Source organism: Micromys minutus, assembly GCF_963924665.1.
Source record: "Micromys minutus genome assembly, chromosome: 13".
In the NCBI taxonomy this organism is placed as follows: Eukaryota; Metazoa; Chordata; class Mammalia; order Rodentia; family Muridae; genus Micromys; species Micromys minutus.
The window spans coordinates 54,686,837-54,748,062 of record NC_137982.1 but is presented as its reverse complement, the minus strand read 5'-3'; the positions used below and the strand labels follow the sequence as shown (position 1 = coordinate 54,748,062).

General features: G+C 42.1%; 1 pseudogene across 1 annotated transcript; it reads left to right on the top strand.

Annotated features, from left to right (window-relative positions):
- Positions 1-20,042: 20,042 nt before the first annotated feature.
- LOC308429205 (Y-box-binding protein 1-like) lies at positions 20,043-24,888 on the top strand (annotated as a pseudogene). The gene is made up of 2 exons: positions 20,043-20,073; positions 24,027-24,888. The product of its transcript is annotated as a Y-box-binding protein 1-like (transcript).
- The last annotated feature ends 36,338 nt before the right edge of the window (positions 24,889-61,226 follow it).

Here is a 61,226-nt window from a genome sequence, read left to right as displayed (position 1 = left end):
AGAACACATTGCTTCCCAGCCTCGCTGCCTAGCTTCCAGACCAATGGTTTCGAGCAGACTGTAAACACAGAATTGACTATTAAACAGTATGACTAAAGAGTAAATTGCAAGATTAATTAATATTTTAGCAGCAAAAAAGGAGCATGTGAGATATTAACAGCACCATTTGGAAAGTATGTCAAATTGATAGTGAGATTTTTCTGAATACCATGATTTTGTTTTTGTTTCATATTTTAGACTCACAATTAAAATTAACCTACATAAAGACTCTTCACAACGCAGAAAATTAATTGCCAAAGTCTGTCAAAATGTTACTTCTGTGTTTGTTTTAAGGGGATACTTGGTTCTTCACTATACTCATTTGTATGTCAAACCATCTTGCTACAGAGATGCTACAGCAGACAGGAAGTCATTAAGGGAAGATCCTCAGCCTTGTTTTAAAGCATTGTTATCAGGGCAAGCATCAGTGTGCTGCGGGTTTGGTACTCAGCCTGTGACACTCCTAGGTGGTGGTGAACCTGGAGGGGGGTGGGGCCTAGTGGAAAATTTTGTTTGAGGTGTGTTCTGAAGAAGAGAGTATGGGGACCCAGGCTCTGCCCTCTTTCTCTCCTTCAACTTCCTGGCCCCTTAGGAGGTGAGCATCTTTGTTTATCTTTGCTCCCCAGGCACAAATGTAAAGAGACAAACGAGCATGATGGAAAGTTCTGGAAGAGTGAGAATCAGCCCATCCACACCCAGGCTCTTTATCTTGGGTGGTTTTTCATTCATTCTTTGTCTCAGTCAGGGTTTCTATTCCTGCACAAGCATCATGACCAAGAAACAAGTTGGGGAGGAAAGGGTTTATTCAGCTTACACTTCCACATAGCTGTTCATCACCAAAGGAAGTCAGGACTGGAACCCAAGCAGGTCAGGAAGCAGGAGGTGATGCAGAGGCCATGGAGGGATGTACTTACTGGCTTGTTTCCCTGACTTGCTCAGCCTGCTTTCTTATAGAACCCAGGTCTACCAGCCCAGGGATGGCTCCACCCACAATGAGCTGGGCCCTCCCACCTTGATCACTAGTTGAGAAAATGCCTTACATTTCATGGAGGCATTTCCTCAATTGAGGATCCTTTCTCTGTGATAGAGCCAGCTTGTGTCAAGTTGACAGAAAACCAGCCAGCACATTCTTCTCCTCTTCCTTTGCTGCCTCCTCCTCTCCCACTTCCTCTTCCTCTTCTTGTTAGAACCATAAACATCTGATTAAAGGATCATGTGATATGTAATAGCACATAATCCAGAAAGCTCAACTAACATTCAAATACAAAGATCACCCTCTCAGTGTGTTAGTTCTGTGATACCTTTGAACTACTTTAGCAAACACTGTCTCTAAAGCCCAGGCATCTATCTATTCAGAGTTTTGGCCCTGACTCTTCAGTGCGTGAGCTCTTGGGCTCACAAGGCGTCAGTTTGGATATGTCCTCCCCTGATCAGGTGGTTGTAGAATGGTTACATCTTTCCTAACGTCTGAGGCTCCCATCTCCTTGCCAACAGTCACCTCAGGGACTGTTTTGTTGTCTTTGAAGCCACGTGATCCCTTCTGCACTGAAAGTCCCTTTCCCATATAGTCCTTCCCGTGATTTGAATTTATTTTTTTTTCCAGAAAAGAGTGCAGCTTCTTCAAAGGGGTTACTGATTTGCACAATCATGCTATGGGTACCCTGAGGACATGCTATTTTAAGATTGACCATTTTGCAGCATTGATTATATCTACACAAAGCTTTCAAATTAGCACCCAGGTTAGTGTTTGCCAGAATGAGGCTGTGAAAGTACCTGGACAAGCAGAGACTGGGCTCTCAAAATCCCCCTTTTCACACTTGACTCTGCTTATGGTGTGTAAACATCATGTTACTTAGAAAACACAGGGTTATTTTTTTCCTCTAGGGAGTGTTCAGTTCGAAATTAGAGAAGGTTTTTAATAAGGGGCTAATGCCTTACTGCTTACGTAAACTTATTCTTACATATAATTCACGGAAGAAGAAGCTACTCATAAAGAAAGTTCTCTGCTATTTTCAGAAACAATGTCCATGGGGAAGTTGAAGTTTTGGGACCTCAGAGTTACAGATAAACATTTCAATAGTTCTTTCCTGATAACAACTTCTTGCTTGGGAATTTAAGTTAAAAACACATGCATGCAGTGACTCCTTCTCCCTATACATACATGTACACATACTTTTAAAAGACAGGATTTAGCCTCATGGCTGCAATTTGTGTTTTTGATGTTGCTAAGAGTTAGTGATCTTGGATGCCAGCTTTCATTTAGTCTTGGAACTATTATTTTTTGAGGAACAGATATTGAATGTTATAGAATTTTTAAGACTGAAATTTTCCTGGAAAAACTCTTCTTTTTTCCAATAACTTATCATTTATTTTTATTTTTTTACAACTTTATTTTAAAAAACAAAGATAAATGTACAAATTTTAAGCATTTTTGCATAAAAGTATATGGTTTGATAGTGTGCATTAAGGTCTTACTAGTTACAATGAGCAAAAAGTACATGTAAAACAGGATCTAACCCGTAATTAGTCAAAGTTTTCTTGGTGTGTAAGGATTGAGCATAATGGTTTTTTCTTTCCTTTGTCTCTTTTTTTTTTTTTCTTGAACTTCACACAGTCTGTGAGTTGTTTCTGGGGTGTTCAGAGCATTCTGGAGTTAGTATCCAATTATCAGTGACTGCATATTATGTCTGTTCTTTTGTAACTGGGTTACCTCACTCAGGATGATATTCTCTAGATGCAGCCATTTTCTTAAGAATTTCATAAAGTCATTGTTTCTAATAGCTGAGTAGTACTCTATTGTATAAATGTACCACAATTTTTGTATCCATTCATCTACTGAAGGACATCTGGGTTCTTTACAGCTTCTGGCTATTATAAATAGAGTTGCTATGAACATTGTGGTGCATGTGTCTTTGTTGTATATTGGAGTGTCTCTGGGGTAAATGCCCAGAAGTGGAATAACTGGATCTTCAGATAGTACTCTGTCCAATTTTCTGAGGAATCGCCAGACTGATTTCCAGAGTGGTTGTACCAGTTTACAACCCCACCAACAGTGGAGAAGTATTCCTCTTTCTCCACATCATCCCGAGCATCTGCTGTAATCTGAGTTTTGGATCTTGGCCAATCTGACTGGTGCGAGGTGGAATCTCAGGGTTGTTTGGATTTGCATTTCCCTGATGGCTAAGGATGTTGAGAACTTCCTTAAATGTTTCTCAGCCATTCGATATTCCTCAATTGAGAACTTTTTGTTTAGCTCTGTACCCCATTTTTTAAATAGGGTTGTTTGATTCTTTGGTGTCTAGTTTTTTGAGTACTTTGCATACCTTGGATATGAGGCCTCTATCTGATGTAAGTTAGGAAAAGATCTTTTCCCATTCTGTTGGCTGCCGTTTTGTTTTCCTGACGGTGTCCTTAGCCTTACAGAAACTTTGCAATCTCAATAAGTCCCATTTGTCAATCTTTGACCTTAGAGCATGAGCCATTGGTGTTCTGTTCAGGAAATTATCTCCTGTGCCTATGTGTTCTAAGGTTTCTCTACTTTCTCATCTAATAGTTTCAGTGTACCTGGTTTAATGTGGAGATCGTTGATCCACTTGCACTTGAGCTTTGTACAAGGAGATAAGAACGGGTCTATTTTCATTCTTCTGCATGGTGTGTGCCAGTTGGACCAACACCATTTGTTGAATAGGCTGTCCTTTTTCCATTGAATGTTTACAGCTCCTTTGTCAAAAATCAGGTGACCATATACATGAGGGCTCATTTCAGGATCTTCTATTTCATTGACCCACGTGCCTATTTCTGTACCAGTACCATGCAGTTTTTTTTTTAAAGCAAAATTGCCTTGTAATATAGCTTGAGGTCAGGGATATTGATTCCTGCAGATGTTTTCTTGTTGTTGAGGATGGATTTCATTATTCTAGGTCTTTTGTTATTCCAGATGAAATTGTACATTGCTCTTTCCAACACAATGAAGAATTGGGTTGGTATTTTGATGGGAGTTGAATTGAATCTGTAGATTGCTTTTGGTAAGATGGCCATTTTTAAAATGTTGATCCTTCCAATCCATGAGCATCAGAGATCTTTCCATTTTCTGAGATCTTCCTTGATTTCCTTCTTTAGAGGTTTGAAGTTCTTTTCATACAGGCCCTTCACTTGCTTAGTTAGAGTCACACCAAGGTATTTCATACTTTTTATGACTATTGTAAAGGGTATCTTTTCCCTAATTTCTTTCTCCACATGTTTGTCCTTTGAGTATAGGAAGGCTACTGATTTGTTTGAGTTAATTTTATATCCGGCCACTTTGTTGAACTTGTTTATCACCTGTAGGAGTTCTCTGGCGGAATTTGTAGGGTCACTTAAGTACACTATCATGTCATCTGCAAATAGTGATGTTTTTACTTCTACCTTTCCGATTTGTATCCCTTTGATTTTCTTTTGCTGTCTAATTGTTCCGGCCAAGACTTCCAGTACTATGTTGAATAGTTAGGGGGAGAGTGGGCAGCCTTGTCGAGTCCCTGATTTTAGTGGGATTGCCTCAAGTTTCCCACCGTTAAGTTTGATGTTGGCTGTTGATTTGCTGTATATTGCTTTTATTATGTTTAGGTATGGGGTTTGGATTCCTGTTCTTTCCAAACTTTTTAACATGAAGGGGTGTTGAATTTTGTCAAATGCTTTCTCAGCATCTAGTGAGATGACCATGTAGTTTATTTCTTTGAGTTTGTTTATATGGTGGATTACATTGATGGATTTCCGAATATTAAACCATCCCTGCATCCCAGGGATGAAGCCTACTTGGTCATGATGAATGATCATTTTGATGTGTTCTTGGATTCAGTTTTCAAGGATTTTGTTGAGTATTTTTGCATCAATGTTCATAAGTGAGATTGGTCTGAAGTTCTCTTTCCTTGTAGGGTCTTTGTGTGGTTTAGGAATGAGGGTTATTGTAGCCTCAAAAAATGAGTTAGGTAATGTTCCATCTGATTCTATTTTGTAGAATAGTTTGGAGAGTATTGGTGTTATGTCATCAATAAATGTCTGATAAAATTCTGCACTGAACCCGTCTGGACCTGGGCTTTTTTTGGTTGGGAGGCTTTTGATGACTGCTCCTATTTCTTTAGGTGTTATGGGATTATTTAGATGGTTTACCTCGTCCTGGTTTAACTTTAGTATCTTGTATCTGTCTAGGAATTCATCCATTTCCTCCAGATTTTCCACCCTTGTAGGCTTTTATAGTAGGATGTGATGATATTTTGAATTTCCTCAGTTACAGTAATTATGTCTCCACATTCATTTCTGATATTGTTAATTTGGATACTCTCTCTTTACCCTCTAGTTAGTCTGGCTAAGGGTTTATCAATCTTGTTAATTTTCTCCAAGAACCGGCTCTTGGTTTTACTGATTCTTTGTATGGTTCTTTTTGTTTCTATTTGGTCTATTTCTGCCCTAAGTTTGATTATTTCTTGCCATCTACTCCTCTTGGGTGTATCTGCTTCCTTTTGTTCTAGAACTTTCAGTTGTGCAGTCAGGTTGCTGGTGTATGCTTTCTTTTTTTGGAAGCACTCAGAGCTATGAGTTTTCCTCTCAGTACTGTTTTCATTGCATCCCATAGGTTTGGGTATGTTGTGTTTTCATTTTCATGGATTTCTAGAAAATCCTTAATTTCTTTCTTTATTTCTTCTTTGACCCTGCTATTGTTAAATAGAGCATTGTTTAGTTTTCATGTGTATATTGGCTTTTTGTTTTCTTTGTTGTTATTAAAGACCAGCCTTAGACCATGGTGATCTGAAAGGATGCATGGGAATATTTCAATCTTCTTATATCGATTGAGGCTCATTTTGTGACCAATTATGTAGTCAATTTTCAAGAAGGTGCCATGAGGTGCTGAGAAGAAGGTATAATCTTTTGTTTCAGGATGATATGTTCTGTCGATATCTATTAATTCCAGTTGGTTCATAGTCTGTGCTAGTTTTACAGTGTTTTTATCCAGTTTCTGTTTCCATGATCTGTCCATTGGTGAGAGTGGGGTATTAAGGTTTCCCACTATTATTGTGTGGGGTGAAATGTATTTTTTGAGATTTAGTAGTATTTCTTTTGTGAATGTGGGTGCTTTTGTATTTGGAGCATATATGTTAAGGATTGAGAGTTCCTCCTGACAGATTTCCCCTGTAATGAGTAAAAAGTGTCCTACCTTATCTTTTTTGATAACTTTTGGTTGAAAATTTACGTTATTCGATATTAGAATGGTCACTCCAGCCTGCTTTTTGGAGCCGTTTGCTTGGAAGTTTTTCCCCAACCTTTTATTCTGAGATAGTGTCTGTCTTTGTCTCTGAGATGAGTTTCCTGTATGCAGCAAAATGCTGGATTTTGTTTATGTATCAAGTCTGATAGCCTATATCTTTTTATTGGGGAGTTGAGTCCATATATGTTAACAGATATCAAGGAATAGTGGTTGCTGTTTCCTGCTATTATTTCTTTTGTAGCTTGAATTGTGCCTGTATGTCTTTCTTCTTTCTGTTTTCTTGCTTAGGAGTTTTCTTGTTTTTATTAGGATGTAGTTCCCCTCATTGTATTGGGTTTTCCACCTATAATTCGTTGTAGTGCTGGGTTTGGGTCAGATATTGTGTAAATTTAGTTTTGTCTTGGAATATCTTAGTCTCTCCATCTATAGTGATTGATAGTTTTGCTGGGTATAGCAGCTTGGGCTGGCACTTGTGCTCTCTTAGTGTCTGCATGATGTCTGTCCAGGCTCTTCTAGCTTTCATAGTCTCTGTTGAGAAATTGGGTGTGATTCTGATTGGTCTGCCTTTATAGGTTACATGACCTTTTCCCCTTACTTCTTTTAGTATTCTTTCTTTGCTTTGGGCACTTGGTATTTTGATTATTATATGTCAGGAGGACTTTCTTTTCTGGTCCAACCTATTTGGAGTTCTGTAGGCTTATTTTATGCTCGTGGTCATCTCATTTTTAAGGGTAGGGAAGTTTTCTTTTATGATTTTGTTGAAGATATTTACTGTGCCTCTTTGTTGATATTCTTTGCCCTCCTCTATTCCTATTATTCTTAGGTTTGGTCTTCTCATTGTGTCCTGGATCTCCTGGACATTTTGGGTTAGGAGCTTTTTGGTTTTTGTATCTTCTTTGACTGTTTTGTCGATGTTTTCAATGTTGTCTTCGGCCCCCGAGATTCTCTCTTCCATCTCTTGTAGTCTATTGGAAATGCTTGCATTTGTGACTCCTGATTTCTTTTTTAGGTGTTCTACCTCTAGGGTTATCTCTTTTAGTGTTTTCTTTATTGTTTCCATTTCCGTTTTAAATTCTTTCATCTCTTTGGTTCTGCTTTTTTCTAGTTCTTTGAGCTCTTTGAGTGTTTTTCTTGTTTCCTCTTTAAAAGCTTCTAATTCTTTTTGCTTTTCCTCCTGTTCTTTTTTAAGGATCTGTATCATCATCTTGAGGTAGGATTTTAGGTCTGTGTCTTCTTTTTCTGGAGTGATTGGCATTCAGCTGTTTGCTGTGATGGGAGAGCTGGGTACTGGTGTTGCCAGGTTGTCTTGGTTTCCTTGGGATATGCTCTTTCACTTTCCTCTTGCCATCTTGTTGTCAGTGATATGTTCTTTCCTTTCCCTTGTTCCTGGCCTGTGTCCCTGGATCTCTGCTGTTCCTGGTGGTGGTTAGTCTGAGCGCCCTGGGAAAACTCTTGAAAGATGCAGACACACAGTAAGATCCAAAGAACAGTTCGAAACCATCAGGCTTTCCCTCCATCATCTAGTTACCCAGTGTAACTGATACTTAGTAATTTGTATTTTTTCGTTTTTAGTTCCTCCTTTACCTTTAAATAACCGACCACGGTTCCTATAAATTAGTAGGAGGCCAATATTGGTAATAGTGCTAACAAAATAATATAGTTGATATCATCACTATGTGGTACCTACCATTTGTTAGTCAATATAATAATACCATATTTTAGTTAATATAAATATATCATCTGATCCTTTTAAAATTACAAGGGGTGCTTTTGACTTAATTTTTCAATGATGAAGCAAAATCTGAAATTCCTTCTTTTTTTTTTTAAAAGTCATCTAAGTAATAACAACAGAACACGTGCAAAAACAAACACAAAGACACACATATCACCTATGAGTTAATTCCTCCAGTTATTTGGAGTATACTACTCTTCATCACAGTTGTCCCCACAGCTTCAAGAGATCAAATTTTGCACAAGCCACTTTGCTGATAAATTCTCACTCAGAATCTCATCTCTCAAAAGGTCAAGAAGGACTAAAGGGGACTGCGATTCAGTGGTCAGTTCCGTGTAGGAAAGGATGGATAATGATGTGCAACTGACATTCAGCTTGAGGGAAGTGTCCGCAGTTTGCTAAACATATCAAACAGATACAGATTTTACAAAATTTCCCAATACTTCTGAGGAAAAAAGAAGAGGCATAAAATGGTGTTTGGAGACGTAAGTGGGATTGTGCCCGTGGGTGACGTGACGTGCCCGTGGGTGACTAAACACAGCACTCAGAGGACTTTGCTGGTCACTGATGCAGACCTACTGTAGAGGGAACCAACACACAAAGACCATGCTGGGCGGCTGTGCCAGAGTCTGCGTTACACGACAGGAAGGAGTCAGTGGTGGCGCACACCTTTAACCCTAGAACGTGGGAGGCAGAGGCAGGTGGATCTCTGAGTTCGAGGCCAGCCTAGTCTACAGCTCGAGTTCCAGGACAGCCAAGGTTATACAGAAAGACCCTGTTTAGGGTATAGGTGGGTAGGGGAAATGAAAACAAACAAAAAACAAAGAAAAAGACAGGAAGTAAATCACTACAGAATGCTGTGGGCCGCAGACACCTCACCAGTTGACTAAGCTTTATAATGAAGTAATCTTTAGCGTCGTTACAAATAATTAAAAATGCTATTAAAACCTATTTTGAGACCAGAAGGAAGAAGAGGAGGATGAAGTACAAAAGGTCTATTGTTTAAAGCAGTTGCTGTAATGCTAACATATGTTCGGAAAAATCCCAAATACTCCATGCAGATTGTGCTCCCATTGGGGAAATAATAGGGACTTATTCATTCAAATGACAACAGAAATAATACAGAAAATTGAATCTTCACTTTGGTGAGAAGATACCAAAGGGGTGTCTCTTTAATAAATGCACGGCCTTTCAGTTTCTAAACCATGTTTTAAAATGTAAGTAAGACCTTGAATATGTGATCCAAGAGTTGGAAGAATGCTGATAAAGGAGAAGTAACCAGAGTTTAGTGGGGATAGGGAGGCTTGTTTTTATGAGAAGTGGGTAACATAAAGAGTTTTGCTTTTCAGAGAAAAAGCAAATGCTAAAAATTACAGTGAGAAATGTTTTGTAGTTTTCCCCCCTGATAAAATTTTTTGGAAAAAAAAAAAAAAAACGTTGAAGGCCCCGTTAGCCAAGTCGCAAAGAGGTTAACGGAGACCAGATCACCTCCTGCCTAGTTGGTCTTTCTTTAGTTCGTTTCCAGCTCTTGCTTTCCTAAGTTATGAAAAGGATGCAGCTCACATGAGGGGAGAGGGCAGAGGGCAGTGTCGCTGGGAAGCAGGTAGAGACCACGGTGAACATCTGAGGGTGAGCGTGCCAAAGAGTGTGGACTGGAGAAATACCAACGGAACAACCGGGCCCACAGATAAAGAGGACAAGCCAGTAGTAAAGCCTCGTATACTAAGGGTCTTACTCCATTGGAAATAAGCCATGGAAAGACTTACTCCTTGACTTAGGACTTATTTATTTTAAGAATGTTTTGTTTAACATTCATATGTGTGTGTAATGTGTTTGGATCAAATATATACTCTATCCCTCCTCTCCCAGATCCCCTCCCGTGCCTCTACACTTGAAGCTGGCTATGGTGGAGTTTGACTTTAATCCTAGGCAGAGGCAGGCAGGCAGGCAGGCAGGCAGGCAGGCAGGCAGGCAAACAAACAGAAAATTCCCACACACCCCTCTGAATCCACATGGTGCTGCTGGGATGTACGTGGATATGGGACTATCTACTGGAACATGGGCAGCTCTCAGGACCCACACACTCTTGAAAATGGATTCTCCTTTCCCCAGAAGCCAACAACGGAGAGTAGCTCCCAAGACATTTGCTTCAGACGTTTGCATTCTGTCTCTGGCTCTTGCAATATTTCTGCTCCATCTTCAGCGATGGTTCTGAGTTTGAGGGTGGGGCGGGTGTGTAGTATAGATGTCTCATTTCTCGATCTCTATGAGATCTCATTTAGAGATGACTCCACAGCGTCTTGTCATTTGTATGCTGATGGGTGGTGTGTGTCCGCACTCACTGCCATCTACTGCAAACAGAAGCATTTCTGATGAGAGGTAGGAGATGTGATTTCTGTGTATAAAGACAAGAACTTGAGGGGCAGTTCAGTTCCACACCCATTTAGCAGAACAACAGTACCATGTTCTAGGGCCTATGACCCGGATAGCTCATATAATAGTGACAGGCATGGATGCCACCTTGTGAAACAGGTTTTAAGTAAATTCAGAAAGGGGTTGGCTAATCCTGTATCTCACAAGTGGGGGTGTCTTCCGAGGCTAATCCACATGGTTCACAGCTGGGTAGACTGGTACTGACTTTTCTCACCTTGTAGCATGGACCATGAAAGCTAGCCATAGATAAGACACTTGGAGGTTCGTACCAGTTTGATTTCTTCCTGTCCTATGGCTTAGGTATGTGATTTTTTCTCCTTTTATCAATAGAGTGTTACCATTAATATCAAGCAGTATGCCATTGAATATAGGTACACCATTAAAATTATTACATTTAAAAAGAGACTACCCTCTTCGCTCTCTATAATGTTGATAAACATTATTATCAAGGGCACTCTGGGGAGGAAAGGGTTTGTTTCTGCTTATAGCTTTCAGTCTATCAGAGGGAAGTCAGGGCAGGAACTCCAAGCAGGAGTGTCAGGACCTGAAGCAGGGTGGGATACCAGTGCGGCTTCTTGGTTTGCATTCCTGGCTTACTCGGCTTACGTTTTCGTACAGCGCAGGACCATCTCCCCAAGAGTGTTTCTGGGTCTTCCCACATCAACTGTTAATCAGGAAATTGCCCACAGGCTTGCTTGTAGGGAAATTGTGACTGATTTTCTCCACTGAGATTCCTTCTTCCCAGGTGACTCTGGTTTGTGGCAAGCTGACAAGATGCTCACTGGCACAGACGGGAGCATCATTTGGTTGTTCTGAAGAAACATCACTTTGACATCTGAGGAAAGGTTGGACTAGTGGGAGCAAGGTTGGGAGACGTCCTGTGCTTGAGAGAGTGTCAAGTTCAAGGAACCTGTGACTTGGTGGTGTGTACATTTATCCTCCCACACCTTCTTGCTGGACCTGTATTCTTTTTCTCAAGGCATAGTCTGTAACTAAAAACACCAAGTCTAAAAGAGAATCTGTAGATAAAAATCACATAACATGGGCTAAAGAGATGTCTCAGTGGTTAGAGCACTGACTGCTCTTCCGGAGGTCCCGAGTTTAGTTCCCAGCAACCACATGGTGGCTCACAACCATCTGTAATGGGATCTGATGCCCTCTTCTGGTGTGTCTGAAGAGAGCTACAGTGTACTCATACATAAAATAAATAAATCTTTAAAAAAATGTAATCCTTATTTTTAAAGAAAAAAGACCACGTAATACTTTACTTTGGTAGGGTTAAAGGGCACGCCATTGTAGCCTGTGAAGTATGATAATTAGCTGTACTGTTTCATAGAATTTATATCACACAGAATATTTCCAAAAGGTTTCTTTGAATTATTTTGAGCCAATATGTTTGGAATTTTATTTACTGTGTAATTTGTTCTTGAACACCACAACTGGTAGGTATCCGTAGTTCTTTCTTATAAATGCCTTTGGTCTTGCAGGGGAGGTAAGTCTCCTCATCACAGAACTCGTATTACACATTCTTTTGTGAGCTTCTGCTGCATTATGAAATATTCCAGAAGAGTGACCTTTCTTGTACCTTCAAATGTAAACGAACATGGGCATTTGCTCCACCGTGTGTGCCATGTGTAAAACAACCTAAACTCCATAGGACGGTGTTTGTGTTTGGCATGTACAATAAGCTCTGGTGTTTTCTATTTTATTTTATGCCATCCAGTTCTACTCTCTTCCTCCTTTTACATATGTCATGCGGCCACCGAGATTGATATAATTCATCTGTAATTGTTCCATCTGTGGCTTGATGCGTGTAACTCATGCCGAGAACCTGGTTTGTTGAGACAGAGCTGTGGGGATTTTCAGAAGGTGCTGCCGACATAAATGCTAATTTTGGGTGGGGGCAGGGAGAGAAAAGCGCTGTGATTGTCGTGCCCAGTGAAGGATTTTTAAAAAAATAAATTCCTGTTTTTAAAGAAATAGTGCATGCCATGAGCCACGAGTTAGGTTAAATAGAAAAGGCTGTAAAATCGTATTATTCTGCATTACTGTAATCCTACTAATACCACTGTGACTTAGCCACGTGCAGCCAGGGGTAACATACTGACAAATTCTCAATTAATACAAACGCCTGGTGGGCAACTGTAGCACATTAAAGGCTCTCTGACTTCCAAAACAGAGGCGCCGCCGTGGCAGCTAAGAGTATACGGGGAGCAGAAGCTTTTTATTTTTTATTGGATATTTTAAGTATTTGCATTTCAAATGTTATTCCCTTTCCTGGTTCCCCCCTCTCCCACCCCTCCGCTCCTGCTTCTATGAGGATGCTCCCCTCCCTCCAGCCTACCCCCACCTCACCACCCTGACATTCCCCTACACTGGGTATCAAGACTTCACAGGACCAAGGGTTCCTCCTCCTATTGGTGCCAGACACTGCCATCCTCTACTACAGATGTGGCTGGAACCAAGGGTCCCTCCATGTGTGCTCTTTGGTTGGTGCTTTAGTCCCTGGAAGTTTTGGGGGATTTGGTTGGTTGATATTATTATTCTTCCTATGGGGTTGCAAATCCCTTTAACTCTTTTAGTCTTTTTTTTTTCTTTTTCTTTTTAGTGCAGCGGAACTTTATTAATGGTATTTAAGAGAGTAACGAGGGCTCCCTAGGCCCCGCCTGTTATTATGGGGGTCTGGGATAGAAATTGTGAGGGAGATGCTCAGTGTTGGGGGCCGAGTTGGGATGGGGATTCCTCACCAACTAATGGCCTCTTTCTTGCTCTCAGTGTCCTTGCTGGGGGGTGGGTGGTCCAGGGTTTCTTACTCCTTGGAGGCCATGTAGGCCATGAGGTCCACCACCCTGTTGCTATAGCCATATTCATTGTCATACCAGGAAATGAGCTTCACAAAGTTGTCATTGAGAGCAATGCCAGCCCTGGCACCAAAAAGTGGGAGTTGCTGTTGAAGTTGCAGGAGACAACCTGGTCCTCAGTGTAGCCCAGGATGCCCTTTCCTGGGTCCTCAGCTGCCTGCTTCACCACCTTCTTGATGTCATCATACTTGGCAGGCTTCTCCAGGTGGCACCTCAGATCCACAACAGATACGTTGGGAGTAGAAACACGGAAGGCCATGCCAGTGAGCTTCCCGTTCAGCTCTAGGATGACCTTACCCACAGCTTTGGCAGCACCAGTGGAAGCAGGGATGATATTCTGGGCTGCCCCATGACCATCACGCCACAGCTTTCCAGAGGGGCCATCAGTCTTCTGAGTGGTGGTGATGAGCCCTTCCATGATGCCAAAGTTGTCATGAATGACCTTATCCAGCGGGGCCAAGCAGTTGGTGGTGCAGGATGCACTGCTGTATTTCTCATGGTTCACACCCATCAAAAACATGGGGGCATAGGCCGAAGGGGCAGAGATGATGACCCTTTTGGTCCCGCCCTTCAAATGAGCCCTGGCCTTCTCCATGGTGGTGACGATGCCAGTAGACCCCACGACATACTCAGCACCAGCATCACCTCATTGGATATTAGTGGGATCTCAGTCCTGGAAGATGGTGATGGGCTTCCTGTTGATGACAAGCTTCCCATTCTCAGCCTTGACGGTGCCATTGAATTTGCCATAGGTAGAGTCATACTGGAACATGTAGACCATGTAGTTGAGGTCAATGAAGGGGTCACTGATGGCAGCAATATCCACTTTGCAAGATGCAGAGCAGAAGGCAGCCCTGGTAACCAGGTGCCAAATATGGCCAAATCCCTTCACAGCAACCTTCACCATCTTGTCTAAGGGACGAGGCTGGCACTGCATGAGAAGATGCCACTGTCTCTGGGACAGGGAGGGACAGAAAGCTTCAGGTTTTTTTTTAACTCCTCCATTGGTGTCCTTGTGCTCAGTCCGATGGTTAGCTGCAAGCATCCTCATCTGTATCAGTAAAGCTTTGGTATAGCCTCTCAGGAGACATCCATATCAGGTTCCTGTCAGTAAGCACTTCTTGGCATCAGCAATATTGACTGGGTTTGGTGGCTGCATATGGGATGGATCCCCAGGTGGGGCAGTCTCTGGATGGCATTTCCTTCAGTCTCTGCTTCACTCTTTGTACCTGTATTTCCTTCGGGCAGGAGCAATTTTGGGTTAAAAATTTGAGAAAGGTGGGTGGCCCCATCCTCTAACTGGGAACCTTGCCTAACTTCTGGATATGGTGAATAGAAACTTTTATTGCATATTAGTATATGGGGAAAGTATAATCAGAATGAATACCAAGATCTTAACTAGCATGACAAATTAAAGAACTTCTCTTTTGGGTATAAATAACAAAGTTTTAAAAAAACCATTGTGGGCTGTAGAGATGGCTCAGTGGTTAGGAGCATTGCCTGCTCCTTCAGAGGACACTGGTCCAATTCTCAACTTTCACATGGTGTCTCATCCTCATCCGTAGCTCCAGTTCCAGAGGATTCAACACCTTTTTCTGCTCTCTGCAGGCAACAGCACACAGACATAAATGTACACAGATACCCATATGCATAAAATAAAAAATAATGGAAAAATTTAAAAAGAGACCAAAACTCACACTGAGTTTTTTCAGATATTTAAAAATCCTGAAACATTGTCAAGTGTATTTATAGTGCTTTAATAACACTGAATAAACAGTATATGTATAAAAATTTTATTCAATTTATAACATAGACATTAATGTTTATATAATTTTCTAATAGCCTTCCTTTCCATGTTCTGTAGCAGTGAATCTTAGTAGTCAGCCTGCTTCAGTAAAGCCTTGTCCAAATTGCTTGGAGAGTGCTTTTCCTTTAGCTGCTAATAATCTCATTATTGTTGAATTCAGAAGATAATTTGGGACCCTGTGACAAATCTGTTCCACTTGACACTGTTGTCGGTTTCTACATGTTCTTTTTGATTTCTTCGGGACTGTCTGTTTACTTTAATTGCCATGTCCTCCTGGACATTTCTCAGTTGCCTCTCTAGCTTCTCTCTACTTGTATTTTCAGTCTTTATTCCCATTTTAGATACTCTTTCTTAGAAATTTTAATAAGCTTCAACTTTGCGGGACCCCAGATATCTCCTGAAATGCAGACTCACGATCTGTCAAACTGTTTGATGAGTACCGTTATTATCGAGGTGTGCTGGCATCTCACCAAACTCTACGTATCTGAAAAAGAATTCTTTCTTCCTGTGCACGCTTCTCTCCAATTGGAACAGATCTACCATCTGTGTGTGTGCATACGTGTGGGTGGGTGCGTGTACACATGCCATAGAAAGATGTCAGGTGTTGCTTTATTACTCTGTAATTGATTCCCCTGAGACCGTCTCTCACTGAACCCTGGAACAAAGCTGATGAACTTTAGGGACCCTTCGGTCTCTACCTTCTGTATAAACTGGGATTATAGTCAACCCTGATATTTTACAGTGGAGCTGGGGATTTGAACTCAGGTCCTTGTGATTGAGCAGCAGATACTCTTACATAATGAGTTACTTCTCCAGCCCCAAATCTACCTGTTTGAGACTGAGTCTTGCTATAATGCAGCACAGCATGGTCCTCCTGATTTTAGCTCCCAAGTGCTAGGACTGTAGGTGTGTGCCACCACTTCCTCAGCTCACGTTTATTTTTTTTTATCTTCCTTTAGTTGATTATTATAGATTTGCATTTAATCAACTGACCAGAGCAACTGTTCCGGGTATTAAATATTTCTTGAATATCCCCCATATTTTTATTCCCACACTGCCTGTATTAGCTAGTGTGGTCAAGGCAGAAGAAACTCATGTTAGGTGTGACATATTTAATACAGTAAATGAGACATCACTCTTGGGTGTCTGAGGAAGAAGTCAGAAGAAATTGCTTCTGGAGTTTACGAAGTTCTAGAATAACAGTGAAGGAAGGAACGTCAGCAGTTTTGATTGACTGCAGTCCGGGAGTGAGTTTTCTCATCGCGGTTCAGTTCCGTCCCTCAGGGTCCCTGCAGCTCGGTGAGAATCAATTCTTTTATGTGCGGAAGCCACCTCACTTCTGAGTTCTGTATCTGGCTCCACGCTGCATGAGGGGCAGGGTGTCTCGGGGAGTTAATGAGTCACGGGCAGCTAAACTATTGGGGGTCGGAAGTGCAGCGAATGGACTGGGGATGTGTCTCAGGGGTACAGGGTCTGGGTAGCGTAGCAAAGCTTAGAATTCAGTTTCCATGCCCACAGCAAAAGAGATAGACGTTAGTGCAGGTAGGTCGCTCTCAGTGACTGCTCCATATACGTTCCATATTTCATATTTCCAGCATCCAGTATGGCTGAGCCTCCGTTGACTGTACCTCTAACTGAGATGTTAATATCCTTTTGGGGTCCTTTTGGCAAGCCCCATGTCCTCTCTTTACTCTTGTCTTCTGTTTCTAGGTAAACTCTAAAGCGAGGTAAGAACGTCTTTCATGGGGCTTCTCCAGTCTCATCCGTTGTTACAGGTGTATTTAAGTTCTTTGTGTCATCTCGATTTAATTATGGCAGGCCCCCGGCATCTAGAAATGCATCAGTTTCTTCTAGATTTTCAGTATATTGGTGTATATGTTCCCAAACCACGCCCTGGTAATCCTATGAGTTTTGCTGGCATTTGTTTTCAGGTCTAATCTTCCGTCTCAGACTTGGTCAACTTGGCTCATTTTCTATATTTCGATAAGTTTAGCTAAGGGTTTGTTGGTCTTGTTCATTAGTTTTTTTAAGAACTAATTCTGCGTCTGACTGGTCCCTGCATTCCTTTTGTTTTCATCTCATTAGTGCGTGCACTGACATTACTTCCTTCTGCCTACCAGCTCTGCTTGCTCTGGTTTTTCTGTGATGTTGAGTACACATTATTTAGTTGAGATGTGTGTTTTCCTCATTTGGCACTTATGGCTGTAATGTTCCCTCTTAGAGCAGCGTTCATGGTCTCCCACAGGTGTGGCATGTTCTGCCCTCAGGTTCGCTTTCATGCTGTTCCGGGGTCTTTCCTGATTCCCCCTTGATTTCTCTAACAACCCATTCATCCTTCAACAGGATGTTGTTCGGTCTTCATGAATTTATTCATGTTCCATATTTTCTCTTGCTGTTGATTTCGAGCTTTATTCCACTGAGATCAGACAGAATACAAGAAATTATTTCACGTTTCTTATGTTTGTCGAGTCTTTCTTTGTACCCCCAAATATGGCCTATTTTAGAAAAATTCCATAATCTGCTAAGAGCGTTTTTGCAGTATTTGGGTGGAAAAATGTTGGAGTTGTCTGTTACATCCACTTGATCTATAATGTCATTAAAAGTCAATTAAGAAGAACAATGATATTTATTTAGATATTCTATTAGGTGCCATGATTCTCAATTGGTTTTAAGCGATATTGTCTGGCGATCTATATGTTTGGAATGTATTTGACCGTACTTACCTCACCCTTATCTTCTCTTGTTCCCATCCCCTCGTGCTGAATTCCTTTCGAGATACAACCCCTCTGCTCTCATGATTTTTTTCTTTTGTGAATTTAATTAGAGTTGCTTGCATGAGAATGCATGAGAACCAATTTATTTGGCATAGACGAATGAATGATGTAGGCACTCACGAGTGGCTGCATTACTGAGGAAAATTACCCACTCTCCCAGAAATCATCATGTACCGATAGTCGTTCATGTAAGGGTGGGGCCTTACAAGCCCTTATCCATGTACAATGTTGTTCAGGTCTTACATGTTACATGTGTAACTACAGATGCTACAAGTTAATGGATGTGGTGGTATGTCATGTCTGGCCGATGGCTTTCAGCCTGCACTTCTCCCTGTCCTCTGGCTGTGCCCTGTCCCTTTCTTTCTGGCACATTTTCCCTGACCTATGTAGAGAGCCTGTTCAGAAATGAGTACCTGGCACTCACCACGATAAAACAAAGCTCCTGAGCAAGGCAGGAAGCAGCACCCCTGGAGAGGTATGAATAGAGACATTTAGAAGTAAGTTGACAGGCCCAGTGTAACAACAGTGATAGCTTTTCCCCTAGGGCCTAAGACCTACAAGACATGGCCCTTTGAACAGGTCTGTGGTAGCCGACATCAATTCCCTTTAGTGGAGGAGACCTTGAATGCAATCAGAAAAGTGGTTGGCTACTGTCCACTGTCATTTAACTCCAGATATTTTTGACTTGACTGTGGGTGAGAATGGGGAACTAATGTCACTCATTCCTGTTGTGTGGAAGCCCATTAGAGTCTTTATCTCTGTTATCTGCTTTGTGAAATTGGATATGCCAATATAGTGCCTATATGCTCTGAACTGGTGACAGGTTATCCCATAATCAATGTCATGTGACATTCTTTAACACGTTAGTTCTGGTTTGATATCTATTTTGTCTTATGTCAGAATTACTGTATCTGCTTTGCATTAATTTTTACCATCTTGGAATATAGTTTCCTACCCTTTTCCTTATGGCTGTACCTAATTTTGTTGGAGAAGTCTATTTCCGGTAGACAATGAATAGATGGATTCTGTTCTTAAATTTAAACTCCTAGCCCATGTCTTTTGGTTGTAGAATTGAGATAATTATAATGGTTATATATATATACATACACACACACATATATATATACATATATATACATACATACACACACACATATATATATATACATATATATATGTTCATGATCTTTCTCAAATTATTTTTTGAATATTGTGTGTCACATTTAAAACTGGGTCTTTTTTTCTATACATGGATGTCTAGACATCCTGACACATTTGTTGAGATTACTTTGCTTTTAACATTGATTTATTTTGAGATCTTTTGAAAGCTACTTTACTGATACATTTGACTCTTCTAAAGCCAATACTACAGAAGCTTTTCTTAAGATGAGTTTTGCTATTGTGGGATCCTTTGTAGTCTCAGATTTTGTGATGCTTTGTTAATGTCTACAATAAAAAGTTTCTGGGCCCTGTTTGGGCTGCATGTCTTCATGTAATGGCTGGAAAGGTTCTGTCTACACGGAATGTAGATAATTGTAGGACTTATTTCTTGTGCTTCCTTTCTTTCTGGATTATGGTTTTTTGCTACTTGTTGTCAAGCACCTCACATGTGGAGTTTCCTGTATTTTCCTGTTCTGTAGTTGTTTGAGGGAGAGTGGTTAATTCAGTGCCAGTTATAGCTGGAAGCAGGGGTCCTACATAGAAACTTAACCCAGACTTGTGAGCAAAATGCAAGAAGCTATCATGAGAAATGTGTTTATATTTCTAGTCTATATATATAGAAAGATAAGGTGAAATGTTATAAAAAGCAGAAAGTACTATGTAAAGCAAACGTTTTAAAATCAAGTGGAATTTTGATTGAATAAATGAATATTGTTTTGCATGATCAGGATGTTGTTTCTTGTTTGCTGGTTGTCTTAGTCCGGGTTTCTATTCCTGCACAAACATCATGTGTAGATTGTCCTGAAGCTGTTTGTATTTTAATGTTAATTCCATTTCCCTAAGAAGGGCTTGCTAGTCACATGACTCCAACTGGACCTTCCCATTTTAATTAGTAAAATAAAGGAAAGCCTGTGACTGGGCGGGGTGAGGGAGGTAGAGAGGCCAGAGAGGTCGGAAGAAGGTAGGTCAGAGGATGGAGGTTCGAGGTTGAGGCAACATGGAGGTTCCCCAGGACCAGCTGGACCCAGGTGGGTTTACTTGGTTTTAAATAGCTATGAACGTTAAGGATTTTACAGGTCTAGCATCTTATATGAAGGGCAGTTTGTATCTTTGTCTATTTGATGCAATCTTGTTGTGTAGGGGGTTTGTGGATTGAGAGTTAAACATATAAACCTGTATGAAAAGCTATTGGGCTGTAGAGTTGTGTTTGTGTGGGATCTTGGGGTACAGAAATACCCTGGGACAGAGGCAGAAAATAGTGGTAGAAAACTGCCAAGGGAAGGGAGTCGTGGGGACAAGTTGGGCCGTGGTGACGGTTCAGAGTGGGTGCAGAGGAGCACTTGACTCCTAACTAAAACCGGGCCTGAGGAGTGAGAGATGAACATTTGATATTTTCTAATATTTACTGCAACAATCATGACCATGTAGCAAGTTGGGGAGGAAAGGGTTTGTTCAGCTTACACTTCCCACATTGCTGTTCATCACCAAAGAAAGTCAGGCCAGAAAGTAGGAGCTGATGCAGAGGCCATGGAGGGATGTTACTCACTGGCTTGCTCAGCCTGCTTTCTTATAGAACCCAGGTCTACCAGCCCAGGGATGGCACCACCCACAATGGGCTGGACCAGGGATGGCTCCACCCACAAGGAGTCCTCCCCCCCGGATCACTAGTTGAGAAAATGCCTTACAGCTGGATCTCATGGATGCATTTCCTCAATTGAGGCTCCTTCTCTGTGATAGCTCCAGCTTGTGTCAAGTTGACATAAAACCAGCCAGTACACTGGTCATTTATATGAGCCAATCTTTCGGTTCGTCACTTTTTATTTTCTTAATTGATCAACAGTGCATGATTTATTTATTTTTTTTAGGAAACTTTGAAAATATGTATGATATTTTGGCTAAAAGTATGTTTTGAGTTTATTTTATGATCTGCTATTTCTTCTGCATGTTTACCACCACTGACAATAGACCATTAATAAATTCACGAGTTAGAATACTTAGTGGATAGGCCAGCTGGATTACAGTTTGTATTTGTGTAAGCTTGAGGAGAAACCTATCATTCAGATAAGACATTAAATCTATCTTTTGAATCTATGCAATTGACATCCTCCATATATCATTTCAAAGTTTGCTATCTGAAGTTAAAGGTAGAAGAGAATGGAATTTCCCCTACTTAAATGTGTATGATGTCACGTTTTCAATACATAATATATGTAGTGCACATAGATAGGCACACATGTATGAACACAAACACAGTGGTTTCAGACTACCAAACATTAAGTTTGTTGGTGTGCTTAAAGGTATTATTTGATTGTTCTTAAAGAAAACATGCTTCAGTGTACTAAGGGAATGGAGAATCTTGAATGTCTTAGGTAACTAAACTTAAGCTATAATTGCATATGTAGTTTCTAGACAAGCCCACAAGACACTGTGTTGCCTCAGACACAGGCTACAGAAGTTGTTAGAATGGTGGTCACTGAAGGTTAGGGGGGATTTGGGATAATAGATATCAAGATACAATCACACTGTACAGTGGTAAGTCACACTGTTCTATAGCACATCTAGGTGAGTATACTTCACAGCCTGTAACATTTTATAAAGAGCCTAAAAGGAGGAGCTTGAAGATCTCCAACAGCAATGAGAAATAGAAATTCTCACGACCCTGGTTTGCCCTGTACACTCTGAATCCACTGGGTCTTCATATTGTACCCGGGCCGGAGAGGTTAGAGCACCGGCTGCTCTTCAAGAGGTCCTGAGTTCAATTCCCAGCAACCACATCTTGGTTCAGAAACATCTGTAATGGGATCTGATTCCCTCTTCTGAAGTTCAGGAAGACAGAGCACTCATAAGTGTAAAACACATGAAGCCCCTGTCCCATAAAGAATACACAGCTGTTGAGTGAGAGAATATTTATGATACTAACAATCACTTTATTATTCATAAAGCTTTGATGAATAAAGTCTACCTAAGTGTCAGTGTTAATGTCTTAACCTTCTTCCTCTCTGCCCACTTCCAGATCTTTGGATGGAACCTGGGTGTTTGATTTTTATCTCCTTGATTGAAGGGATACCCCCTGTGTGGTTAACATTCCTGGTTCTTTGACTGCTTCTCTGCCGGTACAGGAACCTCTTACCCTCAGCACCTGCTTAGCAAAGTACTGTCTAATGTACTATTAGACAGCTTCAGCAGCCCGTTCACACCATAGTCCTATATCTTTTTCTTGTAGTCTGGCATTCTGGCCAGGAAACATGGAGTGAGGAGGAAGAAAAGAATGAATTTAGAAGATAATTGCAAAATGAAATAAATAGGTCCTTAATACATAACATAAGCAGGACCTTACGACCTGTAAGTTTTTCAGTTCATTGCAAGGAATGAAAAAGAATAGGATGGAGCATCCAGACTTTAATTAATTGATTTCAAAAACATTGAGTTCCTACTATGTCTCATTTAGCATGCCAACACTCTGGGAATGAGTGATTGCTGAGGCCAGGCTCCTTTTTCTGAGGAAGGTCACAGTCTGATAGAAGGGGTAAAAAACATACCCGATCAACTATATCACAATGTAATACATTATGCTTTAATACTTTACCACTGACATATTTAATGTACTGACGGAAGACAGATGAATGAACAACTAATTACACTAGGGACGACATCTGTGAAGACTCCAGAGAAAATGTCACATTTGTCCTTTACATTAAAAAGTGGTCTTTCTGGGGAGAGAGCTGTTGCAAACAGTTGGTGTGGAGGGATGGAGAGAGCACAGGAAGTGCAGAGCAAAGAAGAGGAAGTAGTCTGGATTTCATGAACTGAAATAGGATGACTGAGTCATCTGGGTGCATCTATAAAACTAACTGGGACAAGGTTGCAATTGGTTCTGTAGGTAAGAACGCTAGGATTTTGTCTTTTAGGCTATTGCTAATCATTAGAGATTTGGAGAGAGGAGGTAACAAAAGCCAACTCGTAACATTGTAGATAATTCTGGAGGTAGAGTAAATGGGAGATGATTTCTCAATAGTGTGAGTGAGGGGATGGAACAGGAGACAAGGGGGTATGGCATAGATGTAAAGACAACAGAAAACATCTCTCACTGCAGGAACAGTTCTAAACTTAGTGGCTTCAAAGGACAGAAAACATCTATTTTCTATAAACAACATATGGCAGAAATACTGTGGCAACCTTGTAGATGTTCTGGCTTTGCTTTTGTTTATGAGGTTGTAGTGAAATTTCAAGCTGTGGCTGTAGTCACTTGACAGGGGGCTGGACGATTCTCTGTTATTATTTAAGGACTGGCTTACAGGTTCAGAGGTTCAGTCCAGTATCATCAAGGTGGGAACATGACAGATCCAGGCAGACATGGTTCAGGAGAAGCTGAGAGTTCTACATCTTCATCTGAAGGCTGCTAGCAGAACACTGACTTCCAGGCAGCTAGGATTAGGGTCTTAAGCCTGTGCCCACAGTGACACACTTATCCTACAAGACCACACTTTCTAATAGGGCCACTCTCTGGGCCAAGCATATACAAACCATCATACATGGGAAGGAAACTGATGCTGGGTAGTGGTAGGAGGTTTCAGTTATTCACCCCAAGAACTTCTTTTAAGGCCTTAAGGGAACACCTCCCAGAAGTTGTCTGACCTGAAAATGTGCACCATGGCACCACACACACACACACACAAACACACAAACACACACGTTAAACTTTTATTTTATTTATTCTTTGACAATTTTATACACAGATCATACCTATGCCAAGCCCTACTCTCTCCCCCCAGACATACCCTAGCATATTTCCCCTTCCATATTTATGTGTCTTCCCCTTTTTGAAGGGGTCCCGCAGGTGTCTCACAGGGAAGCCAACCTTGTGAAGAGATAATAATGAAAACCCAGTGCAGAGGTCGATCGGTAGCAGGAGCGGAGAGCGGACCCCAGAGAGCCTTACTGCCGCCGCGGCCCCAGTCACCATCACCGCAATCGTGAGCAGCGAGTCATGAGACCCAGCAGCGGCCTGGGCGGCCTCACATTGGCGGCGCCTGCAAGGTCATCGCAAGGAAGGTTTTGGGAAAATGGTTCAATGTAAGGAACGGATACGGTTTCATCAATAGGAATGACACCAAGGAAGATGTATTTGTACACCAGACTGCCATAAAGAAGAATAACCCCAGGAAGTACCTTCGCAGTGTAGGCGATGGAGAGACTGTGGAGTTTGATGTTGTTGAAGGAGAAACGGGTGAGGAGGCAGCAAATGTTACAGGCCCTGGTGGAGTTCCAGTTCAAGGCAGTAAATAGGCAGCAGACCGTAACCATTACAGATGTTACCCACGTCGTAAGGGTCCTCCACGCAATTAACAGCCAAATTACCAGAATAGTGAGAGTGGGGAAAAGAAGGAGGGGTCGGAAAGTGCTCCTGAAGGCCAGGCCCAACAACACCGGCCCTATCGCAGGTGGAGGTTCCCACCTTAGTACATGTGGAGACCCTATGCGCGTCGACCACAGTATTCCAACCCCCCTGTGCAAGGAGAAGTGATGGAGGGCGCTGACAACCAGGGTGCAGGAGAGCAAGGTAGACCAGTGAGACAGAAGATGGACAGGGTTACAGACCACGATTCCTCAGGGGCCCTCCTCGCCAAAGACAGCCTACAGAGGATGGCAATGAAGAGGACAAAGAAACCAAGGAGATGAGACCCAAGGTCAGCAGCTACCTCAACGTCAGTCTTTGCAACTTCAACTATCGACGCAGACGCCCAGAGAACCCTAAACCACACGATGGCAAAGAGACAAAAGCAGCCGATCCACCAGCTGAGAATTCGTCCATTCCAGAGGCTGAGCGGGGCGGGGCTGAGTAAATGCCGGCTTACCATCTCTACCATCATCCGGTTTGGTCATCCAACAAGAAGAAATGAATATGAAATTCCAGCAATAAGAAATGAACAAAGATTGGAGCTGAAGACCTTAAGTGCTTGTTTTTTCCCCCATTGACCAGATACAATAGAACTATCTGCATTATCTATGCAGCATGGGGTTTTTATTATTTTTACCTAAAGATGCCTCTTTTTGGTAATGACAAACGTTTTTTTAAGAAAAAAAAGGTCTGGTTTTTCAATACACCTTTAACAGTTTTTAAATTGTTTCATATCTGGTTAAGTTGAGATTTTTAAGAACTTCATTTTTAATTTGTAATAAAGTTTACAACTTGATTTTTTTCAAAAAAGTCAACAAACTGCAAGCACCCGTTAATAAAGGTCTTAAATAATAATAAAAATTGTGGGAAGCCACTGTATTCGCCATTACAAGATGGCGCCCAGCCCGAAGGGAGAGTGGCCAGTTTTGAGATAAACAACCTAAGTGTGCATGCACGCCTGCCTGTTTTTTGCTGAATCATGGTGACTCTGAGTATGCTAATTAGGGCGCACAGAATGCACCAATCAGGTGGCGGCACAGTCCTCCTAAGCATATATAAGGAGGGCTGGTTTCTGGGCTCAGGGTCTTTCGCTACTTCAATCAAGCCCGCAATAAACGCCTGTAGAAGGATCCTGTTGTGGCGCGTCTTCCTTGCCGGCGAGATAGGCGATCGCTACAAGTGGTGCTGAAAATTCCCGGGAACAAGAAACATCTGAGGCACACGCGAAGACCCCAGTACTCTGGAGGATTCAGAACTACACAGTGTGGGAATAGTCCGGTAAGTATCACGGAAGGTGTACCGGATTGCTCTGAGAGGTATGCCTCCATTTGGTGTAGATCCGCTGTGGGTTGGGTTAGCTTTCCCTGTCTTGGTCGTAATTGTGCTGCTTATCTGCTATTGTCTCAATTGTCATCGCCCTGGAAAAGAGTGTATTTGTTTGGTATAGAAAAGCTGGTAACACGAGCGTAGATAGACTCGCTAGCCCTGTGTGTAAGTCCTTGGTAGCTAAATAAGCGACATGGGAGATTCACCATCTAAAGCTATGATATCGGCTCTCGAAGCATTACTAAAAGAAAGGGGATTGAAGATTTCGGAATCAAATTTGGGACGTTTTATAAAAGAAATAGATAAGATGGCGCCTTGGTTTGTTTCCACAGGTTCTCTCAATTTACCAAGTTGGTCTAAGTTGGGGCGCGATATAGAAAGGGCCGCAGAAGAAGGGACTTTAGCCTCGGGGATAAGGCCAATATGGAAGTTGGTAAAAGCTTGCATGCAAGACAAAAAATGTGAGGTACAAGTTAGACAGGGACAAAAGGTGCTATCGGATTACCAGGAGAGCATGTCAGAAACAGAGCGAGAAAAGAAATTAGGAGCGCGCGAGAAAAACCTGTTAAAGGGAAAAGAAAAAAAGAGAGTGCACAAAGAACAAAAAGGACCAGAGGAAGAAAAGCACGGAGCAAAGCCGCTTTACCCTCTGGCAGAGTTAGAGCTCCTCAAGCTGACGAGTTCTGAGGAGTCTGGGCTTTCTGAAAGTGAAAAGGAGGATTTAGAAGAAGCTGCCGCTGAATATGAAGCGGAGCGCTATAGTCCAGAAAGCCTTGCTAAGATGAGGGCTAGCACGCCACCGCCGCCACCTTATCATAATAAAGGCGGAAGTGAGTGTAAGTTCTTCTTCTGCTCAGAAAAGACGCGTAGAAAATTACAACAGATGTTTCCAGTGTTTGAGGATGCAAACAATGTTAGATTCCACCAACCTTTAGAACTTAAACAAGTGAAAGAGTTAGCAGAATCTGTGAGAACGTATGGCGTTAATGCTAATTATACACAGTCTCAAATTGAGAGGTTAGCAAGTACGGCGATGACTCCTGCTGATTGGATGCAAGTGACAAAGGCCTGTTTATCAATGGGTCAGTATTTAGAATGGAAATCTATTTGGCATGACTATTGTCTAATCTAAGCTCGCGCTAACGCGGCAGCGGGACAAGCTGCTTGGACCTTTGACATGTTAACAGGGCAGGGTCAGTGGTCCAACAATCAAACGGTTTTTCCTTTGCCAGTATATGAGCAGATTAATATGACAGCAGTAAAAGCATGGAAAAATCTGCCAAATAGAGGGGAGGTCAGAGGAAATCTTACAAAAATAATACAAGGAGCTACTGAACCTTTTTTGGACTTTGTTGCTCGCATGATGGAAGCAGCAGGTAGAATATTTGGGGATCATGAAACTGCCATGCCTCTGGTAGAACAGTTGATATATGAGCAATGTACTAGAGAATGTAGAAACGCCATAACCCCATGGAAGGCTAAAGGATTACAGGCCTGGATGAAGGCATGCAGAGAGATAGGTGGGCCGCTCTCTAGTGCAGGTCTGGCAGCAGCTGTTTTGGCTGCCCAAAAAAGGAAAGAGATCACCTGTTACAAATGTGGTAAACGGGGACATGTGCAAAAACAATGTAGACAGGAAATAACTTGGCTCAGACAGGAAAAGACTCCGGGGATGTGTCCAAAATGCAGAAAGGGAAGACATTGGGCTAATGAATGCAGATCTGTAAGAGATATGCAAGGACGACTGCTTACCCCAAATAATCGAGAGTCAAAAAACGGACAGAGGGGCCCATGTCCCCAGGGCCCGCAAATGTATGGGGCAGTTCAGTCTTCTGTATCTCTCCATCCACCGAATCCCTGCACAGAGCCACTACAGGTTCGGCAGGATTGGACCTCCGTGACACCACCAGAGCAGTATTAACACCCCAGATGGGATGCCAACCTGTCGCTGTAGATTTTAAAGGACCCTTACCAAAAGATACTGTAGGGCTATTACTAGGGAGATCATCTTCTACTTTAGAAGGATTAGTAGTGCATCCTGGAGTTATTGATCAAGATTTTACTGGACAGATAAAAGCTATGTGTTCCTCCCCACGAGGAATCTTTGCCATTTCACCAGGAGATCGGATAGCTCAGTTATTAGTGTTGCCAAGTTGTCATAGAATGTATCCTAGCTCCGATAAAATTAGAGAAAATCAAGGCTTCGGTTGCCTCAGGTACAGATGGAGCTTTCATATCATTACAATTAGATCAACGCCCTACGCTCACATTACAAATTGAAGGCAAACAATTTTCAGGTATATTGGACACTGGGGCAGATAAGAGTATCCTTGCAAGTAAGTGGTGGCCTACCTGTTGGCCTGTAAATCAATCGGCTCATTCATTACAAGGATTGGGTTATGAATCCACCCCCTTGATTAGTGCTAAAACTTTAACCTGGAAAGATGCAGAAGGAAGGACTGGTCAATTCCAACTGTATGTTCTCCCTCTTCCAGTTAATCTCTGGGGCAGAGATGTACTCATGGCCCTAGAATTTATTCTGACCAATGACTATTCAAAAAATAGCCAACAACTTATGAGAAATATGGGTTATATACCTGGGAAGGGTTTAGGAAAGACATTGCAAGGAAGATTGGACCCTATCCCAGCCTTGGGAAAAACAGATAGTGCAGGACTGGGTTTTTCATAGGGGCCACTGAGGAGCCGCTACCCATTCCATGGCATACGGACAAGTCCGCCTGGGTACCTCAGTGGTCACTACCCAAAGAAAAACTTGAAGCGGCACAGCTTTTGGTCACAGAACAACTAACATTAGGTCATTTAGAACCATCCCAATCGCCTTGGAATACCCCTATTTTTGTGATTAAGAAAAAATATGGAAAATGGAGACTGTTACATGATCTTAGAGCTATCAATGCACAGATGAATATTATGGGACCTGTACAAAGGGGTCTCCCTTTGCTTTCCGCATTACCAAAGAATTGGTCGGTTATTATTATAGATATTAAAGACTGCTTTTTCTCAATTCCTTTAAATGAAAAAGATAGGTGCAGGTTTGCTTTTACCCTGCCATCTATTAATCATGAGCAACTGGATAGGAGATATCAGTGGAAAGTTCTTCCCCAAGGTATGGCCAATAGTCCCACTATGTGTCAACTTTATGTGGGTCATGCTATAAGTCCAATAAGAAAAGAATGTCCTGATATAAAAATACTTCATTATATGGATGATATTCTGTTGGCTGGCTCTCAAGAAAAGGATGTTATTAATGCTTATACAAAAATTGTTAGTACCTTAGAAGAGCATGATTTACACATTGCATCAGACAAAGTACAATATTTGACCATGGGACACTTTCTAGGAGCCATCATTAAGCCTTTAAGCATTAGACCGCAAAAGTTACAAATTCGAAGAGATCATTTGAAAACTCTAAATGACTTTCAAAAATTATTAGGTGATATAAAATTGGCTTAGACCTTTTTTAAAGATTCCTACATCTGATTTAAAACCATTATTTGCCATCCTTGAAGGAGAAACTCATATTTCTTCTCCACGACGTTTGACCCCTAGCGCCTTGAAGGCTCTTCAACAAGTAGAGACTGCCATCACTAAAGCTCAGTTGAGCAGGATAGATCCTAAAAAACCATTCTCCTTATGTCTATTGCAAACTGCCCTAATCCCAACAGCCGTTCTGTGGCAAGATGGGCCACTTTTATGGGTCCATTCACACTCATCTGGTTCCAAGACAATAGAGCATTATCCTACAATGATTGCTGAGTTAGTCCAAGCAGGACTTAAACAAGCTTTAACACATTTTGGTATGTTACCTGAAAGAATTATTATCCCATATACAACAGACCAAATTCAGGTATTGAGTGCCACTTTCAATGAATGGGCGATATTGCTTTGCACTTTTCCGGGAAAATTTGACAACCATTATCCAAAACATCTTTTGTTACAGTTTGCCATTAATCATCCTATTATATTTCCAAAATTAACCTCCAAAAAACCCCTTGTTAATGCATTGGATATTTATACTGATGGTTCAAAAACAGGAAGAGGATGCTATGTTGTGAAAGATCAAGTGCATTCCTTTCAATTTTCACCTGATGCACCTCAATTGGTTGAATGTATGGTGGTATTGAGAGTTTTCCAGCATTTCCCCCTACAGTCAATTAACATAATTTCAGATTCTCATTATGTGGTAAATGCGGTTTCTCAGCTAGAAACTGTGGGGACAATTAAACAATCTAGCAAAGTGGCAGACATATTCAGTAATATACAAAATTGTATCCTTTCCCGATCACACCCATTCTTTATTCAACATATTTGAGCTCATAGTCTGTTACCAGGTCCTATGGTACAAGGAAATGCATTGGCTGATCACGCCACAAAAATATTCCCCATCTTAACTAAATCACCTTTAGAAGCCGCTACAGACTTCCATGCTCTCTATCATGTACCTGCCACTACACTGAGGCTTAAATTTTCTATCTCTCGTGCAGAAGCACGAGATATAGTCCTAAGATGCAGTAAATATGCAGACTTCATTTCACAACCTAATGTGGGGGTCAACCCTCGAGGTATAAGACCTTTAGACATATGGCAAATGGATGTGACTCATATCCAATCTTTTGGTAAACAACAATTTGTCCATGTGTCTGTAGACACTAGTTCTGGTGTCATGCATGCTACACCCCTTTCGGGTGAAAAGGCTTCCCATGTCATTCAACATTGTTTGGAGGCCTGGAGCACGTGGGGAAAACCACTGTTGCTAAAAACAGACAATGGTCCAGCTTATACATCAAGCAAATTTCAACAATTCTGTCTACATATGCAGGTTAAACATGTTATAGGATTACCCTATAATCCCCAAGGACAAGGCATAGTTGAACGGGTGCATCGCACACTTAAACAATATTTACTAAAACAAAAAGGGGGAATAGAAGGAGTTGCATCTACCCCTAAGACGATGTTATCTCTTGCTCTATTTACACTTAATTTTTAAAATTTGGATGATAATGGCCAATCAGCAGCAGAAAGACATGGTCAATGGCCTAAACCACCCATTGATAAGGCACGATGGAAGAATGTATTGACTAATAAATGGCAAGGCCCGGATCCCGTGTTAATCAGATCCAGGGGAGCTGTTTGTGTTTTCCCACAGGATGAAGAAAATCCTATCTGGGTGCCAACGAGATTGATGAGGATCATCAAAGACCAGGATGAAGGACGAGCGACAACCCCGGAAAAGGATCCACCCATGGATTCTGGGAATACTGATGGGAATGTGGTTTGTACAGACTGAAAGTATCCCATTATGGGCCATCTTTAGAACCTGGCCTGTCCCTATACCTGTGCATGCCAATTCCATGGTGTTGCCAGTGTTTTTCTCAGTAAACTGTGCACAAGATGTTCCATGTATAACACCTCTTGGGGAAAACCCTCAGCCTTATAATGCTACCAATTTTACCATATCTGGTACCTTATGTTTTGCTCTTTCTTCTGACTCGAACCCTTGCATTTGGATCCGTAAAGGTATTATTGCCCATTGGAAAAATCCTCTTGAGGGTGCATCAGCTAATACCATACAATCTGCTCTAAGCGCCCTTCAAGAGGTTGCTAAGGGATCCCAAACAGGGTCGAGAAGCAGTGATAGTCATGTTGAGACATATAATTTAACCACACTTCTTATGATTCATGAAGGTACAAGACCATTTAAGCCAAAAGATCCTACTATTGTTGCTAACAAATCTTCAACTAATAGGAAGATTTTACCCTTTTGTTATCCCTATGAGGGCTTTCCACCAGTATATACCCCCTGCCAATCTCCTAAAAGTTGCACTCAAGATATTATTCCAGGATTTGAATTTTCACCACCTCTTGGTAATGTCAATTATCAAACTGGCATAGATAATACTTGGCCTTGGTTCCAGTGGATTCTGTCTAATAAGAAAGGAGCTGCTACAGTTTTGACTCCTTTTGATAGATTTCTTGGAGCGTCTTATAAATTGTATAATATATTGGGATATTATAATTTTTCGGATGGACGTGTCACAGTGACTTCATTTAATCAAAAATTAATGAGGTAAATATTTCTGCCTCACCTGTGTACTTAAAACCCCCATTTTTCTTTTTGTTGACCAATAAGGTAACTAACATAATAGATCTTATGCAATAATACACACGTTTCTTGTCTACTTGCTGAATGCTGGAATAAAACCTATAAGTACGCTGTGGTTGTTAAGATTCCCACTTTGGTACCTATTCCAGTAGTAGCTAATCCTGAAGAATTTCCCATTGCCCAGCTTTTCAGATATAAAAGAGATTTTGGAATTACAGCCACTATTATAACTTCTGTAGTGATATCTGCTGGTGCAGCGGTTACTGCTGGGATTGCCATGGCCAATCAAGTTAATACTGCTACAACTATAAATGAAATATCAGAACAGACTTCAGAAGCATTGGTAACCCTACAAAGGACCGATGCGCAATTGGCATCTGGTCTCCTCTTTGTTAATCAAAGAGTGGACCTATTACAACATCAGATGCTTTAACTGATATGGTACAATTAAGTTGTGTTTCCCAACAACCAAACTTATGTATAACCCCTATAAAGTATATTAATGACTCTCGATTTTCTAGTGAAAATATTTCAGATTATTTGAAAGGAGAATGGTCTGCAGAATTGGAAGATCTACAACAAAGACTTCAAATACAGATCCTGACCTTAAATGGCACTCGGGTGGAACCAACTACCCTTGGAGACTTTACTTCTTGGCTTTCTTCTGCATTTTCCTACTTTAAAGAGTGGGTGGGAGTTGCTATTTTTGGTGCACTAATATGCTGTGGAGGTGTGTCGCTTCTATGGTTGTTGTGCAGATTTAGAGTCCAACAAAGACGAGATAAGGTCATCATTACTCAGGCTCTTATGGCCATTGAAGGTGGTGCTTCTCAAGATATCTGGCTATCCCTACTTAAAGAATCTTAATTCCCGAAATGGTCAGCTTCCACAATCTCCTAAAGTAATCTAGGCCCTACCCTTCGTCCCTGGGTCCTTGGGAGGAATGAAAGAATGACCCAAGGTAGCCATTCTTGATGACGGGCAACTTCCTCTAGCCCCTGACCAACCTAAGACACGGAGCCTTGAGGATGACAAGGTAATCCTACGACAGGTAAGGCTTGGGTTCGAGAGGTCGATCCTAAGACAGAGATGGTTACAGATCGGTCACGTATTATTCCTCTACCCAGTTTTTTCCCTAAAGGCCTCATAAAAAAGAAAAAAGGAGGAGATGTGGGAAGCCACTGTATTCGCCATTACAAGATGGTGCCCAGCCCGAAGGGAGAGTGGCCAGTTTTGAGATAAACAACCTAAGTGTGCATGCATGCCTGCCTGTTTTTTGCTGAATCATGGTGACTCTGAGTATGCTAATTAGGGCGCACAGAATGCACCAATCAGGTGGCGGCACAGTCCTCCTAAGCATATATAAGGAGGGCTGGTTTCTGGGCTCAGGGTCTTTCGCTAGTTCAATCAAGCCCGCAATAAACGCCTGTAGAAGGATCCTGTTGTGGCGCGTCTTCCTTGCCGGTGAGATAGGCGATCGCTACAAAAAATAAATAAAAAAAGAAAACCCAGTGCATATTGACTTTGTCAGCGTGGATCAGACTTTGGGGAGTCTGATGCCAGGTGGTTCATTGTCAGCATATTTAAGACACAGTGCAAGTTGGGAAAAGGTTTCTAGGCAACAATGAATCCAAGCAGCCCAGTTACAGGGGCACAATAGTATTATATAATTTATATATATATATATATATATATATATATATATATATATATACTTAATACAATAGTATAAACTTAAGGTATGACTACAAAGAAACTTTTTTTTACAAAGTATATGTGGCCATGAGGGCGGGTTCTATAGGGCTAGAATCTAGTGTGCTCTCTGAACAATAGCACAGAGGTCAGCAGGCCATAAAGTATGTGTGATGTCTTCCCTAAAGATTGGTAATGGTCTAGTGGGGGAAACATTTTTGGATAATTGTGCTGGGAGAGTTGGGTCAGGTCTGCCTCTGTAGCAAAAGGTGGGTGAGATCTATATCCACAGGTTGCAAAAAGATCACCAGGTTGTGAGCAAAACCCACTTCTAGCTCTATGGATGGAACCTGGGCGTTCGGTTTTTATCTCCTCATTTTAAGGGATACCCCTGTGTAGTTAACATCCCTGGTTCTCTGACTGCTTCTCTGCCGGTAGAGGAACCTCTTACCCCCAGCACTGGCTTAGCAAAGTACCGAGTCAAAGTAGTGTTCCTGCTGAAATGCTAACTGATCCTGTTTCCTTGGTTTTGTACACATCTCGTGTAGGTAAGTGTAGCTGCCGTTAGTCCATGAGCTCAGTGGCTATCCACCCACCAGAAAACAGTTTCACAGCATGTCTTGCATCTCTGGGTCTTCTATTCTTTCTGTTGTCTTTTCTGTGGTATTTCCTGAGCCTTATTTCCAGAGGGGTTGGTACAGATGTCTCACTCAGGGTTGAGAACCCAATAGTCACTTCTACACACATCAACCAGTTCTGAGGCTCTGTATCAATGATTACCACTACTGGAAAAGCCTCGGTGGCCGAGGTTGAGAGCAGCTTTAAGCTATGGTGTATGGGTATACTCCCTTTCTCTCTAAGCTCTTGACTGTGGGTGTGACTAGATGTTTCACTTTCCCTGCTGCCTTGACTTTCTTGCAATGATGGACCGTTACCTGGACTTACACGTTAAACAAATGTCTTCTCCTTGAAAAAATATCAAAGGCTGCTTGTAAGTCTCTCAGGGTAAAGCTCATTCTGGGAGACCATTGTTTCATGCAAACTGTGGTGACTTAGGATAGCTCAACGAGGTAGTTAAAATAATTCTCTCATGGCTTTAAATATTGGGAATCTGGTAAATAATCGTGAACACATTTACCCTGGCTCCTCTTCTACTTTACATGAAACAGTATTTTTTTTTATTATTTTCCTATATACCATCTCAATGAATACACCACGTGCATTTTCTCAGCTGGCAGAGAAGACACAAAGCAACATTTCCTTGATGCTCAGAGAATCAAGAGTTGTCATCTGTCTTTGGGAAGATCCAGGTTATTACGACGTCTGTGGTACTGTCCGTATGGGTGCCAGGGATGCTTTGTGGTGAAGAACATCTTACTGGGTTGTCCTATCATGGGTCCTTGCTCGAGATGCTTGCATTTTCCTTCTAAGTTGGTTTTCAGCATCTGCTCATGTGTTTTCCTGTTATTATGCAGAAGATCTAGGTTTGGTGTGTTCTTAGGGGATGTCCACAGAAGGGTGGTCGCACACTGTTGGCCTGCCGTCAGATGTCAAAGTGAGCTTTACCTTGCCATTGTAGTCATCTGGAAGAGAAGACTATGTAGATTTGTGCCAAGAGCTAGATAAAGCTCCATTTTGGATTGTAAATAAATGCTCCCAGATAGTTCTGTTTGATATCACCCATTTTACTGCCATCACCATGATCCTTACCAAGTGGTCTGAAAAATGATATTGTAATGAGACACTGCCTCTAAAACCTGTTGCTAGGCACACAGATTTCCAATTTGCTCGCTCGCCATCTTGCTTCCCCGGCTCTTCTAATGCCAGTAGCATGGATGCCGTGCCGTCTGCAGATCCTGTACTTCACGTTCTAAAATTCTTACTACTAAGTGCAACAGCGAGTCATTCTAACATAGAGGTGAATTAGATGGAAGCTGTTCTTTTAAAGTGGAAAGTAGAATCCTTGAGAGATTCGCTATAGTGAAATGCAAACTAAACTGAATGACTGAGGTAGTGCTGTCCTGAACTAAAAATGTTAACAGGCAATAAAAAGGTCTTACCTGGCTATACAGCCCAAAGAACACAACTATAACATTGCAAGATCTACCCAAGGTGCAGGAGTAACATTTATATCTTGGGAATAACCAATGGTTACTTAAGTGGACTTAAGGTTCACTCAGCAGGAGGTAGTTCATGGCCAGTACTGTGAGCTTAGACAACTACCCATACCTGCTGAGATCATGGATCCCAGAGGAGAACGTCCTCCTGTCAAATTCCTAAACTAGTACAAGTCCCTACTGCAGTTCAAATGCTTATCCTTATGTGTGAGATAAGGGTCACTCTGAGTCATCATCAACGAACACAGAACTCCACAGCTGTTTCCGATGCAGAGCACTGATTATGAGGTGTCCACTCTCAACTGACACACATCTCGATGACTGTTCTGTTTCTGTGATGAAGTGTCAGGACCAAAAGGAACTTGGAGAGCAAAGGATTCATTTCAGTTGTAGTTTGTGGTCCATCACCCAGGGGAGCCTGGGCAGGAACTCAGGGCAGGAACCTGGGGCAGAGGCTGAAGCAGAGGCCCTAGAGGAATGCTCCTTACTTGCTTGCTCCCCCTCACTTGCTTGCCCAGGGGTGGTATGACCCACAGTGGGATGGGCCCTCCCATATCAATTACTAATTTAGAAAATACTCATTAAGCTTGCCTACATGCCTATCTTGTGGAATTACTTTCAACTGTGGTTTTCTTTCTCAGATAATTCTAGCCCGTGTCAAATTGACATAGAATCTAGTTACCACAGTATGCCTACAATACAACTTCTACACCTGAGATTCAAGGGATATCACCGGAAAGAGAATAAAAATATTGTTAGGGTCAGAGGACCATCCCATCTGATAGGAGATAATGTCTTCTATGCATGGCACAGAGCCGCACCCTTGTATAAGTCTCCTTAGAGATTAAAACACTCTATCCTGCAGGGGAGCTCCTTAAGCTGGGAGGTGAACAACAACAAAAGTTCTTCAAGAACTCCCTGAAACGGAGTAGATTCAGTAAGCCCCACCCTGGCAGAGAAAGTGCCCAGCTGGAAAGAAGACCCGAAGACCAGCTGAGCTGCCAAGAAATCGCTGAGAAAGGTTGCAAAGGATACTCTGAGACAAGACGAGCTTGTCTTGGAAGGGATTTAGATGAAACGTGGGGCCTGGAAAGGGAATTCTCCTGGCTGTCTGCAGGTTTCCCAGCTTTCATGAGATGTCACTCGTGCTGATGGATTCAATTGTCTTCAAGTCTTTTCTGTCCCTGTAAATAACCACAACGAAACTCACTGGCTCACCAGGTTGGAATCTGGTGCTATCCGTTGTGAGTTTCCTCTCTGGGGTGAGTAATGAGTGTGTTTCATCCCCACAGAAAAAGTTCTGTCACAAAGCACCATGAAATTTTAGCAATGTGGTTGCCTAAATAAGACATGTACAATGATAAAACTAGTTGACACCCAACGTGGATGTGGGAAATCTCACAAGGTCTCATAAGTGAAGAGCTATAAGCAATGAGTGACCAGTGGTAGAGGGAAGATTAGATTTCTCCAGGGAGGAGCCTATGTCAGGGGCTCCTGGAAGGATCCCATTATCCAATCCCAGTGATAATTCCCAAACACATAAACGTATGAGCAACAACCAGCAGGATGTACGTATATATGTACATATTTGTATATATATGTAATAGTAATAATTAAAGAGGTCATGAAGTTGAAGTTGGAGGGGAGAGACAGGGAAGGAGCTGGAGGGAGAGACAGTGGGGTAGAAATGATATAAATATGGTACTCATGCATGAAATTCCCCCAAATAATAATAAATCAAATGTTAAAAATTAACAGATTCATCCGTATTGAAATGTGAGTTTTACAGATGCTTCCAGGCATAATTGCAATGATATTGGGAGCTCTCTTGGAGTTGGCAATCTATAGCAATTCTTTTTTAAGCCAGCTATATTTAATTGATTTGAGGATTATTCCTATGTTTGCTACTTGGAAGAGATTGACAAATACCACTTGTCCAGAATAACATTCTCATGCAAATTCCTCATGACAGAGTGTTCTGTGAAGCCAAATGTTGCTCTTAGTTATTTTCTACCAGAGAGCATAATTATACGTTTATCAGTTAAATTATTTCACATTTATGATTGAAGTTGTTTTGCTTTGTATTAGTGTAGTTGAAAAATGGGCTTTGCTGGGAAAATCATTTCACTGTTCTACAGAGAAATTGCCAAGCAGCACTTGTGGAGACTGTTTTGGTCAGCATACTTTTATGGGCATATCTGTACATGCCTTTCCAATGAACACAAAGGCCACTGTGAACAACCTGATAGCTCACGAAGAGCGCCGTTTATGGTATGACAAAGCGACAGGAAGCAGACAGGGATGTGCTGAGTCCCAGATCTTACTTCATATTTCCTAACGCTACTCTGAGTCCCTTACTTCCTGTGTCTGAGTCACACCCTTCAATCTCTAGTTTAGTAAACTCCACTTTATAATGTCTGTGGGATGATTGCATGAGTCTAGTATATGAAATAATTCTAATCCTGACTCTAGAAGAATATTAATACTCAATAAACATCCATCTCTATTTCTAAAGTTTCTTTAGTTTTATCCTCTAGTGCCAAGTTTATTAGACATAGTAAATTTATAAAACTAGGATGCAATAGGAACGTGTTTTTAAGTAATTCTGTGTTGAGTTATTTTTGCTGCATGAATAACGGTGACAGTGGATGAAACTAAAGTGTAGTGCGTGAGATTTTGAACAATTTTATTATAAGGATGCCTTGTAGGTTATGGGCAGCTAATTATCTTGATTGGATCATTATGTACCTTGAACAGGTATTGAAATGTCAAACTGTTCTGCATGAATTCGTATAATTGTTTGTGTCTTAGAAGTGGAAGGAGTGTTTAAGATTTTGTGGGATATATGGGGGGAGGGGAAGGGGAAGTAAAGACTGACGGAGTCAGACATGGACCACAAAGTCAACTGACTTGGTCTCAAGTGGGCTCGCTGATCAGGGAGCCTGTATGTGTCTGACCTCAGTCCTCTGCATATAAGTTATGGGCATGTAGCTTGGTGTTCTTGTGGGACACTGAGTACTGGGACCGGGGGCAGTCTCTGACTCTTTTGACTGCCTTTGAGCCCCTGTTCTCTTATTTGTTTGCCTGGCCAGCCTTGATGTGGGAACATGTGCCTGCTCCTACTGTAGCTTCTCAAGGCCTGCTGTTTCTGAGGGGAGGTGGTGGGGGAGGGGTAGGAGGTCTGGTGGAGGTGGGACAGAGAGACCTGGAGAGGGAAGGGAGTAGAAACTGCAGTCAGGATGTAATATATGAGAGAAGAATAATTAAGAAAGGGAAAAAGATTTTGTAGGATGAAAATTTTCTTTTTAAAAAATTTTTTGAGACTGACTTAAACAATGTAGTTCTTTTGTTGACGCCTTCTGAGCCGAGACTGTAGGTGTGCACTCTGACTTGCAGAAGAAAAAAATTAAAAACACAGAAAGATGTTTATGTTTTTATTTTTAAGTGGAAAAAAGTCATAAGACATTATATGCCAGATGATCTACTTTAAGAAATACCTTTGAGTTTATCTGTAAAGATAATGCCTGTTGTCTGTAAAGTATGCATACCACGAATATTGAAAAGATGCCTGATAAACCATTACTGGCTAAAAAAAAAAAAAAAGGCTCTCACGACAATCTACACAGTGACAATAAATGCTTTCCAACCTTTCCTGCTGAGGTAGTGACCTTCTTCCAGTTATATGGCCCGAGTAGCTCCTGGAGATGTTTGTTGCTGTTTCTGGCTGTGACTCCAGACATTAAAATCAGCATCCATTCAAAAATAATTCCCGCCCCCCCCAGGTTATAAGTGGAATGTGGGAACTGCCTATCTAGGAGTCAGCCACACTCAGGCAGACCGCAGTACTGGTGTTCATCCATTGTTAGCATAGCAGCAGCGCTAGAGATATCATTAGACCCCAACAAGAAAGAGGGAAAATCAATTCTGACCTAAATAGGGAAAAATAATCTTTCTTGTTTAGCTTCAAAAATGAGTCTGATTTGAGAACCCTTCCACAAATAGCATTTTTTTCAAAATGGCGAACTTCCTCAAATACCTTTACTCTCTTTAACCAGGGGTCTCGAGTGTCTCTGTGGTGAGCGGTTTGAATGTGAAGTTCTCTGGAAGCTCAGAGAACTCTTGCTGTCAGCTTCAGGGATTGTGAGTCAGCATGAGATCAGGTTTTCTTAAATTTCCCTTCTTTTATCTCACCACTGGTCTCCTCTAACTCTAACTCTAAAGTGATTTTACATGGAACGCTTTGATTCCTTGTTACAATTACCATTATACATAGAATGAAACCCTGATCTTATAGTGTATGTCCAATCTGTACCTAAAATTCAATTGTAAAATCAACCTATATTCCTACTGATCTGACCATTGAATTTATGGTTAATATTTACCTAAGGATCAGTAGCCAGAATCGTAGGAGGTACATGTAAAATGATTTGGAGGTGTGCCTGCAGCCGTTCAGGGCTCACCAGAGCGTCTTCCCACGATTGCTTTACTGTACTTGCTCTATTCTTCTTTATCTGACAGTTGTGTAAGTGAGTGAGAAGAAAGGGGAGTTTCGTTAAGAAAATGACTGGCATCCCAACACTAAGGCACTGCAAAGAACAGACCCCTGCTTAGGACATTGTGGTTTGGGGCCGGACAGGGAGAGCAGAATTTGAAAGTGCTGATCTATTATTGGTTCTTCAGAGAGTTAGGAAGCAGCAGACCCCAGGGGATACTGAGAAATTCATTCAGAACACTGGGTAGAAGGCTTTGAATTTTGTTACTTTTGTAAAAGATTTTCCCAGTGTGTGTGTATGTCCATCCATTCATCCATCTGCCTGTCCATCTGTCTGTCCATCCGTCCTGTGTACTGGTCTCCGAAATAATTTTAAGCCTTTTCTGGCTTCAAACATCACGTTGTCATCTTGGTATCATATGAGCACATCTAACTGTATTGATTCCGTTCTTATATGGCTTCTGATTTTCTTTTTTTCATTAAGAAACAAACAAACAAAGAAAAAGCTTCCATGTATAAACAGAAAAAGAATCTTTTCCTATTTTGTCAAAAGCCATGTGTTGAGCTTTATTTATTTTTTAAGCGTGAACTGGGGCTGAAAAGGCTGGCAAAATTGTGGTCCACATAAAACCAAATGTGCCAGACCAGAAGTTTTGATGCTAAATTACAAGATACTGTACATTCAGAAGAAGGGCTTTGATGGCATTTAGTTAAGTGCTTTTCAACTTGGATCGCATATTGGTATTACCTGGGCAGATGCTAAAAGGCTGGATGTCTTGTTTTATCCAGGTCCAAAAAATATGACTCTCAGAGGAAGGGCCTCAAAATCTCTCTCCTCTCTCTCTCTCTCTCTCTCTCTCTCTCTCTCTCTCTGTCTCTGTCTCTCTCTCTCTCTCTCTCTCTCTCTCTCTGTCTCTCTCTCTCCCTGTGTGTGTGTGTGTGTGTGTGTGTGTATCTCTATCTCTGTCTGTGTGTCTGTCTGTGTGTTTACCTATCTACCTATCTGTCATCTATCTATCTGAACCACAGGACTGGAAATTCAGTGATAGGCTTTCAGAGGAATTGATACTTGACTCTTGACTGAAGGATGAAAGTCCAAGGGATTTCTGTAACATGAACAAATGACATCCTTTCCAGAGGCAAAGATCTCCGAGTCAGAATGACAGGATTAGGCAACTTCGAAGCTATTCTGTGTGGCAGCAGGAAGATAGTGAATGGAGTGTTCTCAGTGTTCGTGTAGGCGGAGAACTGATAGTCAAAGACCTTTCTTACTGATTGGATTTTGGAAGGTCACTGTCAGAGGAAGATTGAACAGAGGGAAGAGAAAATGAGTTTTAAATGGAGAAGAAGGCTACAGACAGAAATGGGATGGGTTAGCGAACGATGCTGCATGCATACAATTCTAGCACTGAGCGGGGCGAAGTGAGGAGAACAGAGAGCTGGAGTTCCCTGGCGTTGAGTGCAGCAATCCCTTGACTCGGAGAATTTCTATCTCAAGGCTGAGAGTGGTGGTACACACCTTTAGTCCCTGTAATCTGGAGGTGGAGACAGGAGGATAAAGAATTTAAGACCATCCTTGGCTATGTAGTGAGTTTGAGGCTAGGCTATGCTACGTGAGACCCTGCCTCAAAAAGAAAGGGAGGAAGAAAGGAAGGAAGGAAGGGAGAGAGGGAGGGAGGGAGGGAGGAAGGGAGGAAGGAAGGAAGGAAGGAAGGAAGGGAGGGAGGAAGGGAGGAAGGAAGGACGGACGGACAAACCCCCTCCCCCAATCCACTTTTCTCCATGTACACAGGTAACAAAAGAGTAGGTACGGAGTGGGGAAGCCAGAAGTAAATCAGCAGTGGGGCCAGTCAGTGACAACGGGGAGGAACTAGCAGCTCAGATGGCACAATTTTGATTGATGTGTGTGTGTGTGTGTGTGTGTGTGTGTGTGTGTGTGTAGAGGGGGCAGGTTTGATATTTGATACTGAATGGGATCTCGGACTATTGTTTTTACAGAGTCAAGCTGTGGTCTGGGAGGCATGTAGGAAGAGGGTAAAAAGAACTACATTCGCAGGCACAACTGTTAACTGGATGGAGGGCTCATTGGCTCGGCTCTTTCCACATGGAGGACCTCTGGCTGAGCGGGTTTGGCGGGAGGGTGTTGCGGTCAAAAAGAGATTACAAAATACAAGAGGTGGCCCTGCACGGGAATCCTGCCAGAGTTCCAGACTAAGAGAGAGACAGCTGAGGGGGGCGGTGTGTGCCCGCGGTGTGTGCCCGCCGGCTCTGCACTAGAGCGGTGTCCGCGGAGTGTCTCCTCCCATCTCTCCTACCCGTCAGTCTGAACTCCTCGGGGATAGAACCTAAAGCTGTTTCTAAACCCACTTAATTAGAAGACGTTCCTATGACAGTTTTGGTAAAGCAAGTGTTTCTTTGATCGAGGGTGAGAATGTGCTCTCTTTATCAAAGATGGAGCGACGGGAAACATGACAGGAATGGCGTCTCACTACTGTGCTTCACACCAAGGCCCGTGTTTGTGCTCTGAAGTGTGTTGCTGACTGTGGACATGAAGCAGACACAGCCAATCGGCACAGAACATTGGGCCCATTGATTTGATTCCTATGAAACTAGCAGATCTACTAATTACTCACAGACAAGTACAGGTAAAAACATTTCTCAGAAAAATTAGTGTTTTTTTTTTGTTGTTTGTTTGTTTGTGGTTTCTTTTAGTGATACTAATAAATTCTGAGGCACCCCCTTGAATCTTTAACTCTACCTCTTGCTCCCTTGACTTCCTGCTTGAGATAAGAGTTGACTTCCTTTTTTCCTAAAGGAACCGAACTTCCACTTTCAGAAACATCCCATCCATTTCTTTTTAATCTTTTCCCTTTGAGATAAAGTTTCTTCGTAACTCAGACTGGCTCACACGTCTTCATTAATAATTTGCTTATCCCTACTATACATTGCCGACAACACAGCAGCACAGGATCTTTAAAATAATCACCCTGACTTCACACCATCTCTCAGTAGTCTTAATTCTATTTACACTTTTTAATGTCTTATCTTTGAAATAATTTCATCCTATTTAAATGGGTGTTTTGCATGTGCACCTGTCCCATACAAGAGTACCAAGTCCTGCACTGTATTTCCAGACTGGTCCTTTTGGTCTTAACTCCTGTTTCCTTCCTTTCCCACTTTGTAGACATCTGGTCTCAGACTCCTTCTTTGGCCGTATCCTGCCAGGTCCTAGGGTTTCAGGTGTGCCCTGCCATTTTTTCTTAGCCTATTTTGGGAAGCGCTGTCTCTATATTTTTTATGTCTCACTTAGTACTGACTCAGGCGGGTCCAGTGCTACTTTGTCTCCAGCACTCTAGTTCCAGTCCTCTTAAAGCTGAGACACCGAGATATGCTGTCAGGTTTTCACTCTCACTTTACTTGACTTTATCAGCACACTGGACCATCACTACCTGTGCCTTCCACAGCCTTCTCCTTCCACTCCATATTTGACTTCCTTCTGCACTTACAAAGTTTCTAGTTTGCCTTCTATTGTGTCACGAACACCATAACCAAAAGCAGCTTGGGAGAGGAAAGGGTGACTCACAGGTAACAGCTCATGAGTGAAGCCACAGAGGGAAGTCAAGGCAGGAACCAGTAGACAGGAACTGAAGCAGAGACTAGGAAGGAAAGCTGCTTGCTAACTTGATCTTCATTGCTTGTTCATCTTGCTTTCTTTTACAACCCAAGACCACCCGTTTAGGAGTGGCACTGCCCACTGTGGCCTGAACAATCCCACATTCATCACTAATCAAGAAAATGCACTAGAGACTAATCTGATGGAGAAAAATCCCTTGGTTGAGACTCAATAAAATAATCGCAAACCAAATCCAAGAACACATCAAAAACATCATCCATCAGGATCAAGTAGTTGTCTTTCCTGGGATGCAGAGATGGTTCAATATGTGGAAATCTATCAACATAATCCACCATATTAAAAAACTGAAAGAAAAAACTCACTTGATTATCTCATTAGATGTTGAAAGAGCCTTTGATAAAATCCAACACCTCTCCATGTTAAAGGTATTAAAGAAATCAAGGATACAGGGCACACACTTAAACATAATCAGAACAATATACAACAAGCCAATGGCAACATCAAGCTCAATTGAAAGAAACTTAAAACATTTCCCCTAAAATCAGGGACGAGATGAGGCTGCGCACTCTCTGACTACATATTCAATATAGTACTTGAAGTTCCAGCCGGAGCAATAAGACAACAAAAGGAGATCAAGGGGACACAAACTGGAAAGGAAGAAGTCACAGTATCAATGTTTGCAGATTATATGATACATAAGAGATCCTGAAAATGATACCAGAGAGCACCTACAACTTATAAACACCTACAGCAAAGTGGCTGGATATACAATTAACTCAAATCAGTAGCCCTCCTTTATATAAATGACAAATGAGCTGAGAAGTAAATTAGGGAAATGAAACCCTTTACAGTAGCCAAGAATAATACAAAATATCTTGGTGTAACTCTAACCAAGCAAGTGAACCATCTGTATGACAAGAACTTCAAATCTCTGAAGAAAGAATCTGAAGATCTCAGAAGATGAAAGACCTCCCATGTTCATGGACAGGCAGGATTAACACAGTGAAAATGACCATCTTATCAAAAGTAATCTACAGATTCAATGCAGTCCCCATCAAAATTCCAACATGATTTTTTATAGACCTTGAAAGAGCAATTCTCAACTTCATATGGAAAAAGAAAAAAGCTCAGGATAAGCAAAACAAACCTGAATAATAAAAGAACCTCAGGAAGAGTCACTACTGTCCCTGACCTCAAGGTGAACTACAGAGCGATAGTGATAAAACCTGCATGGTATTGGTGCAGAAGCAGACACTTTGATCAGTGGAATCTAGTCAAAGTCCCCCCAAGTAAACCCACACACCTATGGACACTTTATGGGAGAGGGGACAGGGAGTGGAATGAGGGGTTCAGGATCAGTTATGAGGAGGAGCAGGAGGGATAACCAGATGACCATGAAAATGAGTGGAAATCTGCAACTGACAGAGGTTTGCTGGTGGGGGGGGCACCTCCAGGATGAGACAGAGACCTGAAATAAGGGAGACACCCAAGAAAGAATCAATGGGGGTGACCTTAGTTGTAACTCACTACATTGGGGATATGGGACCCGAAGAGCCTGTAGCTAGGGAGGAATCCCAGTGGAGCAATAAAGACACCAACCATCCATAAAACTTTCAACCCCAAATTTATTCTGTCAAGAAACCCAGGCATGGAATAGAACAGACTGAGGGAATGACCAGCCAGTAGCTGGCCCCACTAGAGACTCATCCCATGGACAAGCACCAGTTCCTAACACTATTAATGATACTCTGCTATGCTTGCAGGCAGGTGTAAGTTATCCTCTGAGAGGCTCCGCCCAGCAGCTGACTCAGACAGAAGCTGGCATCCAGATCCAAACTGTGGATGGTGCTTGGGGACTCTTACGAAAGGAAGAATAGGAGGAAGGATTGCAGGCCCTGAAGGGGAAACTAACTCCTCAGGAAGATCAACAGAGTATCTGTCCTGTATCCTTGGGGCTCTCAGAGTCTGAACTACAATCAAAGAACATACCTGGGCTGGACCTAGGCCTCCCTGAACATACGTAGCATATGCAAAGCTTGGTCTCATGTGGGTCCCGAACAACTGAGACAGGGACTGTCCCCAAAGTTGTTGCCTGTATGTGGGTAATGTTCTAGCTGGGCTGCCTTGTCTGGAAGCACTCACTCAGAGGGGAAAGGGATGGGGGATGGGGGTAACTGGGATAGGGGCAGTGAGCAGGATATAGAGTGAATAAGTAAACAAAATAAAATAAAATTAAAAATATTTAGATCCCTGGACAAATGTCAGCTGTTCAGAAAATCATCTTTTTTTTTTTTTTTTTTTTTTTTTTTTTTTTTTTTTTTTTTTTTTTTTTTAAAAGCTGGGTTTGTTTGTTAGGATCTGGACCCAGGTAAAATATTAAAGCCCTGTGGAACGTTAAGGCCTAGATAACTGTTCCCTGGCTAGCCTGCCATTATAAGGACATTTTCTCATACGTTTCTGGTGTTACTAAGGAAACTTCCTAGTGCCAAGATTGATCATATATTCTGTTATGTTTCTGTGTCCTTGGAAACCAGTTACTTTAGAAGTCAGTAAAACAATTTTGTATAGTTTCCCACAATAAGTGTGGACCTGAACCAACCACCCAACAGTATAGTTCCTGCACCTATATATAAGGTTTTTATGGTATTTTCCTTTACAAACTGCCCCTGGTACGGATCTCAACCTAAGAGAGACCCCGGCACCAACCTAAGAAACTATTTGGAATGAGACTTCCATTTTGAGTAGTAGTCGAATAAAGTTTAGGTTCCCAAGACCTCCTTGGGAACTGACACCCTACTTGGCAGAAAGAGACATGTATGTGGGCAGCAATTGGCATCCTGGTAGACAAGTTAAGACATGAAGACAAGGCAAGTCCCCTGCCACAGTTGAATACTCCAACCTATGGAAACAGAATAAATGTACAACAAAGACATGTTCCTAAGGAAATTACCCATCCCTAAATTCTGATTTGTGAAATAATTTGGCAAAGATATTTGAGGATTTTGGGCCTAAAAACCCTGTAGGATCTTAACTTGGGGCCACGGTTAGGTTCCGGAATCTGGACCGTGGCCCTGGTCGACCAGTTCTGGGGTGTATGCTCAATAAACTATTTCTATGTGACTGAGATCGGTGTTTGTGAGGCAATCCCCAGACCCCAGCAGGTCATACACACGGATCCTTTTAGTACTGAAGACGCTAAAATAGACTGAGCACAAGTTTGACATCAGCCTGGGGCCACTTAGTAAGACCTAGTCTTAAAACAAAACTAAAGGGAAAAACAAACTAAATAAACAGATCAAAAGTCTTCTTCCCAAAAGAAAAAGTCCTGTTATCTGACAACAGGTCAGTGGTACTATGTAATTTGTCTGTTTACTTACTGTTTTTTTCTCCCCCAGAGGCCATGGGCTTTTGTGTGTATTGGTTCTGCTACAGCATCCGGAACAGTGGGTGGTTCAGAGTTAAAGAGCACTGGTGACTATGCAGGTCTGCAGAAGAGAGGTCAATTTAGACTCTGCTAAGGTATTTTTACCAGATACTTCTAGATTATCAGGAAGCTTCTGAACTAGGAAAAAGTAATTGGTTTCTGGGCTTTTTCTGGGCTTATATTTTACACTCTCTTTTAGGAAGACTTCTGAGTAATGTGGCATTTTTTATTCTAATAATTAATCTGATCTTTGATGTCAAGGAGGAAACGTTAACTTCCCTGTGCGTTCTTTAGAATTTGGTATTTTAACACCCTCCAATTCTCCTCCCCTTCGTTTTCCAACTGTCCCTTGATCAAAATAACAATTCGTAAACTGCAGAAGAGGGGGTGGGAGCAATTAGCTATGCTCTGGTGGTCTGTTCCGTGTTCAGTGAGTAGGCTTTCGGTGGAACACAGGATGACTTGCAGTTCTCTTCAGCTCACTGATATGTTGAGCCGAGAATGATTTGCTGCACAACTCTAAAGGTTAGCTGACAAAACAAATGGTTGAAAAGTTTAAATTTCCTTTTCTTCACGGTATGACGTCATTTCTAAACCGAACACTATTCAGAGTAACATTTCAAAATTGCAGTTGTCTTCGGGTTTCTGTTGCTGTGAAGAGAAAATAGGACCACGACAACACTTTTTGTTTTTGTTGTAAAATGTTTCGTTAGCTGTTTTTTTCTTTTCTTTCTCATTAATGAATTTATTTATTCTCTTTATTTCTCAATACAAAGGGCCCCTCCTACAAGTCCGACCCTCTCCTCCACCTCCCCACACCCAATTCTCCTTAGAGAAGGGGCAGCCCCCTTACCTGCCTTGGCTAAGCCTATCAGCCCACTTAGGGGACAGGGCTCCAAAGGCAAGCAACAGAATCCAGCCACCGCTCCAATTGTTGAGGGACTTAGGTAAAGACCAAACTGCATATCTGCTATGTAACTGTAGGGGGCTTACTTTCGGGGCTTACATCCAGCCCACGCATGGTCTTTTGTTGGTTCAGTTTCAGTGAGCCCTAATGGGCCCACGTTAGTTGACTTTGTAAATCTTCTGGGACCATGGCAATTCTTACGAAGAACATTTGATTGAGTCTGGCTTACAGTTTCAGAGGTTTAGTCCATTCCTGTTATGGCAGAAGCATGGGGGTGTGCAGGCAGACACAGTGCTGGAGAAGGAGCTGAGAGTTCTACAACTGCATCCACAAGCTACAAGTCTTCCTGCCACTGTGAGTCACTGACCCCGGGCTTGAGCTTCTGAGACCTCAAAATCCACCCCACAGGGACACACTTTTTCCAACAAGACCACAGCTTCTGATTATGCCACTCCCTATGGGTCAAGCATTCAAACACAAGTGGATAGGAGCCATTCCTATCCAAACTACCACAACAGCTTTATCTTTTTGATGAAATCTACTAAAACCCAACCTACTAATTTGTGAACTGTAAGGATGAATTGTCATGGCATGTACTGTGCTAGTAATAAAAATTCACAAGCTCTTTTCTTTAAATAAAGGCTCTTGTATCAAGAGCATTTGAGAAACAGATAATTTCCCCCTTCCTGATAAAGATACAAGAGCCACAGCACAAAAGTAAATAAAACTTAGACTGTGGTTAAAATAAAGAAGTTAATAAAACCTAGAATATGGTAAAAAATATTTACAACAGAAACCTGGCAACTCATTCTTGCTTTACATTTCTATAGCTTTCAGTTTTAGATAGAACATACCTTTATTTCTAAACTAAACAACAGACATTAGAAATGCAAGATTAATTTCACTTGTCAATTTACCTGGGAAGTATTAGAGAAAGCAGATTGATATACAGCATCCAACTCAAGGGGGGAACTACCCAGTCGCCCATTTCTTTGGCTCATACACTAATCAATCCTCAATCTAGGCTGAATTTCTCTGGCCTGCCTCAGCAACAACTCTTCCGTGACTTCTTTATGATCTTGTTAATGTGTGTTTTTTCCTCAAGGGTAGTTTGAGGAACAAATTAGAACAATTATGAATACCGGAATTACAAGGGGAAAAATCCCCGATACATTATTTTGATATTATAAATAGTTCAATGCGTAAGAACAAAGTAGATGAGGTTTACAATCATTTCTAGCCTAGGACTTTGGGGGTTTTTAAGTGTAGTAATTCATGAGCCTTCCAACCTTAGGCTGGGGACATATTTGTAACTCACTTCATTTCTAGTAATTCATATTAAGCTGGAAAGACTCCCAGATCTCACTTTCAAGGTTTCAGCGATGTAATAGCTTCTGTTGTATTTGTGACTCTGGTGATAACTCTGAATATTAAAACCGCAGTTCTGGTGATATTTACACTGGACCCAGTACTCTCAGCTCCATGGAGAATAGTCGCAGCATGTTTTCAAATTCACTTTCTTTAATTCAGTTGTTGATATCCGTCTTAAAAATCAAATCTTAATAAAAGCTTAATTTCTATGCAAAGCTCCAGACTTTCTAGTGGGGGAAATTAATACATAGCAAAATACCATTTATTTCAGATCACAGCAAAGTAATTAAAGAACTTTAAAACCTTAGAACTTCTATATTAAAATAAAAGTCATTTTCAATAGTGTTAAGAGTTTGGATATGAATTTCATTGACTTTGCCATTGTTCGAAATATCTTGGCTTCATTTACTACAGTAATATATTTAATCTTCTTTTTATGGTGGCGAAAAGCATATACCATTGACTGTAAGTACAGTGTTATGCAGTGTATATTTGTAGCTAGTTCATGTTATAGGATTGAAACTTTTTTTTTTGGATTGTAAACGTCTTTTTTTCATTTTTATTGGTTAGTTTATTTACTGATATTTCAAATGTTATCCCTCTTCCCAGTTTCCCCTACACAACCCCCCCATCCACTCCCCTTGCCTGCCTCTATGAGGGTGCTCCCCCTCTTGCCCACTCACTCCTGTCTAAGTGCCTTAGCATCCTCTACCCTTGGCCATCAAGCCTCCACAGGACAAAGGGCCACCCTTCCAGTGATGTCCGATAAGGCCATCCTCTGCTACATATCTAGTTGCAGCCATGGGTCCCTCCTTGTGTGCTCTTTGGTTGGTGGTTTATTCCTTGGGATCTTTGGGAGGGGGTCTGGTTGGACAAACCCCTTCAGCTCCTTCAGTCCTTGCCCTAACTTCTTCACTGGGGTCCCCCGTGCTCAGTCTAATGTTTGGCTGCAATCATCAGCATCTGTATTGGTCAGGCTCTGGCCACAAGTGCTTCTAGGTATCAGCAATAGTGTCCGGGTTTGGTGTCTGCCGATGGGATGGATCCATAGTTGGGCAGTCTCTGGATGGCCTTTCCTTCAGTCTCTGCTCCACTCTTTGTCCCTGCACTTCCTTCTGACAGGAGGAATTCTGGATTAATACTTTTGAGGTGGGTGGGTGGCCCTATTCTTCAACTGGGGCTGTACCTATCCACTGGATGTGGTCTCCACCGTTTCTATTTCCTCTTTGTTGGGTATTTCGGCTAATGTTCTCTCTGTTGGGTCCTGGGAACCTCGTGGGTCCCTGGCATCTGGGACTTTCTGGTGGCTACCCTCTTCCCCTCCCCCACTGTTACTCTCCTCCTTTCAAATTCCTGTCCCTCTGTACTTCTCCCCCTTTCCTCCCAAATCTGAACTGTCCCCCCCTTTCCCACCTCCTCTCTCCTTCCTAGATTCCCTTTCCCCTCTCCTTCCCGAGATCATTTTCTTGCCCCTTCTGAGTGGGACTGTAGCATCCACAGTTCTGTGTGGCTTCTTTCTTCTTGGGTTTTATACACTCTGTGAGTTGTATTGTGGGTATTCCCCGCATTCCTTTCTTTGCTAATATCCACTTATCAGTGAGTACATACCACGTGTGGTCTTTCGTGATTACGTTATCTCACTCAGGATGATATTTTCTAGTTTCATCCATTTGCCCAAGAACTTCATGAAGTCACTGTTTTTAATAGCTGAGTGGTACTCCATTGTGTAAATGTACCACATTTTCTGTATCCATTCCTCTGTCGAAGGGCATCTGGGTTCCTTTAAGCTTTTGGCTATTATAAATAAGGCTGCTATGAACATGGTGGAGCATGTGTCCTTGTTATATGTTGGAGCATCTTTGGGGTGTATGCCCAGGAGTGGTATAGCTGAATCTTCAGGTAGTACTGTGCCCAATTTTCTGAGGAGCTGCCAGGATGACCGCACCCTAGGAAGGGAGCACTGTTCCATGGGCTAGTGCTTTGGAATCAATCAAATGACGGTGGTTGGCTGAGAAATAGTTTGTTGCTTTCCAGTCCCCAACTGTGGACATGATGGGACGACCTGCCTGCAACTCTGACTCCGTGACTGCCACCATGATATTTTGTCACAGTGGTGACACAGATAGCTACAGTAGAGGTCCTGTAGGTGTGGGGCCATTGCTGACCTATGTTTGACAGTGTGGTTTTAAGGCTTGGAGACTAGTTTGCTGGAGGAGTGTGGAGTAGTTTGAGACTTCAAGCTAGAGAGACTCTCACTTGTAAGTAGAGATTAACGTCTCGTTCTAGCAGGATTGCAGAAGGCAGGGATGTTGAGAGAGATGGAGATCCTGGAGGCCCAGCTCATGAGGTTTCAGAGTGGGAGCAAGCACTCTTATTAGGAATTGCCCCAGGGCTCTTATGATATTATGTGACAAAACATGGCTAAATATGCATATGTACTGATAACTCGAGTGACATTGGATTTAAAGGTAACAGACCACATTTTTTTTTTTTTTTTTTTTTTTTTTTTTTTTTTTTTTTTAGCAAAGGGAATTTCAAGGTAGAAGTGAATTCAGGCTGTCACGTGGTTCTACACCCTATCTATGTGCTCGATATATACAAACTTACTGCACCTCCTGCCCTGCCTAGGGGACAATACGAAAGAAGGTCCCAAAGCCAGATTTCTTCTAGCAAAGCTCTAACTTCAGATGAGGCAAACGTATTTGAAAATCTGAACTGAGAATGTAGATGAGGGAGTTTCCTGTTGAGAATAAGCAGTTGGGGAAGGATTTCCTCACAGTGAGCCAAGAAGGCCCACAGAGGCTGGGGCAGCTGTGGCTTAAGCAGGCCAGGCTCACTTAAGAGCATGTCACAGAACTTGGCAATGTTGTCCACAAGGTACCATAATGGTGGCTGGTCCCAGAAAGCTGTGGAAGCACAGGCGGTGTGAGAAGAGGGTTGGGATCCATGCAGAGGCCCTGAGGTGGTTAGGAAGTGCATAGAATCAAGTCTAAGTCAGCCATAACACAGTCTCTACTCTTTGAGTTTTATTTCTGTGTTAGCGCCTTTCCTATTCTACCTCACATAAATTATAGTTCAAAATGAACATTTTAGTGACATTTATCCATCCTTGACATATTTGCTCAGAAAAGAAATGTTAAATATTAAACCTCACAGTTTCTGTTCATCGGGGGACAACCCTGCCCTGCGGTGACCACACAGTAATACACTCTACCGCCACCAGGTGGAGTAAGTGAGTCCAGAGACAGTAACAGAAGTGAAAACCTTTATTAGCAAAAAGGCTGCAAGGATAGAGATGGGCTATTGCTTTCAGTGACCATCTTTCCTTTCCTTTTTTTTTTTTTTTTTTTTTTAAAGATTTATTTTTATTTAGTATGAGTATACTGTAGTTGTTTTCAGACACACCAGAAGAGGGCATCAGATCTCATTACAGATGGTTGGGAGCCACCATGTGGTTGCTGGGAATTGAACTCGGGACCTCTGGAAGAGCAGTTGGTGCTTTAACCAGTGAGCCATCCCTCCAGCACTTATCTTCTCCTTTGCCCACAGAGGCATTATATTATACAGTATTTTAGAGGAAGATATAGGGATCTCCAGACAGGTGAGTGCCTTTCTTGTCCACTGTTTTAACAGGAATGTGTACTGCATATATTTTACCTCATTCAAATACATTAACTAGAGTTCAGTGAATTTAAACAAGAAAGTTTTTGTGTTGACATAATACCAGGAATCTGGTGTTTGATTTCTCATAAATATCCTTTCTGGTATGACCTTCTCCTGTAACTTGGGAAAGGGGTGTCCATTCTTAATGTACGGTTAATCTTTAAGGCACTGACTTCAAAGGGGAGATAATTTTTAAAATCAAGTCAGCAAACCTAAGAGAAATTTCTGAGAATTTTTTGTTTTAATTAGGAAGGGTTTATATGTAAATCTTCACCTGGAGATGGTCTAGAGTTTAAAACCCTTGAATGTTCTGAGATAACTCCTTCAGAGAACTATCTTGACTCTTAAAACCAAGAGAACATCTTGGTTCACAGGCTGGTGGGCTACATGGTTAACTTGCCCAAATTGTTTAACCCTGAGTTTCACTGTTTTACCTTTTATGCACAAAACCCTTATTCTGGGTGATAAGCTTCAATGAACAGGAACAGTTATCAGTAAGTGGAGATACAGAAGCCAGAACCCCAGACTCGTACATTTAGAGACTTTTCTAGAGCTATGGATTGTGAAGGATTAGGTTTTTGTTCTTGTTTTGGAAGGTGTTGGCGGTCTATGTTCTGAGCTCTTAGGTCAGGATGGTGGCTCGGTGCCTCCACATGACATCAGTTGTGCTAAGGCCGGGGAGCCTGTTAAACCACAAACATATCTTTACGTAAAACATTACCCAGAAAATCAAACAGCTTTCTGCTACCGTGACACAATCACACCGAAGAGAGATGGCTTGTTCTGACTCAGTTTTCAGAGGTTCCTAACTGCAGTCTGAAGAATTTCCTACTTTTGGGCCTGAGGTGAGTCAGAGAGAGGAGTATATGGCAGAGAAAGTAAGTGACCTTACAGTGTCTAGGGAAGAAGTCACACTCTTTAGTAAGAGGTGAAGACAGGGCCAATGACAGACTGGACGTGATGGGTGTCATCATTTCGTCACAACAGCTGCAGTCATCTCCATGTAAGAGCAGCCATGTCAACCCTCAGCCATGGGCAGGAAGGTGTGTGTCCTACTGCTACTGACTATTCTAGGAGAGAGGGACTCATTGCTTCTAGTCGTATTTGTGCTACTGAACTCGTCACGCTCCAGAAAATAGTCCCAAACCTTTGGTCACGCTGACACACACACACACACACACACACACAATGAAAAACATGTAATTGATAAAAACTGAAATAAGAAGTAAAAAACCACCCTGTAAAGTCATGGTTCTCTCCCTGTGGGTCACTTCTAACAACCCTTTAAAAGGTCTAATGAGACCCTCTGCATAACAGATGCTCACATTTATGACTCATACAGTAGCAGAATTAGAGCTATGAAATAGCAGTAAGCATCATTTTGTGGCTGGGGGTCACATGGCATGAGGACCGTGTTGCAGGGTGGCAGCATTAGGAAGGCTGCTCTCTAAACCCCACTGTGCTCAGGCCCCACCTCCCAGCTTCCAGCAGCTCCCAATAGATTAATCCATGGGTTAGGTCAGAGCCCTCATGTTCCAGTGCTTCTTAAAAGCTCCATCTCTGAACTGAGTTTGAGACCAAGCCTTTGACAAGTGAGTCTTTGAGCTGGATACTTCATATCTCAGACTTAACCAGCATGACTCTACTTTTCAATCTAAAAGACCAAATGAGTTTAAAGGAAAAAAGAAAAAACTGCGCTGAGAGCCAGGAAAGGAAATCAGTAGCTGCCTTCATGATATAAGGCAACTAATAATTTTTTTTCTTGTAAACTGGCTGAAAAAAATTCCATATTCAAACGGAAGGAAAACAAAGGGAGAAAACTTAAAAATATAAATAAAATCTACCAAAAAAAAAGTCTGGAATAAAATTTCTGGAAAGTGAGCAGTAATCAAAATACTTTAAGATCTCTACATGTTAATTTGCATATATGCATATGCATATATTTAAATTTATGGGTTTAATTTCTATGCTTATTAAAGATGTACTTTTACTGCTGTCTGTTTCAGTTAAAACTATAGAAGAGCAGTTCAGTTTCAGTTCACTATAGAAGAGCAAATAAATACACATTTTATATTATTAACCGCTCCCCAATCCCCTGTGACACACAGAGAGAGACACAGAGAGAGAGACAGAGAGTATGTATTTATACATGTGCATAGACAAATGGCTGCATGCTTTCACGAGTGCACAGGAATGTTCCGGTGCACTCTGAGGCCAGAGATTAGCTGGGATCGACCAGCGAGGAAAGACGACCACCACCAGAGGCTTCTTCTCAGATCACTCTTTATTGTGGGAGCCTCTTGATTGAAGGGGAGAGCAGGAAGCGAGGGGCCGAACTACCCTAGCTGTCCGCTTATATATGGAGAAGCGCATACGGGCTTGCCATGATTGGTTGTCACCAGTCTGCTGACACCAGAGACCTCGGGATTGGCGGAGATAGGTTATGTACTGCGCATGCGCAGGGTGCAGCGCCTTAGCTGACAAGAGCATTACTATATATGGAGTTGTTTACCTCAAACCGTGAGGGAGCCAGCGCCATCTTGTAATGGCGTCCGCATTCGGCTCCCCACAGATCTATCAGTGGTTCGGAGTTCTTTGAGTAGGCCAGTCTAGGTAGCCGGTGAGCCCAGGGTGTCACCTTTCTCTGACTCTCTAACACTGAGAATGAAAACAGACTATACCTCCTGTGGCAGTTGGAGTCTGGGGTCATGAGAGTGGGAGAGGGGACCCTGCACCTCAGTTGACCCCGGTGCTGGCCCTGGTGACTGGGACGTGGTCGAACTGCCCTGAGGTTATGAGAGTGGAAGGGCTAGCTCAGCTCCCTGCTGGCCTCAGCACTCAGGAGGGTGGCCCCGGACCTCAACTGGGCAGCACAGTGGAGCTGGTCTGGTGGCGAGGGGAGGGTGAGTCAGCCCCGAGGGCCTAAGCGTTGGCTGAACTAGCTGTGGCATTGCTGGAGATCTTGTCCTGACGTTGAGGGTAGAGGAGCGCTGTAGGCTTAGGTACTCTTTAAAAAGCCTACTTTAATAAGGGTTCTCAAAAACTTTGACTCCCTTTCTAGTCCACCATCCAAAGGAAGGGGAAAAAAGAAGCTAAAGGGGATGTGGACCTGTTTAGAAGTAGTTCTTTGGGGGCGATTCCAATCTCCGTTGGCAGGGTACCAGCAGTCCAGTTCAGTAGTGTCAGGGTACCAAACAGGAGCCAGCAGCCGCGGCTCGAGCCAGCAGAGACAGCCAGGCCTCTGCAGAATCGGCAGGAGTCAGCGGGAGCCACCAGAACCATCCAGGAGACCAGGAGGTCTCTGCGGTGCCTCCCTCAACGAAGTGAGTGTCACCAAAGCCAGGAGGGCGCGGTTAGTTATGGACTTGCTCTGTCACTGTCTGCTGTCCTCTCTCTAAACGTCATGTGTCCTCTCACGCCAGTCACGTCTGCATCCCACGACACAACCAGAAACTTCCGCTCCAGAGAGGTGGTTGGCTGATCAAGTCAGATACCACCACGGTCCAGATCCAGGGCTCTGAGTTGGCCCATTTCAACATCTACCTCATCGATGAGCTGCTGGGCTGTGTGGACGGGCTGGTCCTGCAGATCCAAAGCTGTGGCTTCCACGGTGAGATGCTCTCTCGGTTTAGTTTTACTTTATTTCTTTTTTATTTTTATTTTCCCGTGGTGGAGGTTGCAAGGGCAGAGCGTGGATACAGAGCGATGGGGATGAGTGGGATTAGGGGTTCGTGATGAGAAACTCACAAAGCATCAATAAAAAGTTGAGACAGTGTGTAGACATTGCCTGGCTGCCTTCACATGGGCGCGTGTTTTTTGTGAATGCATGGCGAACGCTTTTTGTCTGAGCCATCTCAAGGGACCTCATTATCTTTTTAACACAGCGCGAAAACAGACCGGGTCTTCAAAGCATGGCTGTTAGACCAGCAGCTTAGACAACACGAGAACTTGAAGAGGAAAATCTTAGGTTCTAGACAAGTTCTACTGAGTTAGAGCTTTCTTAAGATATTGCCGAAAAGGATTGCAGGCAAAGTTTATGCCTGTTAATACTTGTGCTGTCTTAGAACATTAAAGTGAGCAACTGGGCATCGGAGGATGACCCAGAAGAGAGTCCAAGTACCTGATTCTGGAGGACTCATAGTGCAGCAGCCTTGGGAAAAGGACTAACTAGTTCACAGTGGAAACTTTAGAAGCAACTCTCACCTATACTGTCCACTCCCAATAACGGATAAGTATATACAAGTATGACTAAGTCTGTGCTGACTAGTTTTATGTCAGCTTGAAAAAGTCACTGGATAGGCTAGGAAGCTCCTGAATAAACTCAACCCCTCCTAGTTCTTTCTGATGTCTGGCTGAGAGGTTCAACTCAGCTGTTCTGGCTCAAACTCCTCTCCAAGCTGACTGACCCAATCTGGCTTCTCTGGGCTTCTCCTGAATTGCTCTGCTTGGCCTCATACTAAATTTGGCAATCTGTTCTAATCTTCTGGCGTCTTTCTCATTCTCTCCCTAGCTCGTTCTCTCTGTGCAACCTGTCTCTCTATAACTGTCTCGGTAAAACGGCCTCTTTCCTCTCTTCTCCTGTGTTTCTTTAAGGGAGTCCTCTAACGTCATCATGGGATGTGATTTTTAAATCAGAATCTTGCTTTTCCGGTGTGTTGATGTGCTCCTTGCTTCCTGTGTCTGGAGGGCTCCAGGCGGCTCCCTCAGAGCAGAAGTGGTGGTCTAACCTGTGCTCTCAGGTGTGTCTCCTCTCTCTTGAGTAGTTTCCTCTTTTCCCCCTCTGTGCACTGCTCCGGCTCATAGCTTCCCTTTCCCCTCTCTTCCCAGAGAGTTGGCCATATCCTATTCTGTCGGCTCTTCCTCGGATACATCACTCGATTAGCCATCACTTTCCAATGTGGGTGCTTCCTTCCTCAAACTAATTCATCTCTGGGATTAAAGGTGTGTACTAAGGAAATGTTTCTATTCCTGCCAGACAGATTAAAGATCCATGCTAAGGTTAAGCCACATCATAACTAGAAACTGCCCCTCCCATAAATAACCCAATTTCGGGGCTCATAGTGTGATCAAATATCTTGCAGGAGACGAAAAATTCCTCTGTAGGATCTGGCTGTAGACAAGGCTGCATTTCATTTTCTTCACTGGTGATTGGTAGTGGAGGGCCCAGTCTATTGTGGGTGGAGATCGCCGTGGGCTGGTGTTCCTCAGCTGAAAGGAAATCCAGCAAGCAGCATTCCTCTACGGGTTCTTTAATTTGTTTATTATTCATTCATTCATTCATTCATTCATTCATTCATTCATTCATTCATTTATTGTAAGTACACTGTAGCTGTCTTCAGACATACCAGAAGAGGGCATCAGATCCCATTACAGATGGTTGTGAGCCACCATGTGGTTGCTGGGAATTAAACTCAGGACCTCTGGAAGAGCTGTCAGTGCTCTTAACCACTGAGCCATCTCTCCAGCCCTTTTATAATTTTATTATTTATTTTTTGTTTATTTAGTTTATTTAGTTATCTCCATGGCTTCTGTACCAACTCCTGCCTCCAGGTTCCTGCCCTGTTTGGGTTCCTGCCTTGATTTCTTCTGATGATTTGGAACTCAAATATACCTTTACTTCTCACGTTGCTTTTGGTCATGGTGTTTCGCCACAGCAATAAAAACACTAACTAAGACAGTCTTAAAGAGGATTTGTTACCACTCTATCTGTGCTGCTGAGATTTATGAGCCAACTTTAGGAAACTTTGAGCTGGATACATATGTGTAACTTTGTATATATAGAACTTATAAAATAGAATGCCTTAGCAATTCATCAGTGTGACAAAATAGCTGACCAATCATCTGAAATAAAGGTTTATACTGGCTCCCGATTTCACAGGGGTCAGCCCACTGGTGGCACAGTACCTTGTGAAGAAAGCATGTAGCAGGTGATATGCTATAGAGCAAAGGTGCCTATTTTAGGGTAGGAAACAAAGAGAGACAGGAAGGGACCATTATACCCATGTCTCCTTTATACAAAAGATACCCTAAATTCTCCCATGATGGGGGAAAAGTCTCATCATCTCGCAATAGTACTGTGGGGTGGCAGCTAAGCCTCTCTCACACAGATTTGTGAGCTGTAGTAGCATAGGGAAAGAGGTGCGGCATGAGAGAAGCACAGAACTTTTAGAGTTGTCACCTTGCCAAAGAGGCAACACTCACTTGAAAACGCTGAGTTCGCTTTTTAAATAGATATTTTAAATGACCTGTTTTATTTGACTTATGAGTATATCTCTGTGCTTACATGTCTCTGTGGTGTCCATATCTCCTGGAAGTGGAATTTTAGGTGGTAGGAGCTGAATTATAGTCCTTTGAAAGAGCAGTAACTACTCTTAACTACTCAGTTATCTCTTTAACTTAGCTTTAAAAAAATTCATGAGGAAATGTAGATTGTCCTAAAGCTGTTCCTATTTTAATGTTAATTCCACTTCCCCAAGATGGGCTGCCTAGTTATGTGACTCCAACTGAACCTTCCCATTTTATTAGTGAAGTAAAGGAAAGCCAGTGACTGGGTGGGGCAGGGGAGGTAGAGAGGGCTGAGAGGTTGGAGGAAGTCAGAGGACGGAGGGGGAAGATCATGGTGAGATGGAGCTTCCCAAGGACCAGCTGGACCCAGGCGATAGTGATTGGTGTTAAAAAGCTATGAACATTAAGGATTTTACAGGTCTAATATCCCATAAATAAGGGCAGTTTGTATCTTTGTCTATTTGATGTAATCTTGTTGTGTAGAAGGTTTGTGGATTGAGAGTTGAACATATAAACCTGTATGAAAAGCTATCGGGCTGTAGAGTTGTGTTTGTGGGATTTTGGGGTACAGAAACACCCCGGGACAGAGGCAGAGAACAGGTGGTAGTAAACCACCAAAGGATGGGAGTTTTTTTTTTATGCTTTTTAAAAAATTATTTATTTATTTATTTATTTATTTATTTATTTATTTATTTATTGGTTTGAAAACAACTTTCTTTTTTTAAACTTTATTTTAAAAAACAAAGATAAAGAAAAAAATTTAAACATTTTTGCATAAATGTATACAAATACATTTTTGTCAGTGCTTGTCTTTTTTTTTCTTTTTTTTTTAAGGTTTGATACTCTGCATTAAGGTCTTACTAGTTACAATGAGCAAAAAGTACATGTAAAACAGGATGTAACCCGGAATTAGTCAATGTTTTCTTGGTGTGTAAGGATTGAGCATAATGTTATTTTTTTTGTTAGTTTTGTTTTGTTTTCTTTATTTCTTGGACTTCACACAGTCTGTGAGTTGTTTCTGGGGCAGTGCGAGCCTCTGGGGTTAGCATCCCACTATCAGTGACTGCATATTATGTCTGTTCTTTTGTGACTGGGTTATCTCACTCAGGATGATATTCTCTAGATGCAACCATTTTCTTAAGAATTTGGGTAAGTCATTGTTTCTGATAGCTGAGTAGTACTCCATTGTGCACAGAGGCAGAGAACAGGTGGTGGTAAACCACCAAAGGATGGGAGTTTTAGGACAAGTTGGGCTGTGGTGGCGGCTCAGACCAGGCGCCAGAGGTACACGCAGCACTGTGTTACGGTCGGGCCTGAGGAGTGAGACCTCAGGGAAGGTAAAGAGATAAACCAATTATTATTTTTTAATATTTGATGCAACAGGGGAGGGCAGTGGAGGAGGTAGGAGGATGATGAAGAAAAACAGTATAATTGCACACACACACACACACACACACACACACACATGCATGCATGAATGCACACAACCCCCCTTCCATTATAATAAAATTTATTACTTGGTGTGCTAACCCCTAAACCCAAATTATCATTATTTAATTGACTCTTGAATTTAAGAAGTATTTTTCTTTTTCCGATTTTCACTGTAGGGAATTTTGTTCATGCCTTCATTCTGTCATGCCTTAAATTATCCTTATTAAATATATTAGGAAATTAAATGTGCAGACTAAGCTTGTTCCATGGGGGACCATAAGGCATGAATAGTCTGTACCTAGTTGGGAAACACAAAC